Below are 72,089 nucleotides of genomic sequence, written 5' to 3'. Positions count from 1 at the left end.
CGGGCTTTGCACACACAAAGAGCTATCATCGGTGCTAGTACGGCAGTGTTATCCAGATGCTGGTTAGGACAGATAATAGAGCCCGAAGTAGAAGAAATAAAGTTCAGCACAATAGCCAAACGGGCGAGTTGGTGGTACATATTGGTGGCAAACAGCGCATCGACGCGGACAGAGTGGAAGAAAATACAGGACAAGCGCTGACTCACAACTGAAATTTATTTAAGGAAAGCAGTACATTTTATAGAAAAAGTGGCCAACTTATCAGCTAGTGCATAGACAAAACCCAAGTTTCTACGTGGCATTGAGGAATGCAACCTCAATGTCATATAATGAAATAGATGGCTTACTGACACATAACCTTGTTTTTTTCCTTCATGTGATATGCTTTCATTATCTCACGTGTTAATCGGGACGGGCGTTTGTAGAGGATATCACAGTAAGGCAATGAAGGAAAACAAAATTGGCAGTCTCGAACATGGTCAACTAGATGATTAGATTTGTTAGCTTCCAGATTATTTGCATGCTCTTTCAAACGTGTATTGATGCAACGCCCCGTCTGCCCGATATATATTTGTCCGCATGACATTGGGATTTTGTACACAACCTCTTCTGCGCATGGCACATACATTGTTTCATGCTTAACCCCACAAGTTGTTTCAGATTCTTTTTGTTGCTCAGCCTTTCTTTCCAAAACAGCACAAACCCTTTAAATTTCTTGGGTGCTGAAAAAAACCACCCCTACGCCATAACTTTTTGCCACATTTTTAAGATTATGTGACATACGGTGTACCCTTCACCCTTCTTCAGATTCACCATACCAGAAGCAATCCTCTGCACTATTAACTGCAGCTCCTGCTGCCGTGCATGCCAGCCTTCCTTCTTCGCAGTTGCACGCGATGCCTTGCCACCAAGAGCATCATCACCATGCACTCCAGCAGCATCTGCGCTGCATCCCGATGTACCGCAGCCAAATGTAGCCGCAGCATTGTGTAGCACCAGCAGCATTGCGGCGCATGTATCGTCCACAGGCGGAGCAGCGAGTTATTGCGTTCCAAGCGGAAGAAAAGCGCAAGAACGAGGAATACTGCCTTCGGATGCTAATCCTGCGTCAGGATATAACCGACTAAATAATGCGCCCAACGGTGGAAAGGGGCATTCTTGCAGTAAATCTTGAAATGGAAAGGCGCAAATTGGAAGAGAGACTTGCATTTTTGTCCTATTAAAGACACGGGATTACACAAGAACACAAGACACTGATGCGTAGTGTGCTCTGTTGTCTCGCACTCACTCCTGTCCATGTTTCTTGAATAGCGCTAAGATACTAGGCCAAGGAAAGAACCATATGGACCTGTTTGAAATGTTATTACTTCAAACGTATGCCCTTCGTGCAATTTTCTGTAAGTTTGCCATGAGCGGCATCCATGTATTTAATTTCCTATCACTCATTTTAATGCTCAAAGCCATCTAAGGGATATCTATTTGCTTCTTCACGGGTGCATGTTCGGTGTCTTGTTGTATTGTCCATGCACCTCTCCCGCACCTTTTGTTTTTCGTATGATGCGGCGTGTTCAACGACCCAAAGCTGCGCACTGGCTCTGAGAAACGCCGTAGCGGAGGGCTGGGTACTGATTTCGACTGCTCAGTATGCTTTAACGTGCACTGACATCCCATAGAATATGGGTATGCCGTATACATGACATGTTTCATCCAACTCTCGACTTCGCACTGATTTACCGTGACCTGTTTTTATGCCGCAAGCGCCCGACCCATCTGCTTATGCCGGTTATGGGTATTTTTTGTAAAGAGTAGTACATGCTTTTAGACGTTGCTATAGGAATCTCATGCAGTGTAAACGTGTTCATTCATTGCTCATATACACTCATGTAATAGAGTTTGCTTTTTATTTTGCTTTGAGTCATGTGCACCTGAGCGAGATGCTATTTGCAGGAGGGATTTTAGAAAAAGCGCGCTAGTCACGAGATTGTTTTATAGATCTTCTGTAAACCTTGTTTTGACGACTTCCTTGGTTGTCTGCCCGAGGAGTAGTATTGTTCATTAAAGCATTATGTGCTTTTTTATTTTTTGCACATTATTATTTTGTTCTGCTTTTAAGCCTCTGCATCTGTGTAAGGTGCCATTTGCAGGAGCGATTTCAGGGAATGCACAGTAGTCATGAGATTATTTTGCTGGCCTCTTGTAAAGTTTGTTTTCACAAATTCTTTGGGAGCTTCGCCCGAAGGGCAGTATTCATTAATGCAAGATGCGCCTTTTTCCATAGTGCCTGTGACCACATTTTTCATACTTGAGTTGCCCAAATGTCCAGGACGCTTATCTGCCGCGACGACAGATCGCGGCAGACAAGCGCACCTTAAGCGCACCTTAAGCGTACCTTAAGCAGATAAGCGTTTTCCTTAAGTACCTGTCCAATTTGTATATAAGTCATCCATTAGTGTTTGTTTGTGATGAGTATTTCTGTTTTTAAACATTTCTGCACTAATATCAGGGAGTATACGTTTGTGCATTGATTGCTGCGTGTTTTCTTTATTTTACTTTTAGGCATGTGAATCTGTGTAAGGCGCCATTTGTAGGAGGAATTTCGATGAACGCACAGTAGTCAGAGATTGCTTTGTTGCCCTCTTGGGAGCTTGTTTTCACAAGTTCCTTGGTTCTTTGCCCGAAGAGCAGTACTCAATAATGCATTATGTGCCTTTTATCACAGATCACAGATCACGGCAGAGAAGTGCAGGACACTTTGTCTACCGTGACCTGTTTTCTTTCATTATGCAGCTGGCAAATTTCTGTTTACGTTAGCTTTTAGTATTTATTTGCCATGAGTACTTCTGTTTTTAAGGGCATAGGGTAAGGTAAAATTAGAAAAAAATCGTTTTTTTTTCTTTTGGAATTTTAGAAGTTCACTTCTTTCTACACATGTTCCATGATCGCACTTTCCTCAGAAAGCCATATTTACGGCTGAAAAACGCTTTTTCCGAAACCAAGTAGTGAGCGGCCACGCCCCCTTTCAGGATTAACGTCAATTTTTTCATCCAAAAAGTCCACCACCTGATTTCAAAACTTGTCTAAAATCAGCTGCATAAAAAAAATTGTCTGGCAACTATTGTACAGCTCCTCCTTTTTAGCCAAGACAATCCTGAGACGCTTTGCACGTTTTTTCCACGTTTCTGCAACCTTCATGCAGCTGCGTCCGAGTGCTATCCCTTTCGATCAGTATTGTAAATTGTGCCGGTGTTGGTTGCTGCTGATAAGTTGAGATGCCCAGGGCAAAAAAGGCCTTCGTCAGGCGTGAATTTCACGGCAACCGCTACGCTCATTGTGAAAAAGCAAAAGGATGTCCACGACCGAATGAGATCCCGAACGCCGAACGCGCCAGCTCCTCGACATCGAAGCTTTCAAGATTTTCTCTGTGCTTCCAGGAAGAGGATGTGCTACAGAGCAGCAGCCAATATGCCTTAATGGACATGGACGGCATTTGTGCCGCAATTACACAGATTTGTGTGTGCAGAGAGTGCGGTGGAATTTTACAGGCATATTTTTAGCGCAAAGGACGGGACGAGATACAGACAAGACGAGCACGGGCGCTACTGACAACTGCTTTATTGAAGAAAGATCGAGGCATATAAATACATATCTGGCCTGCGCCAGCGCTACCTAACAAGGAACTTGGAATCACAGCAGATGACGCGATAGGAAATTTCCTATCGCGTCATCTGCTGTGATTCCAAGTTCCTTGTTAGGTAGCGCTGGCGCAGGCCAGATATGTATTTATATGCCTCGATCTTTCTTCAATAAAGCAGTTGTCAGTAGCGCCCGTGCTCGTCTTGTCTGTATCTCGTCCCGTCCTTTGCGCTAAAAATATGCCTGTAAAATCCGAACACCAACTAGTCCAACAACTCACCCTGTTGAAGTGCGGTGGAAGTGTTGAGCTCATCGAAATTGTGACAAAACGGGTAGGTGTTGCAAGCGTTTACAGTTTGAACTGTGAAGTGTGAACGGATGGCAACACTGGATGCTGTTCTTTCATCCGTTGGCCCGTGCGATGCACGGGCCAACGTTTTGAAGGCGTGTGGATTGAACCCAGGGAGCAACACCATCAAGTGGCTGAGGGAAGCTGACCATAAGCGCATGTACTTTGCGGACCGAGCAACACGACAGCTTACAAAAGAGGCCCGACAGTCAAAACGACAAGCCGAAAGGCAAAAAAAATGACGGCGACAGTGACTACGAAGCAGGGGCTATTAAGCCAAGTACTATGGAGGCGTTTCTGCGAATAAAAAACGGTTTTTCACATCTTTTTTCTCTTTACGCTCTATTATCTCAAAACAGTGCTTTTTTCTTACAAAGGTACCATTATTTCCAATGCCTTTCAAGACAGACGGCTGATTTTTTTTTTGCAATCATCTACATAAGTGTTGCCAACTACTGAACTAGAATTAAGCAATTTCACTGAGCAATTATTCTGTTATGAATTTTGAAATGCGCAAAGAAAGGCCAGATTTGTGTACTACCGGAAAACATTTTATTAAAAATCGAATTTTCAACACATTTCAAATATTCTAGTTCAGTAAAAAGAGCACAAAATTTGGCAAACAATGATATATGTATTATTAGGCTACTGTTATTAGTTAGTGAGAAACATGTACCTCAACATGGCCTAAAATGCATGGGAAGTATAGGGCTTACCCTGTGCCCTTAAACATTGCTGCAATGATATCAGGGTATCAGGGAGTGCTCGGTGCTTACCTGCTGGACGATGTGGCTGGACCGTGGCGATGCCACCCTGATGCCATGGCTCCGACGCTTGTTTAACCGCCCACCAGCTTCTACCTCAGCGGTGCCCGGCTCTCTCCGTTGCAGCCTCCCCCTGCCTTCTGCAAACCCTCAGATCATGGTCATGCACTTCCGGTTTATCTTCTCTACGTCACCGGTCCTACATAAATCTCCGCGACATCGTCACGGCGTTCAGGGGGCTTTGCAGCACGGGCGCGATGACATCGCCTCACCGTACACCGCGGTTCTTTGCGCAGATAACCAACTGTTGTTCTTTATTAATTGAAAGCACACGCTAAAACGGTCTTTTAGTGCTGCCAATCCCACAGGAAGCTTTTGTCATTCTTAGTGACTGTGCACGTGTAATACAGGCGCTTCGGCAACTGTCCGTGGATGTCGAGCAAAACCCGCATCGCATCACTCGTGCCTCTGCTGCGACGAACTATCTGTTTGGTTTGAAGCTCTGGACAAACTAAGCAATGGACACGCGACGTTATCAGGTGAAGTTAGAGAGATTCGGGAAAATCAGACTGAAAACGATATAGTGCTTCAAGATATCAAAGAAAGAATAACTAAAAATTAAGAAGAGTGCCAATCTCAAACGAAAATCAACGCATATATAAAAGTGTTCAGACACTTGCAGAGAAAACGCTTGTCAGATTGAGCGTTTAACTGCTAAAGCAGACGACGCCGAAGATGGCGCGCGGTGAAACAACCTGGTGTTCTACAGGGTGGGCGATGAGTGCGACGGAAGTTGGGTGAGCTGTGAGGAAAAGGTTATCGCCTTTTCCAGGAAACACTTGAAGTTGTGCATTGAAGAGAGGAACATAGAGCGTGCCCATAGACTTAGGTCCTTTTCTCTTAACAAAACGAGACCAATTCTAATGAAGTTTCTCATTTTAAGGATAGAGAAAAACTGCTGACCACTAGCAAGCAAAGAAACACTTTAAAATTAGTGTTTCCCAATACCTTTCTCGAGCCCCTCGCTAAGCCCGGAAAACCCTGAGTGGATTAAAAAAGAACAACAAAGCTTTCGCAGCATTCTTCGCCACAACAGACTAGAAGCAGAAAAGGACACATGCTTTTATGATCCGGCCAGCAAACGATTTGTTCTTCGTTCAACATAGCAGTTGGCATGTGCCACCATGAGCGAACAAAGAAATCCCTCTTATTTCCACCAATATTACGAGCCTGCTACCGAAACGCAACATACTTGATAACCTTATCAATTCTTCAGATTCTAACGTCATCATGTTAAGCGAGACAGTGGAATTCATCTATACATAATTCAGAGATTTTCTTTCCCATTCAGACTTCCAAATGTTTTGTACCGACCGCAACAACAGACGCAGCGGTGGTGTTGTCATCGCTACTGATCCTGATTTGAATTGCCACCGAGTATCCACTCATACTTCTTTAGAAACCTTGTTCCTATGCTGTAGAGCAGCACACCCTCCTAGCATCCTAGGCGCATGCTATCGCCCACCTGATCCCGACAACTTATTCGTGTCGCAGTGCCATGATGCACTTAATTAAATCTGTAAGATCTCTATATCCACATGCCCCTATTGTTATGTCAGGTGATTTTAACTTTCCTGATATTACTTGCTCAAATATTGCCCTCTCAATCTTGAAAAATAAAACTGAGAGCAATTTTGTTTGCAGATGCCAAACATCTTGGCTATATCAGACTGTCGAAACAGCAACTAGACATATCCATAATTCAGCTAACATCCTGAATCTTGCACTTGCAACCCATCTCGAAAGAATTATTTCGCTGTCATACCTAGATGAAATTAGAGATCATGAAGTAATCCATTGCACATTCCCCACCAGACTGAACTGCACAGCCGAAAGCAGCACAAAACTGACCTTTTATGAAAAAGGTAATTATCCAGATTTCAACGAATAACAAACCAGGGTTTGGGAATTGTTATCTGTTGATTACTGCGCGCGATATGTCCCGCAAAACTGGTTTATGTTGAAGTCTATATTGCAGGAATTAATCAACACCTATATTCTTACCATAAGCATTAGCGAACGTAGTTCCTTCCTGTTAGTTAAATTCTGTACTCAAGCTTCTTAAAAACAAGAAGAATCGCCAATCCCTTAGAGCCAAATTTAATAAGCGTCCAGAGGCGTGGCAGAAATAACGCGCCACGTCCAAATTATATAACTCAGAGATTCCTAAATCTAAACATTTCTTTTTTGAAGCCGCCCCTCCTAACTTACTTCGAACTAACCCAAAACAATTATGGAAATCAATTAATCCCAAAGACAAAGACAAATATGTTTCATTATAGGGTCAGGCAGGCCATCTTGTCCTCACTGATGAGGTAGCGAAAATACTCAATCTAACCTTTTCCTCTAATTTTACAAGAGAACCAGGGGATAATCCTCCCGTAAGTTTCCTCGTATAACCATCCCATCATGCCAGATATCACATTTTCACCCCACGTAATCTTGAAACTAATCGAAACTTAAAAACTGACTTCGTCAGCTGGCGTTGACGGCACCAATGCCAAAGTGCTCAAAAGCACCAAAGAAATTACCAGTTATTTTCTCCAACATGTTTCAGCAGTCATTGTCTTCCGGCATCGTCCGCAATAATTGTAAGGTAGGTAAGAATGCTTCAGTCCCTAAGCCAGGTTCTACTAACAACCGGCCCATCGCTCTAACCAAAATTATGGATCACGTTATTTATTCACGAATCACAATGTTTCTTACATCTGTTAAGTTATTTTACCCTAACCAGCACGGATTGCAAAAAGGATATTCATGCGACACCCAACTTGCGCTATTTGTTCACGACATAAGTACTAATGTTGACCTTAACAAACCTGTTGGCGCCTTCTTCATTGACTTGGAGAAAGCTTTAGACAAACTCCCTTACAAACGCCTACTACTAAAGCTTTGAGAACTAAATCTTGACCCGCTTTCTTCAACAGGATGGAGGATTTCTTCGCTATCCGTCAACAGTTTGTTGAAGCCAACAAGTCTTCACTTTCTAACGCACTCTCTGGTGTGCCGCAAGGCACAGTTCTTGGCCCTCTCCTCTTCATAGCTTACATCAATGACTTGCCTAATCATATTTCATCAAGCATCCGCTTATTTGCCGGCGATTGTGTCATGGACCGTTTTATTATTAGTGCAGCAGATAATAGTGTTCTTTAATGTGATCTATTAAGGCTGCAGGAGAGGTGTCGTAGACGGCTGATGGCGTTGGACACTAACCAAACTGCGCTCATTTCCTTCCTCAGACGACAAAATTACCCTACCTGAAATTATCTTCTGAACGGTTCTAGTGTCTTACCCCACAATTGCATTAAGCATCTTGGTGTTGAAATCTTGGTCAACCCAATAACTTGTCAACTAATACAACGCGGATAATTAACAATGTTAACAAAATCCTTGGCTATCTTCCTTGTAATTTACGTCTAGCTTAAGCAGCAGTTAAATTACTAGCTAATGAAACATTATTTTCTCCAAAGTTAGAGTACGCATCAGCTATCTGGGACACCACTCAAAATAACCTAATCAACTGTATTGAACTTGCTCAGAATCACGCCATTCGATTCAACTCATACTACTTATACTCCACCAGTGTTACTCCACTCAAAAATATTGCATGCCAACCTAACCGCTAGCAACGTCGTATAGTTGCAAGGCTATGCTTGTATCACAAAATGTATCACAACTTTCCTTACAACTGTCCTATCTAGCCTCCTCATCATTTTTCAGCACGCACAAGCCACCACAAGGTCGTTAACGCACATCCGGCTCGCACCGTGACCCATCTTCATTTCTTCTTCAGCCAAAAATCGCGCGACTGAAACAGTCTTGCCACTAGTATCATTCTCCTTACAAACCCGGACCATTTCAAGAATGCCATCGAAACAATTTTTTATTAACACCAGGTTGCTAGCCCACCCATCATGTAAAGTCCTCACCCAATAGTCCTTGAGGTATCTGTAATAAAAAATACATTTTTGCAGTCATTCCTAACCCAGATTTATTACGTCTTTTCTTTATTCCAATTTTAGTAATGCGCATCTGAGTTAGGTGCCATTTGCAGTAGGGATTTTAGAGAATTCACAATAGTAATGATATTGTTTTGCGGCCCTCTTGTAAATCTTGTTTTCACGAGTTCCTTGGGAGGTTTTCCCGAAGAGCTGTATTCATTAGTGCATTATGTGCCTTTTATCAGAGTGCCTGTAATAACATTTTTCATACATAGGTTGCCCAAATGCGCAGGACGCTTCATCTGCCATGTCCTTTTTTTTCTGTAAATACCTGGCCAATTTGCGTTTACGTAATCTATTAGTGTTTTTGTCATGTGTACTTCTGTTTTTATACGATATCAGAGAGTATATATTCATGCGTTCATTGGTGACCCAGATTTATTGCGTATTTTCTTCATTCTGCTTTTACTCTTAAGCATCTGTGAAAGGCGCCATTTACAGGAGAGATTTCAGCAAATGCACAGTAGTCATGAGATTGTTTTGCTGCCCTCTTGTAAAGCTTGTTTTGACGAGTTCCTTGGCAGGCTCCCCCATAACGCAGTATTCAGTAATGCATTATGTGCTTTAAATCAGACTGCCTGGGATAATATGTTTCATACTTATTTCCTACATGTGTAGGATGCTTGATCTGCTGTCATCTGTTTTTTATTTGGTTTCACTGCGAAACCAATTTGTTTTTAACTCTGTTCCTTTAATAAATAATTGTTCTTTTTATTGCTTCGCTCATAATTATTGCATTCCACACATACTCTTTTTTATTACACTCTCTGTGACACTGATGCCTAGGGTTGATACATCGTTCACTGGTTTCTATACGGAAATATTGAGAACTATAATTAATGTGCCCAATTAATTACTTTGACACTTGATTGAATCAACTGAATTTTTAACTGCCTCGGCAGACTACAAAATAAGCCCGAGGCCAGGCTTTTAGCATTTATGTCCTGGTGGTAGCTCCTTAAGTAGATGAGGTCCAGTCTTGGGACATGAAGGAAAACAATGTCACTCTTTGAGGAAATATTATTTTAAATTTCAAGCTGTTGCTCATTAAGCCACTGCGTAGCCCTTTTAATACGGAAGTGTGTAATTATATTCATTTGATTCCTTGCGGTTAGTATCTATATGGTCTTGCACTGCCAGAAAAGAAACAAACGAGCATTAAACAACAGTACTGAGAGATCTTTATTGTTCGGAAGATATGGAGAAGTCTGCTGGAGTTTGGTTTGGTACTCCGCGCTAAGAGAGGAGGGCAAATACAGTAATTAAAACACCTCACTAATAAGGCGCCTGCGTGCCTGGTCCCCACGCACGTAGTCCACAGGTTGTGGTTGTCGCGTCTGCTGTTGCCTCGGCCGACATGTATAGTTGATCGCAAAGCAGGCGGGCAGGGGTCCTTGTGCATGCCAGCCAGGTTACTTAAAACCGGGAAAGCTGTGACGATTGTGACGGAATGCTGGGGAAGATGCTGCAAGCCCACATGCAGACATGGGAAACGCCTCTTCCATGTGTGAGGTGCGTTTTCCACTGTGTTTCTCGTCTTAATGTGAGCTGCCTGATACCTGCCTGACAAACACAACCGCTTTTAAGGACTATCACATCTCGTGAGCCCCGCAATTTGTAAATCAGGTCCAATGCTGTTTCTGTATGGGACATCTTGGTGTACTGCTTCAAAAACAAGGTCATATATACGTAGCCTGTGGGCTCCCAGGAGCTTCTGGATTGGCTAGAGGTCTATTGAGGCAGGAGACGCACTCATAACCTCCATCTCCGAGTAGTATGCCAGGTAGCCGCTGTTAGCCGTAGAGTACCCGTACACGAGTGTTGTGAAAAATGAAGCTGTCGTGCAGGGATCTTGGCCAGCTTGCAATAACATCATAGAACTGGAGCTTTGATCCTGTCACAGACTGCACCGTATGAATAATTGCACAATAAGCGTGCTGGCAAATGGCTCAAGTTGAACATGTGTCTTGCGCACACTGGATATTAGGGATGAATAGAAATTAATGCTATATTTTGTAGCTATGTTGAAATATGCGCATTATTTTCAAAGCTTTACATTTCGAGGACTTTATGACTACTCAACAACCCGCGCCCATTCTGCATTGTAATAAAATAATTCAAAATAAATGTTCAAGCAGAAAAATAATGTAGCTTTTAGGTTAATCTGGTGCACATTTAGCAGGCCATCAACTTTTAATTTTATGTTTGGAAAAACTAATTACCATATCCTAACACACACACTTTTATTAATTAGTAGCATGTGGTCACTGAAGTTATTTGCACCATCCCCGAAATCTTATTAGATTTTTCTCTAGAGCATATTTATTACCTCCTGTGAAGTACCATTCAATAACTAGAGCGCTGTGCAAACAATTTTTATCGACAATGAGCGAAAAAGAGTTTCCCTGAGAAAAAGCTGATGACTGTCATGAGGTTAAAGTTGTGCTTCCAAGTTCATCGCATCACGTTAAAGATCATTGCTATATTTCCACAAGTATCATCAGTAATTTCTCCTCACTGAATACAGCCTAATCAGCAGCAGTTTTCATTTTATGGCTCGTCTTGAGAAAGGAATACGACAAACTTACCTGAACATTAATGGATACGTACGCCTTGCGGTTCCTGTGCACTTCTCCATTTGATCCACTCGACCGTTTATTGGTATGTCCCCAATCAATGCAAGCTGTAACTCCAGGGAAGCTGGAAATCTCATAAAATTCACTCATAGTGCTGTCCAAGTTGTACGGAAACTTCACTTCGCGCTTGAGATCGGTTGCGGATTGCGTTCTACGACTTTGCACACCGTTAGCTGGGAGACGTTCATGAGGGCCCGCGCGACCGTCTGGGATGTGCCTGAGGCTTAGAAGTGAAGTGCAACCAAAAGCTGCAACATCGGTGAGAGCGGCAAACCACGATTTGCTCCGTTCTCCTCATGCAAAAGATACTCCAATATATGCCCAACAGACTGTTTTGTGAACCAGTACCGGAATAGAAAGTCGTGTTCCGTGAAGTGCTCGAGTGTATTCAGACGGTCTCGCAAACGTTGCCTTGCCACATCACCATCTTGCGTGGTCGGTGAATCATGAAGTGATCGACTCTTAAAACAAACTCGATGAACTCTGCGAGAGACTGCTCGGCAGCCATGTTGGACGACTAGAGCGGAGCTCTCGAGTAAGCGCAGCCGTAACCCTGACATTTTCGAGGGAAAACTTGAGTCCGGACCTCCACTCGAGGATGACTCTAGTCGAAGTTGGTCTATGAAATGCAAAACTGGTCTCGAGGAGCACTTGGAATGAAGTTTCGAGTCGAGGAGCTTTTCTGAACTAGGGTGTTAAAATCTTTCTCGAGCCATGCACGCTAACTTTACCCTCAAACCCCTTCCAAAGAATGTCTACATACAATACCATCAATCCCGCAGAGTCGCGCGAGCAAAACCTCTTCCTGAAGCATAGGGCACTTCAGAGAATGTGCGCTCGATGGACGCCGCGTGTAGTCCAGACCATTCAGCAGCTGTGGCTTAGCATTCAGCCCCACCCCACACACACACACAATTTATAGACCCTTCCTGTACCCCGGAAGAAGCAGAGGAACTGCTTTAGCATCAGCCATTACCCAAACCCTTGCGGCTCACATTGGTGTTTGGTTTTTTATTTTTGGTTGAAGGGATATTGCGCAGTATATGTCTCACATATCGGCAGACACCTGAACTTCGCCCTAAGGGTAGAGGTAATGAAGGCAGTGAAAGAAAAAAGGAAGAAAGAGGTGCCGTAGTGGAGGGCTCCGGAATAATTTCGACCACCAGGGGATCTTTAACGTGCAATAGCAGCGCATAGCACTCCGGCGCCTTTACGTTCGCCTCCATCGAAACTCTGCCAGCGTGGTCGGGCTCGAACCCGGGTTACCGCGGCGGGACGGTCGGTCGAGAAAAGGGCAGCTGCAACATCTGGCGCCTCTTTCCAGTAACACGTAAAGTTGGGCGGGTTCGTTGAAATTCAAATTGAAAAAAACGCACAAAACTGACGGGTAAAACACATCACGAAACGACGACACAGGCGTTGTGTCGTCGTTTCATCCTGTGTTTTCCCCGTCAGTTGTTCGCGCTTTTTTTTTTTAAATATGAGCCTCTTTCAAGCCCTAATTGACCCAATCCAAACACGAACCGAAGCACAGAAACATTTTCAGCAAGCCATGCACGTTTTCCACCCAGTTGGAGCCGGCGAGTTGAGCCGTGCACTCAAGAACTTTCTAGGTGAGCTCGGCTATTCGAGCTTTTTCTTTTGTGTTTCTGGCATCGCCAACGGCGGACGAGGCTGCGAGGGGCTTCCCAAAGGTGTAGGAGGTGGTGTTCTACATCCACTACCGCCTCTGTGAGCTACATCTGAGATTCATGCGAGCTAAGGTGTGTCAGCAGCAGTTGGGACCTTGCCGAATAGCCTTGCTATGAAATGTGTGTTATCAAGTGGGTCAAAATTTTGCCTCAGTTTCGTTCAATCTGAGATACGAGCTCGAGTTTGCGACACTTAAAGGGGGCGTGTGCATAGTGTAGTGTTAAAAATGCAGTACTCGCTACCGATGATTTCTTCGGCGTCGAGCTAGTCCGTGTATCGTATGTTTCGAGTGAAGGTCAAGTCCGTACACGTATCCCATGTCACGGAGTTTCCTAGCCGGGTTGGGTAGACGGGTTTCGTGTGGAGGGTGAAGCTCAACGTGGGCGCAGACACCGCTAGCTTACGTCCGCGCGACTCTTCCTTGAAATATCCCCAAAGATGGCTGGGGCCGCTAATGTCGCCTACAGGCGAGTCCGACGGAGTGTGGGCTCGATTACTGACGCTCGCGTTATCGTTCTAGATTATCAAGAACAAGAAGATGAAAGCCTTGGCTGCCTGCTGACGGATACATGAAGATTGCCTGGCGTCAGCTGCGTTCGACAGTTGCACTGTGGGGCTTCGGAGGAACCGACTGCAAGCCACGTGGGACGGCGACATGGGCGGCGTCAGGAGCCACGCTATTTAAGCTGCTACCGATGATCAGCGGATTGCAGTCCGACGGAGTGTGGGCTCGATTACTGACGCACGCTTTATCGTTCTAGGTAAGAGCTTTTCTTCTTGCCCGATAGACAGTACTTTTGACCACTTCGTCGGACTGCAGTTTGCTGATTGTCTCCTTGCTTTGTGCTTCAATGGCTTCACCAGATGCTCAGTGCTTTGTGTGCTCGAAACCTGTGCAGCCTGACAATAGTATAAGTTGCAGTGAATGTAGCTGCTGGCTTCACATCGGCAAATGCTCAGGTGTGAAAAAGAAAGTTTTGAAGATACTTGATACATCGAAGTGGGTGTGCTCAGCTTGCTTAACGCTGAAGTCACAGGATTCACAGGAATCTGATTCAGATAATGGCGGAAAAATGGAGGAACCGACCAGGAGCCAGCTGCTGCGCGCTATCCGTGTGCTCAATAGTAAACTGTCTGAAATAAGTTTGCGTGTGGACCAAATTTACAAAAGTATTCACTATCAATCTGTAAAGAATGATTCTGTACTAGAAAAGATTGACAAACAAGGGAAAATCATTGAGGGCGTTGAAGCGTCAATTGACCTTCTTTCGTCAAACTACGAAGAAATTAAGAGATCGCTGGTCACCCAGAACACTCAGGTTGCAGAATTAAAAAAGCACTGTATTGAACAAGCTGAGAGTCTGGCGGAGAAATCCATTGTAATAAATGAACTAAGAGCCACAGTGAACAATCTTGAAGCCTACTCTCGCCGACAGAATATTGAGGTGCATGGAATTGAGAAGACTGACAACGAGGACCTTGTAGCTCAATTGAAGTCGCTTGCGAGTGAGTTGGAAATCCCAGAATAAATAGATGAATGTATAGATGCTGTGCATAGACTGCCGGCCAGAGTTGGAAAAGTTTCAGTAATTCTTGTAAAATTCAAGTCGATGAGCTACCGTGAACTCTGGCTCCGGAAGCGCTATGCACTGAGCGATGACAACATTTACATAAATGAGAACTTAACATCCTACACAAAGAAACTACTGTGGCTCCCTAAAAATGCTGCAAAGGCAAAGTCGTACAAATATGCTTGGGCAAAAAAATGGACATGTTTTCGTGAGGAAAATGGAGGGCTCTGCTGTTTTTAAGATTCAACATGAGGATTTTTTTATTTTTATTTATTTTGCAAATACTGCCGGCCTGTGTTACAGGCCTTAGGCAGGAGTGGGGTACAAACATATTTATAAAAATAACAAGTACATTGCAAAAGAAGCAGATAGCGAACAGAGCAAAAACCAGTACATACAACATAAAATCGATTACAAAGACATAGAACATATAATGACATCGATCCTGGCAGCAAACGAAGGCACCGGACTTGGCCCAAAACAAGGATACTTAAGAGCCCTATACATCTTTCAGAGCTTGTAAAAATAAATCCACCGATTCGCAATTGACAACATCAGCAGGTAAACCATTCCACTTAATGATAGTATGGGGAAAGAACGAATACTTAAATACATTAGTTTTGCTTTCTTAGTATGGTAAGAGCGTGTAGGGTGTCGAGATGTGTGCTCAACTAAAATTCCTTCCTCTATTGTTAGTTCATTGTGATAATACAAGTAGAATAACTTTAATTTTTCTCGATGACGACGCATGGCCAGGTGTTCAAGTCCTGCGGTTTGCAGTAGGGCTGCTGGGGAAATATTCCAACTGTAACAATTATAGATAAATCTAGCAGCTTTGCGTTGGACATTTTCTATTTTAAGTTTGTTACTTTCGGTCCAGGGATCCCACACTGCCGCAGCATATTCCAACATTGGCCGAACAAATGTTTTGTAAGCTAAAAGCTTTATTTCTTGTGTGAATTGTGCGAGCGTTCTTCTCAAGTAGTGCAGTTGTCTTAGAGCTTTTTTTTCTATATGCGATATGTGCTCGTTCCATCGAAGGTCTGAGGCTATCTGAATTCCTAAGTATTTAAAAGCGTTGACAACTAAGAGGGGCTCATTGGCTAAGCGGTATGTAAAACTAAAAGGATTATTTTTACGTGTCACAGTCATCGCTATTGTCTTGTTGGAATTAAAAGTCATTTGCCACGTGGAGCACCATTTTTCTACTGCAGACAGTGAATCGCTTAAAAGAAGTTGATCTTCAGGGCTAGAAATTTCTTGATAAAGTATGCAATCGTCTGCGAAAAGCCGTATTTTAACATGTACGTTGTGAACTATGTCATTAATAAATACTAGAAAGAAAAGGGGACCCAAGACTGAGCCCTGCGGAATACCGGATTCTACTGGGACAGCATCAGAGAGGACACCATCAACAACCACACTTTGACGTCTATGCGAAAGATAGGCTTCGATCCATGAGAGTAGGCACTCGTGTTTCAATATAGGTTTTAACTTCTGCAGTAGTTTTTGATGAGACACACGATCGAATGCTTTCTCGAAATCAAGAAAAACAATATCAACTTGATTATGCCTATCTAGTGCTGCCGCTAAATCGTGGACTGTTGCAATAAGCTGTGTTACTGTGGAGAGACCGCGACGGAACCCGTGCCGGCGATTATCAAGGACGTGGTTCTCCTCGAGAAAGTTAGTCAAGTGTTTACAGATGATGTGTTCAAGCAAATTTACTGAAGTGCACAAAAGAGAAATTGGCCGGTAGGAAGAAGGTGCTGATTTGTGTTGGTCTTTGGGAATCGGGGTGATTTTTTCGTGTTTCCAATCACTTGGCAATTCAGAGCAATTTAGTGATTTCCTAAATATTAAAGTTAAATATTTGGCGGACCATTCAGCGTACCGTACCAGAAAGGCATTAGGTATTTCTTCAATCCCTGGCGACTTCTTTGTGTCCAAGTTAAGCGGAAGAGCTAGCGCACCTTCCTCAGTTATGCAAATGTCACTGATTGGTGCCAGATCATCAAAGGAAGAAAAATGTGGCTTGCAGCCGTCATCGTGAGTGAATATCGAGCTGAAGTACTGGTTGAGCGCCTGCGCTGTTTCTAACTTGTCGTGCATACCCGCACTATCTGCAGAAAGGCCAAGAATCAATTTCTTGCGTGGCGCGAGATGTTGCCAGAACTTTCTTGGAGAAGAAAGAAGGAAATTTTTCATACGTACAGTGTGGAATTGGTGTTTGGCTGTATTGATAGCGTTCCGCAACGACAGGCGTAGCATGGAAATCTTATCTGCAGTGGCCGATGAAGGATGCTTTGAGTGTTGTTGTCTCGCTTTCTTAAGCTTACGTCCCGGACGCGCAATACCTTTTGTCATCCAAGGATTGCTAGTGCGCAAAATGTTCCGTTTTCTTGGCACAAAATCACTTATACATCGGTGAACTAAGTTTTTGAAGAAGCACCACATGTGCTCAACAGAGGTACTCTGTGTTTCGTACAAACAGGAAAAGGAAGAAAAGGAAGTGTCTAGTGCATCTAAGATATCGACATCACTTGCACCTGGAGGCCGTGTGGACGACAACGTGACCGGGTCCTGTTCCCTTTCCATCGACCGAGCTGCGAGAGATCAGGACCGCCCTGTCGTGGGTGGTACCCCCAGTGCCATCGTTTGATTGGACATCATTCTTCGAACTGTATTCCCCAGCTAGGGATCCGGGGCATACGAAGATTTAACGAGCTTCTGGTTTGGTACCAGAAGAGAGCCTCATTCTTTAGAGATACCCTTTGCTGGGAAAGACTCCCGACCCCTAAGAAGCTCCCTTTACTGAAAGGCACTCTCAGTAGCCCTTACTTGTACATTATGTAAATAGTCTTTGTATAAAGTTTTCCAAGTTTTCTTCCTCCGATCGTCTTCGTCTCTTCTCAGGCCTAGCCACGCGACCCGAATCCCAACAACAGGTTGGCAGCTATGGGATGTCCACGTCAAGTCAGCGGCTCTAATGAGCCCCGGCAGCTACGTGACTGACTGATGGATCAGCTATGCTTCTGAAGATCGACAAGTCAGGTCACCGGCTCCAACGGACCCCGAAAGCTACGGGACCGACGGCGTCAGCTGTATCTTGTCAGGGTGGGTGCCCGATGTTTTCCATTCATTTCGCCAGACCGCATTAGCACAGGAAGATGTTAGTAGCTTGATTTTCGATACCTGGGTAATGAAATTTTGGAAGTTTTGTGTTTTGTTTGCTTCAAGGTGAAGCTTGTGTATTTACAGGGTTAGACGCAGTAGGTGTGGTCCGCGATGGAGAAGTTCAATGTAAAAGACCTTGAAATTCTAGAATTGGGGATTTAAGTAGACTCTACTAAATCTAGAGCGGTGATTTTGGATATTATACGGGCGCAGGATTAGACGGTCGAGGAGCCAGACGAAACGTGGGAGACGATTTTAGAACGAAGAGCTGAGCAAGAAAATCGAAGGCTCAGCGAGGACAAAGAGATGCGAGAGATTCTGGAATAGCAAGAATTTTTTATTTTATTTTATTATTTATTTGAACCTCAAGGGTCTCTGATGGGACATTACATGAGGAGTGGGCGCAAGAACAGCGGTTAACAATGAATGTTACATGGGAATCAAGACAATGACATGGCTTCCTCCATGGCAGTCTTGAAAGGGGCTGGATCAGGGATTAGTGCTAAGTCGGAGGGAAGGTCATTCCAGTCGCGAGCTGTGTGAACAAAAAATGATTTCTCAAAAGTAGTAGTGCGGGCACGATGCGGAATGACGCTGTTTGTATGGCCTGTGCGGGGTGATCGAAGTACGGGTAGAATGAGCTTGCTGTCACGGGGTGATCAATGGAAAAACCTGTGATAAAGGCAGAGACGTGAAATTCGGCGACGGGAAGCGAGAGAAGAAAGTTTTAGTTGGAAATTAAAGCCTGATATGTTAGAGTATCGCGACAAGTTTGAAAAGATAAAGCGAGTGGCCCGATTCTGAACAGATCCAAGGGCTGACCCGCCGTGGTGGCTCAGGTGGTTAGGGCGCTCGACTACTGATCCGGAGTTCCCGGCTTCCAACCCGACCGTGGCGGCTGCGTTTTTATGGAGGAAAAACGTTAAGGAACCCGTGTGCTGTGCGATGTCAGTGCACGTTAAAGATCCTCGGGTGTTCGAAATTATTCCGGAGCCCTCCACTACGGCACCTATTTCTTCTTTCTTCTTTCACTCCCTCCTTTAACCCTTCCCTTACGGCGCGGTTCAGGTATCCAACGATATATGAGACAGATACTGCGCCATTTCATTTCCACAAAAACCAATTAATAATATTATTCTTATTATTCCAAGGGCTGATTAAAGGTTAGACTGATGGGGGTAAAATATTGCGCAAGCGTATTCAAGTTTAGGTAGCACATATGCTTTATAAGCTAGTAATTTTAAGGAAGAAGATGTCATGCGCAGGTTACGCCGGAGATACCCAATTGCTCGATTAGATGAGTTTATTATGTGGTTAATGTGGCAAGACCATTATAAGTCACTAGCGAGGTTAATACCAAGATACTTAAAAGAGTTAGCGGAAATAATGGCAGTATCGTTAATTTTATAAGTAGGCGGAGTATAATTTCGGCGGCGGTGAAAAGAAATTTTCACAGTCTTTGTAGTATTTAGGACATTAGCCACGTAGTTCACCATTGCTGTATGTTATCCAGGTCATTTTGGAGAATGTAAGCATCCTCGGCGTTAGTAATGGGGCGGTAGAGTACGCAATAATCCACGAAATGGCGGATGCTAGATGTTACTGTGGAAGGCAAATCGTTAATGTATATTAGAAAGAGCAAGGGTCCAAGAACTGTGCCTTGGGGTACTCCTGAAAGAACGTGTGAGTAAGATGATGAGAAGCCATTAGCGGAAACAAATTGCATGCGGTCAGTTAAAAAGCTTGAAATCCAGTTCAAGACACTAGGATGAATGTTTTACAGGGATATTTTAAGTAGAAAGCTGGAATGGGGTACTTTATCGAAAGCTTTCTCGAAATCTAGAAATAGCGCATCAGTTGGGATATTGCGGGCAAGATAGGAATGAATGTCATGCAGGAACAAAGCTAGCTGGGTTTCACATGAGTGGTCTTTCCGGAATCCGCGTTGGTTAGGATGAAAAAAGTTGACCGATGTTAGAAATGTGGCAACATTAGAGTAAACGACGTATTCCATGATCTTGGAGCATACACTGGTAAGTGAAATGGGTCGATAATTACCTGGGGATGATCTGTCACCTTTCTTAAAAACTGGAATCACCTTCCCAATTCGCCAGTCATGCGGAATGGAGCCTGTATCAAGCGACTGTTGAAAAATGAGGGAAAAATAAGACTGCAAACATGTTTAGTATTCTTTAACATTTTGGAATTAATTCCATCGATACCGCAGGAAGCTGAATATTTTAGCGAGTCGATAATAATAACAATACCATGTGCGTTGAAGGTGATGCCATCCATTGGTGGATGCGGCAAAGGCGCGAGATCAAGGACATCACGAGTTGTTTAATTAGTAAAATCTGAAGAGAATGCATGGTTCAAGACATGGGGTACGTCGGATACGCCGACTGGTGAGCCAGTGCTGTCAATGAGAAAAATAGTATTATCAACGTCAGGGATGATTGTTTTTCCAGAAGCACTTAGGGTTGCTTTGTAACATTTCAGGGAGGGTAGAGGGAAAAAACCGGAGTTTAGTTAGGGTAGCGAGATCGGAATATTGCTTGGCAGTGGGGTGGTATTGAAAGCTTTGTGAGGAAGCAGATAGAGAATGGGAGGCTAGGTGTAAGCGACAGGCGTAGCTAGAGGAACAACGCAGACGAGAACTGCAGGAGCTCACGCGTAACGTTCAGTGGCGTAGAGCTCGAGACCGGTTGAGGACTTTCCGAAGAGGCGAGAGCTTCAAAACTTTTCTCGCAAATTTGAACGCATTTGCGAAGAAGAAGAGTTAGATCGGTGCGAATGGTCAATGATGTTGGTTGCCATCTTTCCTTGTGACATCGGCGGCGAATAAGCGCGCCTGTCCGACGAGGAGGTCGAGAGCTGTGAAATAGCGAGAAATGCCTTCTTCCGATACTTCGGCATTCGTGAAAAGGCCGGTCCTAGCCCTCATACAGGGGCCGCTATGGCAAATGAGGCAGAGGTTCCGCGCCAGAAAGACTGCGATAAGCTTGTGTGCGACGGCACCGAAAGACAGCTTTCCGAGAAAGAGCGTCACGTAGAACTACATGACAGCAACGTTGAAGCGCCAAGTCAGAGCATATCGTTGGCTGAACAGCAGATTGTTGTTACCCGGAACGCTGCTCTGAATTACAGGCCTAAGAGCAGCGAACTGTAATCCTCTGTAAATGTTCTAATGCAGGCAGATTGTTTTGAGATTTTGAAGGGTAGTGGCCCACCGAAACCGCCACCTGACACATTACCTGTAGGTGAGAGATGCAGCTCAACACTGCATCAAAACAAACAGCAGCTCAGTGATGAGGAAATGACAGCGGCCCGAGAACGAGCACCTGAAAGAGAGTTTTGCTTGAAAGAAATTACAGGAGTGCTGGATTTCTCAGTAAAGCCATCACCTGGCACCCAGAGCAAAGCGCAGGTAGCTTCACTGCGCGATAAAAATAGAGAACGCGACAAGCTTTTGCCAAATGCTATGTCCGCTGCTGGTGTTGAGGCGAAGGCCGGTAGCTTAACATGCGACGGCACCGCGAGAACTGATGACAGCAAGGGAAAATCACCAATGGTAGTTTCCCGAAGGCGGCGGCAGGCGAAGAAAGATGTGCGGGTCAAAAGCATCGGAAGTGTTAAACCTTATCAGCAGTGTAACGGCCCGACATCTTCGCCGTGGCACAGGAAATCCGAAAGGCGTCGCGTGCAAAACCAACCATCTAAGCGTGCAGGGCGAAAGCCACCTGTCCCACTGTGGGACTGTTGTTGTCCTGGAAAACTTGACACCTGCGGCATGCTACACAGACGGGCGCGCGGCCGCCACATAAAAGTGCGCCACGGAACACGCGAGAGTAGGATTCGGGAAAGAAAGAGAGGAGGAAGCACCCCTCCCGATTTGGGCTTTCCAGGAATTGCCCAGGCTCTGGACACAAGTCGCAAAAAGGAAATTCTCTGGAAGGTGTTGACAGAGGCATAGCAAATCAGCCTCTCAACTTTTGGAAAGCCTTGTCCATAGGAGGCTATGCCGTGGCTGGTAGAGTGGCCGTCCGACCGCGCCCACGCATAGCACGGCTGAAACAACAGAGGCCTTAAATCACAACATGGTTTCCAGGCGTATTGCAGACATAAATGCTCCTTGTACTTACTGTTTGCTTTTTCTTTCTTTTACTCTCCTGTACAAAAACGCAAACGATGTTTTGAGCCTGAGTGGAACATTCTACTCATGAAATTTTGGCTGTAGTGAGGTAGCCTGGAAGACACTTTCCTTTTTACGTAACCTAAGTGCTGCACACCCTGATGTAGCGTGAACGAGCACTGAAGCAAGAGCACTTTGTGAACCGGTCTTGTTATGTTTTATTTCCTTTAATGGCATCACTCATGATTATAAGTTTGATGTGAATTGAGCGTACGTTTAGCAGCGAATTGAGTGTCCGCTGACGCGCGGAAATACAGCGATGTCATTCTTGGGCCTATGAGGCATAGTCTCTTGTGTGGGCACCTGGAGATGAATTTAAACTTTTGTTAGGCTCGTTTTGTGGTTTGGCACGCAAACTTCACCTGCGCTGATTATTAGGTACTAATTTCCTAAGACAAAGAACCACGAGCGAAGCCTCTATCGGGCGTTGTACATTAGGTAGCTTGCGAGAGCTCGTGGGGATGCCATTTGGTTTTGGCGCATGAAGTTGTGCAGTATGTTGCTTCGGTAATGTTGGTTGTGCAAGTTTTGCTCATTTATGTCGTGTCTGCTGCAATGCAGCATCAAAAGAAGACCGCGTGGTCAATTGTGGTAGTTGCTAGTAAAGAATAGCTTGGGGCAAAATTGAAAGCGTCCGTTTAATCTATCGGTTGATTCCTCCCTGCCCGGATGACATCCGAGATCGCTTCAACCTTTCCGACCGATTGTACATCAATTCTGATTTTCCTTCTATCTTCAGTGTCATGAATGACAACGTTTAAAAAAAAAGGGTCCAAACACCTGAACCTTGCATCGTGTTCACGGTTCGTGTTCGTTGAGCAAAATTTTGGTTTAATTTAAAGTTTAGCATAGAGGGATTTCTCTAGTGAAATCTGTTTGTTTTGGTGCTGGTCTGGCGGGACGAATGGCTCTCACACGCTACTTGCTTTTTTCGTGTGCGGCTTGGCGTTTGTTGTCCCATTTGGCTCGCCTCGCAGAGATCACGGAGCTGAACTTCCCCTGTAGAGCACGAGAGTCTTGGAGAACTACAGAACGAGAACCCATTGTCGCACGTCCTGTCAGCCGAGCTGCGTAGGAGCAGCTCATCTTCCCGGCGCATTGTCTGGTGGCGGGGGTGCTCTTATGCGTGGCGTGCCTTCCAGCCCAAATGCATAACGACGCGGACTCTCCGATCCGGAATTCCAGAAAACCAACGAGAAGGCTATTGAGCCCTCTGGAAGAAACGTGGCTGCAGGAATGTCGAAAGCTGCGACGACAATGGCGTCCCGACGTGTTCGAACATGCCATCGGGTTGACGAACGGAGTGTTGTCCTCTTCAAACAATTGTCCGAGAGCTGCGCCTTCAACTGAGGATCCACGTTCATCAGACGACGGAGTACAAGATCTTTCAACCCCTGCTGGGAGACAGCCCTTTCCTGTTTCACCCAGATGCCTTCCTGTTCCACATTGGCGCAGTCCGGACACACGTGCGCGCCAACCTGGAGGCCGTGTGGACAACAACGTGACCAGGTGCTGTTCCCTTTCTATCGACCGAGCTGCGAGAGATCAGTACCGCCCTGTCGTGGGTGGTACCTCCAGTGCCATCGTTTGATTGGGCATCATTCTTCGAACTGTATTCCCCAGCTAGGGATCTGGGGCATACGAAGTTTTAACGAGCTTCTGCTTTGGTACCAGAAGCGAGCCTCCTTCTTGAGAGATACCCTTTGCTGGGAAAAACTACCGACCCCTAAGAAGCTCCCTTTACTGAGAGGCACTCTCAGTTGCCCTTACTTGTACATTATGTAAATAGTCTTTGTATAAAGTTTTCCAAGTTTTCTTCCTCCGATCGTCCTCGTGTACCTCTAATGTGGAAACATACATAGATGGCCGGGTACACAAATTCCGCGCTAAGAATATGACGCGATAGTGCCATGGTTCATTCCCACTACGCTATTCTCTACTTGGTATTCATATGCAGGGTGTTTCAATTAAGACATCGCATAATTTTTATAATGGGGATTTTTGAGTTAGAATTGCGCTTTTTCCCATAGTCGTGCAAGTGGCTTCTGGCATAGTCGCGTCTTTAAAGAGTAACGTTCGACCGAAAAGTGTTCACTTGTGGCGTTCACATGCAAACTAAAGTAACGTTACACTATTCACATCAATGGGGTAGCCATTCCCTATGAGAGAAGCCTCAGATTCCTTTGTGTTGTCATCGACAGGAATCTCTCCTGGAGTCCACATATCTACGACATGAGAAAGAGACTAATTTCGATTGTCCACATCCTCTCCTTCCTCGGGTGAAAGTCCTGGGGCGCATCAGTGCGCTCGATGCTAGAACTGTACCGTTCCCTATTTCTGGAGTACATGCGGTACAGTCTTCCGATATTCAGTTCCATTAGAAAGACAAATATCAAGACTCTTCAAATTGTGCAAGCGCGAGCTCTCCGTATTTGTCTTGGACTGCCTAAATGTGCATCAACAGCAGCAACTGTTCTTGTTGGCCGGGGACATCCTGTTACTACATACTTTGCTGTTGACACCAAGAGAACACATATTCGGCACCTCACACGGGTTCCCTGTCATCACCTCGCAACACACCCAATAATTAGGCCGCGTACTGCATTCGCCAAAGTCATTGAAGCCCATCGCGCATATCTTCCATCGCAGTTCACCCCTGCGTCAAGACCGCGCTCACCGTTATGGAGTCTTCAAGAACCTCGGGTTCACCTCTATATTCCTGGCATTACAAAGAAAGCTGGTGTATCACTGCCCGCTCTCAAACAACTGACATTGAATCACCTGCATTCTTACCACAGTCTCCGCATACATATTTACACAGATGAATCAGTTCACTCGACCAGTTCTGCGGGGTCGGTGGTGATACTGGCCAGATCCATCTTCATGAAAGTGAAGACGACCTATCCAACATCTTCAACTGGTGCGGATCTCGCAGCCTTACGGGCTGCGGTTGAGTTCATCAGTCAAGAACCTCCACATGACTGGACGGTTTTCACCGACTCTAAAGCAGCCCTTTAAGCCCTGCAAGCTGCGCTACTCCGCGGGTTGCGGGAGGAACTCTTTGCTGAGATCCGGCTACTGTACCACGGCACCGTTTCCAAAGGTCATGACATCATTTTTCAATGGCTCCCAGGACACTTTGGTAATAACGGTAATCACCAGGCCGATGCGGCTGCGCGTTGGGCTCACGACAGACTTCCAGTGAACATCCCAATATCAAGACCTGACGCTTCGTGTGGGCTTCGCCCTTTGGCGCGGGAGCTCACACTTTCAGCATGGAACACGGGAGTGTTTTGCAACCTCCGCCTCAAGGCACTGGACCCTGAACTGCGCCTTCGTCTTCCACGTAACTTAGAACGTCGTGACGCAACATTATTATGCCGTTTATGAATCGGTGTTGCATTTACCAATTTCACAAGCAGGACTGTCGGCCATCCGGATGAGGATGGCCGACAGTCCTGCCTGTGAAAGCTGCGGTGGTGAGCAGACCTTCGGTCATCTCTTTGAGTGCCCTGCATTTGCGAGTGCAAGACATACACTGTGTTGTGCCCTGGACCGCCTCGATCCTCGCCCATTAACAGAGCAAAAGATCCTTGGTCCGTGGCCACAGCAGTCGACTCCCCTCAAGGCATACAAGGCACTCTTTGGGTACTTGAGAGCGACTGGATTGAGTGAGAAATTGTGACAGCGTTGTGAGTGTGTGTGTGTGTTATGCCTTTTTCTCCTTCTCTCTTCCTCCTTTTAGTCCACTAATTCCTCTTCCCCAGTGCAGGGTAGCCAACCGGAACCCCTTTCTGGCTAACATCCTTGCCTTTCCCTCCTCCTCTTTATCTATCTATGTAACTTTTTAAGTATTACTGCTAGGCTCTTTTACTCTATGTGGGAAGGTGGGACACGTACGTCGCACTTTTTTTTATTGGCAAGTTATAAGTTTTGAGCCTGAAAGTGCGGCATCCATTTCTTTCTAAAATCACTGGACCGCGTAAATTACCGCGTTCGTTTTCTCTTCACCGCCGTGCCCGAACGTGCCCGTTATGCGCCCTCCTCAATCACGTGGTCTCTCCGCACCATTAATGGTCTGCTGCTCGCCTCTCCAGCAGTCTCCGATACACACATCGAGCAGAGGCTTCGTAGGGATCGCTTTTATAGCTTAAAAAATACCGTGCACAACCTTTTTCCACGCCTTGACGTCTGACACTAAGTTAGTCCAACAAGACATCTAAAAATGCTTGGGTAGTGCGCGTAGTCGTTCATCACCACTGCATGCGCGGAGGTAGGGTGCTAAGGTGAGGGAGGTCTGTCTGCGGTGGCACGCACCCGCGCGCTTTCTCCTCGCACTCGGGCCACGCTCCGCTCCCTTCGCGGACGGTACCGCGAAATGTGCTGCACCCGACAGATTTTCTGCCTCGGTCGCACTGCTCACAGCGTTGCCTTCCGAGTATAAATCACCTGCTTACTTAATAGAATACAAAATAATCTCAGCCAGTTCATTCTGAAGAATGAGCGATGCAACCGGTGGGAGTGCTTCGTCTGCCTCTGCTGCTAAACGAGCTGCCCGAGGAGTGGTTCAGGGCCGCTGGCGCCAGAATGCAAATGTGCGCGGCGCCGAAGCCGAAGCTAAGATGTCCCTGCCATTCGCACCGCCAAAGCACAATCTCATCGACACTGCTGAGATACATTGCCTCTTGGAGCGAAAAGTTCCACTTCTTGCATGCAGAGCTGATGATGAAATGGCGCTTGGATTTGAACTCGAACTGGAGGCTCGCCGTCGGTGCGGCCGTGACCTCACACCATGTGACTTGTCGCAGCTGTTACCGCTCGTTACCGCCCCCTGACCGCTCGGTCTTGCCAGTTGTGTCCCGTAACTAACCACGTGGTTCGCTCTTGCCGAACAAACAGCAGCGCTATGCGGTACCGCCGCTGCACTGCGCCAAAGCTAAACCGAGTCTAACCACATGCTGCATCCAGCGTTACCTATGTATAACCTGGCTCAACCGAGTTGAGCCACAGCCATTTTTTTAAAGCCAAAGCTTTTCTACTCTCCTCCATGGCATATTCTCCGTGTGCGCTGTGTGCTCGAGTTCCACTTTGAACCGAGGAGAAACCACGTGACAGCTATAACGTCACTAAACAGGTGACGCCGAAACCGAGTGCTCTCCTCTGTTTCTATAAGCCGTCGGCGCTCGTGTTCATTCGCGTTGGCGTTGGCAACGTTCTAGACTCCGATGATTTGAGGAAAGGAAGGGCGCATAACTGGCTCCCTTGGTCAGTGGGCGCCTCAATCGCGCTTTGAGGTACACGTTGCAATGGTGAGAGAGAAATGTGAGCCGCAAACATGGTTTGCATGCACTTGCCCCACTCTCCACTCTACTAATTTATGCTTAGCGCTGACAACATTGTGGCATACACGCGGCACTGCAGCAAATAATAGACCGCCACGTTTATTGCGTGACCAACCTCTCGGGATCAACCATTAATTTAACTACCACCTACCGTACTTGCACAGCGGGCACGCTCCCTATCCAGTGTTCGGAACACCCTCCAAGTTATAGACGGCAAGCCGCGTCTACTGTCTAGATACACCACAGCTTTCGCCCTATAACCAGTTTCAGCAGTAGTTAAACCGCAGATAATTTTGTTCTTCGCGCACTTTGTACAGTGGCAATAAAATATCGAGCTTCTCAAAAACCCCATGAATTAACTCTATACGACGCTCAATTTAGGGCTTTCAATGTTGACGTAAGGTTTTGCAGCTTCACTTCAACTTTGAACTGTACCAGCTTCACCTACCGCCACGACGGCTTGATCTTGCTTGAAGTATCATTACTCCCCAACTGTCTAGAACAAGGTTTTATTTTCAGAAGTACGCTCTTGAAACATCCTCGTCCTCAAATCTTCAGATCTTTTTTTCATCCTGATTGAACAACCGAGCAAGCGATTCACCCTGATAGTGGCACACTCGCTACAATTCCCACCCGTTTCATCAAGACGACACTGCCAAAGTTGATGTCGTCTGAGGTGTCTCCTTTTGCGATAAGCACAAACTCTTTATGGCTGATCATGAGCATGATCATGATCATGAGCACCTATATTATATAAGGTTATTAAGTGCTCTACTTGCTCTCAAAAACCATAAAACGGCAAGAGTGCATAATATTAGGAGATTTTGGTAATTTATTACGCGATTTACACACTTCACAATAATAAGCTTTGAAGGTCTACCGCAGTAGGTTTTTTTTGTCGATATCAATGCAAAATCGAGTGTCAATTGTGCATTACTTTATCTATATATGTATCGCACATTGAAGCGCATCATATGTGAGCAGAAGAAAGCTTGCGAGCGAAATCAGAGCCTACTTTCTCACGTCACCAATAAAGGTAGAGATGTCCATTTTTCTTTTTGTTTCCGAATATATTTCGGATAGAATATGATATGAAAATTTTATTGTGCAACAGAAGCTACCCGCTTAGACGACGGTCGAAAGGCCTTGACCCGCGGCGGCGGCTTCGGCCAGTCGGACGAGTCGTAGCTGAGTCGCCGGGTCGGAGCTCAGTAGCAAGTCCTTGCATTGGCCTCTTGTCTTTGTGCCTCGTCCCTCGCGGCGGGCATGAGAACATTCCCATAGCATGTGGTCCAAAGTGGCCCTAAGTTTGCAGTTAGCGCATTTTTCTGAAAATTGCCCTAAGTACACAAGACTCCAGAGGCGCGGGTTTGGAAAGGTATAGTTTGTAACCGGCGCCACCTGATGGCTTCGTGTCTAGTCAAGGATCTATCCGCTGGAAGAAGTCTAGCTCGTTGGAAACGATAGTACTATGTAATTTCTCTGTATCCCACCATGCGATCTCTGTCTGTGAAGACCACATCGCTGGGGTCCGCCTGGAAGAAAAGGCCTCGGGCAAACTCGTAGTATCTGCGAGAGATTGTACCACTGACTTTACCGGCAGACGTTGAATATTTAGGGCGCGGCATCCCACTGCAGAAGCTCGCCTTGAATACATGAATATAATTAGGTCAATGTCGCGTCGTCATATCTCGTTTCCGATTAAACACCGTTTCCGGTGTTTTAGTCTCTACACGACGCCTTGCTTCGTTAAAGCGTGAACGTGTTCTTTGAGTTTCGTTATGTCTGATCTTTCATTTGTTTTGATTGTCATGGCGATAGCGTAGCCTTTTCGCTTTGCTCGCGTAAACAGAGGAGGAGGTCACTCCTGAAATAACGTGGCCTTTCTTAGGGCAAGTCCTCATGTGTCCAGGGGTTGTTGATGTTTTCGGTTCCTTATTTCCAAAGATCGGTATGATCTTTAAACTGAGCGCGTCCAAACAGGGCCACATTTTAAAACTGACTCTTGAAACTTCTGGAAATGGTGCTTTCGCCACCGGAATGTTGTATTCGGTTTGCGGCTAGAAGTTGTCCTTAGTGCGCATTGGAATTCCAGGCCAGCCTTTTGTCTGTGGATAACTTGTACACCTCTGATGTCAATCTAGTGCGACAAAATATACAATAAGATAATCACTAATTCGATGCCTTTAAACATAAGCCTAATATAACCCTTTAATCTTCTAATTTTAGCTGTAGAAATAGAAACTCAACATTACTTCGAAAAGGGACACTTACTGCGTTTCTTACTGTAAAAGGAATTGTAAATACATAGCGATCATAAACCTGGCCCTTTCGTCTGATGTGGGGCAGTTGAACGAGATGGAAATGTTGAAATTTCCTTCAGATGCAGTACTAAACAAGCTATTCAAGCAGTATTAAAATGATCCCCGAATGCAGCAGGAAGCAAGCAGAAAACTTTCTGATGGAGCATAATCCATCAAGATGATCCGTCACTGAACAGATTTTATTACACCCCCAAGTATTGCTTTATTGTGGTAGTTCGTTGTTTTCCTCTTTAGTCAAAGACTCCTGCCATAAACAACTCTGCTTTTTGGTGAGGGAAGTCCGCTCACCACACGGTGCAAGTCTCGTTCTTCTCCTTTTTCATCGCCGAATTTTTCGAGCACTGGAAAGCTTCGGCGAACGCTTCTAAGTTTTGCATTGGTACATTTACTCTGGAAAACAAATATGCAGAAGAATATTTTTGTTAAATGAAAAAGGATACATAGAAGGTGAAAAAGAGAAGAAACTACTGAAAATGCGCGCACAGGGGTGAGTGCAATGAAGACTACAGAGAAAAATATATTTTCAAACCAGATAGTAAGAGGCGCTGCGAAGAAAAAAGCAGCCTGTTGGGAAGCCAAACCGCTCTTTCTCAGACAACTATGAGGAAGGCTGGCGTTGTTCGAGTGAGGAGCCGACCACCATCACCACTGAGCCAAAACGGGGCCTTTAACTATTTATGCAGGAGGTTAGGCTAAATCCTGCCGTAGTCTTCATTGGTGCCGTTCGGGCACGTCGGGGCCCACGTAACCTAACAGCAGGTCGTCTATCACCGATGTGGCAGGCGTAGCCTGAGGAAAAGCAGGAAAGAAGTTCGCGTTCGACACATATAGGTCAGTGCACTAAGGGGTGTCAGGAAGAGGAGAGATCTCCCCTCGAGGAGCGGGAAAAGGCACTTCCGAAGCCTATCAACATGTCCTAACAGACGGACTGGCGTCAGCATTTCGCACTAATCTAGCTATAGCTGTCATTCGCATTACTGCATGGTTATACCTTTTGCGACCCTCTGTCATCACGTAGTTAGCTGGTGTTTTCTTATAGACCATTTCATTGTGCACACAGAGATAGTAAAAACTTCCTCTCCGGAATGTTCCACACTAGTTCTTCTAGCGCTTCCAGTTTGGTGGCTCCAGAAGCAGACAACACTACAACGACTGCCATGGTGTCGCCAAGAGAAGCTTGTTTCGAAAGAGCGTATGTTGAATAAAAACAGTTTGTTAGCACACCATGCATTAGAGCTCAGTTATCCTCTCCTGCAGTGTTTGGCTCTTGGACGTTTTTTTTTCTGAGTATTCAATATAGTTTATTTCATATCTTTCAAACATTTAACGTTCTCCTATTTTGCTGGTCACAAGTGTGTCTCTTACAACTGCACACAGATGTGCTACGGGAGCGCTGAGGCATTTCTGAGAACAATGCAAACCTTTTGACTGAGTTTTCTGTTCTTTCGACGCGAGCTGGGTATATCCGCAGCTTCGTGCATTTTGTTTTCAATCTTTTGTAGTGGGTGAAAACACCTGCTACAGCCCAACATAATTGACCAGCGTGTTTTTAATGCATTTTTATTGTCTAAAGATGGCAGGAATTGTTTTTTCTCGGAAACAAATTTACACGCGCTGATTCACTTTAGGCAACACTGAAGTTTACTTACCTATATATGTCCGGGCTATGATTATCCAAATAAGTGAGCCACTTCGCCAATTCGTCTTTCGCACGACACCAAATCTGAATAGGAAAAAAATATAGGACTGTTTTATATGCGTGTTTTCCTATTAGAGTTCTGTCAGATTAAGTGCACATACCATTGCGTTTCCAATGTAAAACAGCTGCAACCCTGAGAAGCGTTCGAGGCCTGCCAATCTAGTGTCCGTATTTTCACACTCTTCCTTTAGAACTCGGGTGTAAGTCTGAAAATGAAAAAAAATATTCAGTCTGGCTGCGCTGGAAGAGAAATCCGCGGAGATTTTTTTTTTCGCCTTTAGGACGTCGATCAATGGTGACATGCAAGTTTCAGTATTTTTATAGCTCAATTTTGCCACATCAAAACCAGCCTAGGTCTAGACTAGAATGCTTAGTTTCTGCCAGTGCCCAGATACCTGATTATACCGACTTAAAAGGAGAAATAATATAGCAGGGCAATATTTTCAGACGGAACCACTTCCCACTTCCAGGAAAATATCCTTCAAGAATGTTGCGTGATATGGTGTATCGTTTGGTTTAGTTTATGAGGTTCCACGTTCCTTAGCTACTCAGGCTATGACGGAAGCCCTTGTCGAGCTTTCCGGATAATTTTGACCGCTTGAAGATCTTTAACGTACTGACATCGCAAGGTAGACGGGCGTTTTGCATTTCGCCACCATCTCAATGCGACCGCCACTGCCTTGTCGAAACTCTTAGCCAGCGCAGCGGCTTTAATATGTCTTGTGTGCAAGGGTTCACGAGCTGCGACTTGTTAGGAGACATTTTGTTCTTTTTAAGTAATACAAGAACAAATAGACGTGCAGTTAACGGCACCCTTAATCGCTATTATCCTGACTAGTTCAGGACAGGGGCCTCGGCCAGAAAAGCGCCTAGCGCAAGGCGGTGAGGCGGTGATGTCAGGACGAGGCGAGATGCTGGGTGAGAGCATTGCCGGTATAAGAGAGCCCGCTTATAATGAACTCTACGGTCGCCTGGATTGAAGGGACCGATATATGCACTAAGAGCAGCAAAGCATGCACACATCTCAGCAGCATGGGTCTGTAGAAGTGAAAACGAAAATTGGTTTTGGGGGAAAGGAAATGGTGCAGTAACTGTCTCACTTCTCTCAGCAGACACCTGAACCACGCCGTAAGCGTTGCGATAAATGAGGGAGTGAAAGAAGAAATGAAGAAAGAGGTGCCGTAGTGTAGGGCTCCGGACTAATTTCGACCATCTGGGGATCTTTATCGCGCACTTACATCACACAGCGCACGGGCCCCATTTCGTTTTTCCTCCATTGAAACCCGGCCGCCGCGGTCAGGCTCGAGCCCGGGTACACCGGTTCAGTAGCCTAGCGCCCTAACCACTGAGCCACCGCGGCAGGTCATGGGTCTGTGGTGTATTAATTTTAACAGAGACTTAAAGGAAGTAGCTTTTTGCAGGCTATTTTGCTCGGAAGTATTATGAAGCGTATAGCGTGATCGCAACAACACAAAACCAACCACACAAAGAGGAAGAAATAGGAGAGCTCTGTATTGCTTACTGGTTCTTTACATTCTAGTGTTTGTCGCCATCACGCTGTACGCTTTATGATGGAAAGAAGGGCAGTGGTTAATTGCCGATTGCGAAGCAGGGAATAAGCATCAATAGCGGCGTATATCGGAAATGCGTGTTTACAGCGCGAGCTCTCATACCAAGGTTCTCCTTCATTCGCGCAGGACATGAACATTTGCCACCCTCTCAACGCATACGGTCAGAGGCAGAAGTGCTGCGGCAAGAACAAATATATATTTCATTCAAGGCGCCAAAGGAACGAACAAAGTTTTGTTCTTATTTATTAAAAGAGGCGAAGAAGAGTGATGGAGCCATAGAGTTTCTTACTATTAACTAGAGCGAAAGCTGTCGGCACTACATCTGTACTTATATGGGCGCGCAAAGCATCATGGGGCGATGAGCTACTTGGTGCAGGACAGTCGGTTTTTTTCAGGAACACAGAGTGGCGCTACAGAGATGTCCCATTCCTGAATTGACGGCGCCCTCCGCGCGCAGACGACTTCGGCGTAGAAGTAGTGTGCAAAAGCCATAATATCGAAAGCTCAACCGCACACGACGCCAATAAAAGGTTTTTGTTTTCCGAAATGCAGTGGAAAAAACATTTAAGATGTTGAAAGGACAACGTTTTTTTTCAAAAAACATATTTATTTTTAAAGCCGCGCCTGTTAAGCACGAAATATTGGCTTTTGTAGTCTGCAATGCTTGGCCAATAGGAGGGCAAACCATCGCTGATTTTAGGCAAACTTTGCATTTACATGCTTTTCTGCTCGTTTCTTGCAATTTATAGACAAGATATTGAATGTCAGGACATTCTTGATTATTGAACAACGTTTGTTTTTTCATTATTTTTTCGCCAAAAGTAGTAGTTCTGCAGTCAGTAGCTCTCCGCCCCATGGTGCTTAGAGCGCCCATTCCGGTACAGGCGGCCTCGAGGAAGCTCCACGCAAACTCCCATATACGGGGCGCCAGCTTTCCCTCTAGTTAATAGTAAGAACCTCTATGGATGGAGCCAAGCATGCGTATGCAGTCTATTATTGGGCAGAGCGGCAAATAATGCAGGTGACCGATAAGTGCCGCCGCAGGAGAAAGCGACGCATCTGTATGCCTAGAAGGTACTGCAGCAAAATTGACGGAGCGGCGCGTTTAGAGGCCACTACCACACTGAAAGATCGAAGGCTTAAATATAACCTACGCGTTGACAAGGCAGACTGTCTGCGATATTTAACATGGCAGAACAGCCCCGCTAACCGCAATGAAATGAATGGAGCGGAACAACGGCTGAACAAGCTCGTGTTCTGAATGGGCCACGTTAACGAGAGGCAAGGATGTCGGCTCTTAAACATGTCTATAAAGGTGGTCAGAACGCCTACACAAACGACGAAGAGAACATGAAATCAAATGGAGAAACACAAAACGAACAGAGCTAGCGCTCATAAACTGCATTACAGCTAATGTACCTGTTAAGCTATTTTGATATGATCACTTTCATTTAAAAATTCGCAGGGACACCTAATTTCATTATGACTGCAATTTGACAGCATTAGTTGCCGTTGATTCATTTACTTGATGTGACGTCAGTTTTGGTCTTGGGCCGTAAATTTTGTCCAGCCATGTGGCTGAATGTATTGACGAGAGATGCATTTTGGCTTTGTGGGGCTTGCAATGCTGCCGCATTAAAATGCCATATATAATCCTATTATTAGCATCCGCCACAAAGAACAAATTTAAAATAAGCATGGCGCCTTCTAATAGGCGTAAATTACTTATTCCTTACATCAAGGAGGCATATATGCACTAAAAATGAAGGTTAACTATGGAGCTGCATAGCTTAGAAAAATATTTGTAGCTTGTGCTTGTAGCAGCAAAGCATCGAAGCTGCTACGTTGAATGGCGGTATTGCATTTATTCTCCTGGAAACCCTTATGCTTCAGTGTACGCTACTATTGCTGAAATGAATGATTTCTAATAATGGGCTAAAGGGTTTTCTGCCTTTACTCATTTCAGTGACAGTATATACTTACTGCGGTATGCAGCATACTGGATCAGCCCTTATGCTTTCTGTTTTGCTTCGTTCGAAAATGTCGATTTCACTTACAGTTTATTTTCATGGATGGCTACCTTTCACGTGGTGCATAGCGACGTAAAAATAATGATGGAGTAAGGAAATCTACTAGTTACACAGTTACTAGAACTTCGAAGGAACTACACAGCATATTTACGCGACTGGCTGAGCGAGGTACTGTTTCGAACAAAATTTTACATGCCACTTTTTTAGGTAAACTGTAAAACACTACTCGGCGATTGGCATTTCGGTTACAACTACCGCATTCCAGTTTTTTATGTTAATAGATGTGATTTAAATTGCAAGGGTTTCCCTACCGATTGTTTCTACACACCTTTAAAAAAAACTGGAGGGAGATACAAGCTCCGCATTAGGCGTACGATATGATAGCGTTAATTCGTTACTACCAATATATGCGGAAATGGACATTCTCGAATTTCCATTCATAGATCCCCAGCAGTCCCCATGCCACTCCGCAAAGTGGTGCAGCGGTCAAGCGATTCGCCACTGCCCAGCGATGGTAGGTGCTGCCGCCAGGCGGGGCACGTGCGACCCAAGTTGCTCTTTCCGCGCAGCCTGTCCCGATCAGTCAATATCTTTAACTGCCACCTACCACGGTGGTAAATTAGCTTAAACACGGGGGCCGGTCTTGATGACGCCAAAATGTCACGCGACTCAGATGGCACGCCTAGGTTGCTTCTTCGGCCTTTTTTCCGTTCGCAACGGTGACGTCGGATTTTCTGCATAAGAAAAGCTTTTATTTTGTCGCATTAAAAACAGAAATTGAAGGTGCACACCAGCTTTTTTGTATTTATATTTTCCTTGAAGAAAGGCAGGCTCACAGGCAAATTGCTTGTAAAGTATCTGGTGCCACATCTTTCTAATGGTAACCAGAGGCACCCAATATCATGATGTTGTTGTCACATGCAAGAACTCACATGAAATGCCGTTCTCAGGCCGCCATTGTCAGCGATATTCTCGTTTAACGTGTCAGTGCCGTGAACAGTCAAATTTGTTTCAACGCCCTGAAACATAATTTCGCTTTTAGCAGAATTTAGGCAGCAAAACAAAACAAAACCACGCGCAACAAAATGCACCAAAATGAACGAAACTTCCCAGTGCGGTTACGAGTTATTAAAGCGTATGTTCAGCATTAGTAAGATCTGAAAAAACAGAGCAACCGCAAAAAATGGGTTTAGTTTGGGCGAGGCGGCGGTAGCGGGGCGATAGGAACACACTTCTTCGCGCTACCACGGCGTGTTGTAATGAGGTCATCGTGAAATCACTGCGTGCTAATCAAAATGCCATAGTACTTAGTAAAGCCAGTAAATTTTATCAATTCTTTCAAAACCCAGGGAATATTTATGATTCATGGTTTTTGGCTGTTTAACGTCCCGAAGCGACTCAATCTATGAGGGACACCTTAGTGAAAGTCTCCAGAAATTTCGATCACCTGGGGTTTTTTAACGTGCACTGACATCACACAGTACATGGGCCTATAGAATTTCGCCTCCATCAAAATTCGATCGCCGCGGCCGGGATCGAAGCCGCGTCATTCGGGCCAGCAGCCGAGTGCCGTAACCACTCACCCGTGGCAAAAAACGAAAAAAAGTAAATTATTTTAATTAGGTTATAGTACCTTCTTTGCGATTACTTTCTAATGTAATCAAATATTTTTTACCAAAATTTTTATTTTTCACTCGAACACACTGACGAAAGATTCTATAGGAATTTCAAGCTTGTTCATTTATGTTAAAATTGAGCGGATTTGAGAAGTCATTCATACCACTTTTTATGACAGAGTGGAAAATTTACCAGCGAACGTAACCATTGAATCTAACACCTCAACATTTCTTGCTCTCATCCGCAGCGACGTTGGCATTTGAAATGTTTGAAATGATCGTAATTTTTAAATTTTTTTCAGTTGCTGTACTTTTGCGATCACTTCTGTTCTTTTCGTGCCTGATACGCACACTGTAGCATTTCTCATTTTCGTATTGCCTAATCGTTTTCTGTAAACGTATAGTTTGGATTACATTATATTTTATCGCCTGATTCTTTATTTGCTCTCTGGAAAAAATAAAAGTCCGCATTAAAAATTTCGCACTGGTTTCCACCAGACAAAGCAGAGCTTTGCAGGTGCAACATTAGGTGGCGCCTTTTATTAGAAAATATTTCTAAGTAATTCGTTATTTACTCTGCGAAATTGCTTTTTGAAAGCAATTCTTTACACTTATTAATTACTGGACGTGAAAGTAATTGATTTCATTACAAAAGTTTGAAAAGACTGCAGTATTGTTAAAAGAATTTAACACTTGCTATTGGTGGCGCTCACCATTTAGCATGGCAGGTGCTTTGTAATTGCTCTGTGAAAACTAATCGCAAGACTAAAAAAAAGGCTGAGAGCTAAAAAAACGAACTCTGTAAAAATTTCAGTAGCTGCATTTTTACGTAAATGTAATAAATTCTTTTATTCATATCGTTCTATTTAAATACATAAGATTTTACGATTAGGTACCAAGGCTCAAATCTGTCAGATGGGCTTCTAGAACTTCGATCTGTAAGGGAAAAGATTGCTCGCGCGCGAAGAGGTAGGCAGAGAGGTCAGTTGCCCATATATAAAGCAGCCCAATTACTAAAATTTTTGGTACAGAGTCCTCTGACTACACATGATGAAATGTTAGGACTTTACACTGAGCACACCACAAAAGGGGCTGTGCAGTAGTTTCACCTAAAAATGCGCTTATGATGATTGATGTCGAAATTGATGTGCGAGTATGTTTGCAGTCACACTTGCGCTGTGTGCTTTGCTTTCTGCCATCGCGTAGTTTATCCGATCTACGCATACCAAGCGATTCTGGACAAAAGCATTTTTCAAGGCCAAAAAGTTTATAAACACAACCTTCTCGTGTATTCTAATGTTTCGCTATAAGGCTATAACACTTGAACTTTTATGCTATTGAGGTTATTCCTATTGTCAAAAGCGATCCCAAGTAGCTTGCTACCGCAGTCATAATTTCTCAACGGGAGCGAAGGAAAAACTTTAAAAGAGAGATTTTTCTACGCACCGAGAAACTGAAACATTACCAATGGTATTCACAAAACTGTACATTGCAATATTCTCCTTATTCAAAATTTTTGTGCAGGAATTCCTGACTTGTATGAATAATGTTACGGGAGCTGTCTCGCATCCTCTCACTGTAAACAAAATTGAAAATAAAACCAGGCGGCTGATGGCTGGGATCCTAATTATCTGCACCAAACCGTTCACGAAAGGTATTTTTATCACATCCTTACCGGTAGTGAGAGATTTCCGTATTGGTAAACAAAGCAGTTCGCCCTTTCCTCGAACTCACGACGAGAAACGTTTTTCACATGCTCGTCTCTCTGAAAAACTTGAGATACAGAGAAGAAGAAAGAGATCAAGTCACATTCGGAAATGAAGTGGAGATATTATCGAGCTAGAGAAAAACGTTCAGATTTGCGTAGTGCCTATAAGAGACAGCTCTTGAACACCAGGGCGTGCCTTAGTTTTTCAGGAGTAAGAAATTGCTGTGCACGAATATTTTAAAGACAGGATATGAATTAACTCTTCGAAAACATGAAACAGTACAATGTGTGCGGGTACTAGTTTGTAAAATACGTGTTGGACTTCTTTACGGCCTCTGAAAGAGATATATTTCGAATTTCGAAGCTATACCTTGAATTATTTGAAATGACAAAGCTGGAGGATTTGAAACTTGTCACTAGTTCAATAAAGTTCACTTTTTTTTCAGCGGATATTAGGCATTCAAGTAAACAGCGTCGGAGCACGATTCATGCTAACGTAATAGGCGTTAAAAAGTTCAGCCTCATCTTAATATACTTTCACTCCTAGCTTTGCAACAAATCCTAATGGTACAAGTTAGATATTCTAAATCTGAGTTTTGTTATATTGAAATACTTTAAATTCCATAAAAAAAGGCACGCAGTAATAAAAAATCACAACCCTGTAGAACAGCGAATGTCAGAGAGAGAGAGAGCATTTTTTTCAAATTTATTGCTTTTACCTATAGCGCCGAAGCCATGAATCATTTCATGAGCAATAACTGTTCCTATGCTGCCAAGGTTCACGGACCTGCATGGATATCATTGCGAATGATTATGAGCAAAACTGAAATCCGGATATGATGCTCACTACAATCAACAGGTTGAGTGAAAAAGTTGAATTCAAATTCTAAGATGTGGTAAAGAACTCAACATTAGATATTGCGGGAAAATTTTGTTAAGCTTGATTCTGCATCGGCGTGTGACCGCCGGAACGGCCGTTTATCATACCGTGTTTGCTACGCGACATGAGTCTTAAGCGTTGCAAAAGTCGTCATTATCATTAATTAGGACCATAAAGGCTCTCTGACGAAAGCAATATCTTGCAGTTAAAAAACACGGCACGATTCTGGATATCAATTTTTGTTACACGCGTGTGTCTGATGAGGAGATTAAGTTCTTAAACTGTATTGAAATTTCGAGCCAATGAAGTTTTTACACATAAGTTACCAGATAAAAAGCGGAGGCAAAGACAGCGACCTTGCAGTGAAGTCTAATGTACCTGAAGTGTCAGTTTTCAATATTGTGATGCGCTAATGCCACGTTAGTTTTCTCCAGATAAGGAAATCTACGTATCTATACGTTACCTGGCAGATGAGAGTTAGTGCCGAATATAAGACAGGTGGTTACGAAACGCTTGAATGAATCCTAAACAAGTTTGCTTAGCTGACGCTGAGCACCATCTTCTAATTGGGACAACAATTTTCGACTCTTTCTCAGTCAGTCATTCTCGAAGACCGCCTGATGGTTGTGATTACAAACGCAACGGTTTTCAAGGCAATCGTAGAACAATCAGCGCATGAGCAATTAAACACAAGAAGTAAAATCAGCGATGAACGTGAGTAAAAGCAATGGCTCATGGGGAAGCCTTCGGAACGCCCGATATTACTACATGTGTGGCTGAATGATGTCTTTTGATATGATGTATTCAGACTCATTGGTAAGGAAGCAGTGAGTTCGAAATATCATCAACAGCGGCATAATGCTCAGGTACTTGGTATGCAGTCGAACACATTGGATAAACTTGAATTGTGCTGTCAGCGGGATCTAATAAAAAAAGTCGGGTCAGGTATAAAAAAAAAGACTTGAAAGCAGTGGTAATTTGAAAATAAATTGAAATATTTGTTGAGCGGCTTGCCACTTCACAGTAGATATACTGCTAGACAGTATCAGAGGCGGTGCATGTTAATTAACCACTAATAATGTATTTTAGGGCATGTAAAGTGCTGATGTTTGGTCCGATCTGAATCCCTTTGTGATGTGAACACTGGGGCCACCCTGCTTAGCTTCCTGTAATCCGTAAGAACGCTGCCAGCTAGGGACTGAATGAACACGATTTGTAAGACAGTAACTCATTTGTTGCCGTCGACTACTGATTTAGTTCTTTAAAATACTTGAAAAAATATTCTCTATAGTGCATTGTAATGACCGCCTCACTGCCTATATGTCTCTATGTACGTCATGCATGAGTAGTGCTTGCATTTTGAAGCTTGCACCTTCGTTTGCCAATTTTTTTTTCTTTACAGTTAGCCAGCTCGAATGTACCACCGGAGACTGCTTCTAGAGGAGCAGGGGTCGCACTGCTTGCGTCTGAGTTTTGGTAATTTCGTCGATGTTCAATGTTCACAATGGCCTAGGACTGTAGTATGTCGGACGTTCAGACAGGTCTGAGAGAAGGGTTCAAATGGAGACACGATGCTAAACTCAATCCGTGCGCTTTAGAAATATCCAGTCCTCCGGACAGCTTCTTGATTACACGGCCATCTTACCGATGACAGTTCAGTGGAGAGACCTTGTCCCACCAAACTGCGCTTCCTCTCTAATTGGTCCAGCAGAGCGCCGCGCCGTGCTTCACGAGGGCAGTATAACCAAGAATAGCGACGAGTCTGGTTGTCTTAGGGGATAGGATCTGCCACCTTCTTTGTCAAATACCTTTCCTCCTGTGTAGTAAATTGTTCTATCAGTTACAACTACATTCTCTTTATTTTCACCGCCTTGCTAAAGCCAGCTCTAACTACATGCAAGTGTTTGCTTCTAGTGACTGCGCTCTTTTTCTTTACTGCCCTCTGGTAGTGGCCTTGCTCTCTTTTCAATCAAAGCTGCTTTCCTGGCGCAGTGCATCTCTTACACTGGTGTTTTTTTTTTCCTCCGCAGATCAACAAATATTCAGTTCGGCGAAAAGTCAGCTCCCATGGATTTGCTCTGAATCCGTGAAAGTGTTCACACGCCCATCACACGCGCTGTCCAGCCTATACAAAAACCACGTGCTCACAGCTCCCAGTTGCAGATGCGGTTCCTGACCTGTAAAAGCGGTCGTGCGCATTTATTCGATCGTGCGTTGAGGCACCAGTGACGACGACCACGGAATAAAACTGGCGGCGGTGGCGGGCTTTTCTGAGCTAGGGGAGGACGACGGGTTACAATGCAATGGTAATACAAACACAGCAATCCTATCAACCTGTTACCGCTCAGACGCAAGCCTCCGGTAGACGTACGCTGAAAAGACTTGAAGTGGTTGTTGCGGAGCGTGCGTGTAATATTCTCACTGCTTCTGTGGTGCGAATTCGTGAGAGAATGCTTGATAGCACAAGCTCAAATCGTACTTTGCTTAGAAGCAGGGCCGGGTGACAGTGACCAAGCATTTTACCTTCCTGGAAACTTCTTCGGATCCATGGGCGAGCTGTCAAAGCAACCCGCTAACCGCATTTACATCAATTTCTTTACGGCATGAACCACGAGTTTGATACCGCCTGCGCACTGTAGTCCTGTGGGTGAAATAAAATACCTTGAAGCCCCGAAAATGGCTCTTGGTGACCTAGAACTTCCACGTTTTCTTCAGAGAACTTTAAAAAATATACAAAGAACAAATCGAAGCCAGCAATATTAGGCTGTATTTGCAGTAACTGCATGTGGCATAGACGTAGGTCTTACAGCTGGTACTAAAGTTCATTTAAACCTATGCTAAAGGAGGTTCCACGACTTAAAAATTAAGCGCCGGTACTGAGACACGTTCGCTTCAATTAATAGTGACTGGTACCTTGTTACCTCACTTTTAATTACAAAATTTTATACTCGTTCGAGACACTTACCATGGGAGGCCTTTTTGATAAAACGGTACTTGAAGGAGTCCCTAAGGGACTTCTGCAGGGGGTAAAGAAAGAAATTATTGAAAAAATTCAAGCAGATGAAACATTTACTACAGGCAGTGCCCAATCAAGTGGACAATTTTGCACACTTACGCAATCGCGTGTGTACGTGTATCATATGCACGACACTTGCGCAAAACAATTAGTCTAGAACAACTACAACACTTCAAGACAATACAAATATAAATTTGAATGCCAAGATTATATGGCCTCTTGAGGCCCGTTTCGTGATGCAGGAGCTGTACAAAAGCGCATAACTATTTTTTTGTTTTCCTCGTGCGTGAACAAGAAAGCATGCACGCTGAAGAGAGTTTATTCAAAGCAAAATTCTCACCTATGCGGTTGGCCTTTTCGTTATATTGTGCTGTCATACCAAATGATCTGCTGCCCCAGCTATTCATGAAAACAAACAAAAACAAACGCCCATGTCATTTTAGCTGACATCGCCAAAAATTATAATGAACAAATCAAGAAAATGGCAACAGCAGGAAATGCTACAAGAGTACCGGCGGTGCTTGTTCGCCGGAAGACAACAAATATATCTATTGGCTTGGAGCACAAATGCCGCCAATTAAACAGAAAGTCATTATTAAAAAAGCAAGGCCGTTAGCGAGCCTATAAAAAAATATAAATAAGACAAAACTTATGTTTTACAAAAAATAAGCGGTCCTTCATTAAGCAGCAGCAGGAAATTTTGTCTTTCACGTGAAGGCGTACTTCAGTTCCCTTCAATAATTTATACAGTTAAGGCAGAGGCCTTGGTCCTGCAGTGGGCGAAGTCAGGGTGACGACGGTAAGGATGATCATGCTGGCGGTTCTGAAAAGATCTTTTTGCACGAATAAACAGTCTTAGCTTCACTTCTGCTTTCTCCCGCCCAACTGCGACCTTGAAATGTGTTTGCGGTAAACGGTGGCATGGATGATATTTATTACGCTGCCCACGGAAGGATAGTTCTATAGTGGCGTTAAATCATACCATTTGTGTCTGTCGCGTTTGATGCGAGCTAAGTGGTTCCTCGCTACTGGCCACGGTGGCTCAGTGCTTAGGGCGCGTTTCGATGGAGGCGAAGTGCCATGGCGCCTGAGTGCTGTGCGATATTAGTGCACGTTAAAGGTCCCCAGGTGCTAAAACTTTTTTCCGGAGCCCCACACTTTTCTTCACTGCGCGGATCAGTTGTCCACCGAAATGCGAGACATATACTTTCCCCATTTCCTTTCACGAAAAATCAATTTTTTTCCTCGCACTTTAAAGGACGAGCCAGCCAGCTACAGTTAAGGGGACAGGGTAAGCCCTATCTTCGCATGTATTTTGGGGCATATTGTGGTGCACTTTTCTCAGCAAGCAACTAAGCTAGCGATCAGATATTTCCATCATTTTGTTAAGCATTTCGTCTTCTAGAGACTGTACAAAATTTATCTTAGTACACAAAAAAGCAAATTATTAGTGCTCTTTACTTCCTACAAACTAATTTTGACCAAATTTTGTTCACGTTTTTATTATAAAAGCAATGTTATTCGCAATCCCATAATTTTGGTTCAGTAAATTGCTACATATATTCACTGTATCCAAAGAAAAACTCAACTTGATATCTATTGTCATTTTCAAAATAATGGTACCGACATAACAAAAAATCTTGTTTTGGAAAACTGAGCTTGAAGTAAACAAAACCTTCAATCCCAAGTTTTTGACTTATCCAACTCATTTTGTCGAATTTATTCAGCAGTCACCAGCTGTAAAGTCATCCCCTACGAGGGTAGTCCCAAAAGTAAGGTGTCCAAAGGGTTGCGGCCGCAGGGAAACTATTTGAGTGGCTGCTCGCCATACTGTTGTGTTCATTGTTTCCCGTCTTCGAAAAACCCATGACTCAGCGCGAAAGGGACTATCAGTCTTGGCACTGTAGCCATTTGAAATTGAGCTCCCGTTGGTCGCGACCGCCACGTGCGATGTTCGCGCAGTTATTCTATTCTTGAACGCAAAAGGCCATCAACCAATTGAAATTCCGCGCCAGTTGACGGAAGTGTACGGAGAACCGTTCATGGATGTTAAAAACGTCCGCAAGTGGTGTAGGGACTTCGACGAAGAAATAAGCGGGAGTCCGTCAATTTCTAATGAGACAGTCGCGAAGGTCGATGAGATGATGCGGCAACATCGGAGGATCACACTCGACAAACTCTGCATTTTGGTCCCGGGCGTTTCTGGAAGCACTAATCATAGGATTTTGGCTGCGAATTTGAAATATCGCAAGGTGTGCGCAAGATGGATTCCGCGAATGCTCACAGACGACCATCAACGGCAACGTGTTGACTCCTCCCGCGAATTTCTTTGGCGCTATGGAGATAAAACGAGACAATTTTGTATTCCATTGTTACGGGTGACGAAACCCGGGCATTGCACTTCACACCTGAGACAAAACAAGAATCACGTCAGTGGCGGCACACATCTTCGCCCAAGCCGCGAGAACTCAAACGGGCACGGACTGCCGGCAGCAATGGCAACTGTGTTTCGGGATCGAAAAGGGGTATTGTTGGAAGATTTCATGGCTCCTGGCACCACAGTAAACGTGGACAGATATTGTGAGACCCTTAGGAAACTCAGACGGGCAATTAAAAATCGCAGAAGAGGATTGCTGAGCAAGAGCGTGAGTCTTCTACGCGATCACACTCGCCCCCACGTTGCCTGCCAAACCGTCGCTCTCCTGCAACAGTTTGGAGGGGATGTCATCAGCCACCCACCCTACAGTCCGGACTTGGCACCAAGTGACTACCACTTGTTTCCGAATATAAAAGAACATTTCTTTGGAAGGCGCTTCACCGATTATGACGAAGTGAAAGATGTGGTCAAACGCTTCCTCAACGGCATTAGGGTGAGCTGGTATGACATGGGCATACAAAAACTGCCCGAGCGTCTGTAAAAATGCCTGGACCGCAACGGCGATTACGTGTAAATGTAGAATAATCTTCCTTTTAAGGGATTTGTAAATGTCTTAAAATAATCATTTCTTTAGAATTATAAAATAACTGAAGACCATAATTTTGGAATCACGCTCGTAGGTCAGCTTGGTGCTTCTTTTCCTGCCGTTTAGCTTCCCGTGCCTGTTTTGTTACTCGCTGCGTAGCTTGATCAGGGAAGGAAACTCGACACCGGTCGACTTGATTCAGCCAACGGACATTGTTATTGCACGGGCTCAGTCCGCATGCCTGAAGAACCTTAATTCTGGTGATGTTACCATCATTCAAGGCCACAACAGCATCTAATGTAGCAATCGTCAATGTCTGTAGGCCCACAAAGACATTTTCATGTCTCAAGAACATTATTTCTGATGATTTTAGCATCAATCAAGGCCATAACAGGATCTTATGTAGCAATCTTCAATATCTGTAGCCCACAAAGACATTTGCATAACTCAAGAACCTAGTTCTGATGAGTTTAGTATCAATCAAGGCGGCAACAGCACCTAACGTAGCAATCTTCAATGTCTGTAGGGCCACAAAGACATTTGCGTGTCTCAAGAACCTTAGTTCTGGTGATTTCAGCATCATTCAAGTCCACAACAGCATCTAACATAGCAATCTTCAATGCCTGTAGGCCCACAAAGACATTTTTTGAGCACGTTCTCTTACGGCAATATTGAATTACTCGTTTGGGTTCTGAGTTCGTCCGTGCAGGAACTTAAATAGAAGCTCTCGCTGTGGAAGCTGTCGATAAATGCGTTTTAGGGCCTCTAAGAAAAATAGAGGAACATTCCATGTTTTTTTTTAGATTTTTACTGAAGAAAGCTGAGAAAACACTCCATCTGTAAACCGCGGTGTGTCGCTGACCGCTTTGCTTTGAGGTCTCCTTTTATGCTGCATATATATTGTGCAGAATGAAGTGTGATAGCTGAATAGATGCAGAAAAAAATGTACTTTCATCTTTGAGAAAAAGCAAAAATTTGATTTTTTTTTCAGGTTATTTTGTTTACCCTGTCTCCTTAAGCTGACTAATCATATACTGTGTTTTGTGTACCGCGCTTCTAGCGGATTTATGCACGCGTCGAATGTGGCCGGCCCAAGTGCATTACTACGGCACCGCTTTCTCCCCTTCTTCTCTCATTCCCTCCTATATCCCTTCTCTTGCGGCGCTGTTCGGGTGTCCACCGAGATTTGTGAGACAGTTACTGCGCAATTTCCTTTCCTCTAGGCAGGCGCCATTTTGCTACATGAATGCCCTGAGCGCGTTCGGTGCTCAGCGTTGAGCTGCAACACGGCCGTCTTGAAACAAAGAAAGCTTCCTAAATTGGTTTCTGACGAAACGAAATGATGCAGTAACTGCCTCACGTATCTCGGCGGACACGAGAACCGCGCCGCAATGGAAAGAATAAAGAAGGGAGTGAAAGAAGAAAGGATGAAGTGGTGCCGTAGTGGACGTCTCCGGAATAATTTCGACCTCCTTGGGATCTTTAATCTCATACCTGATTTAATATCTGCGGCGGGTCCTTGGACCCAAGATATTATGATAATTTTTGGAATATGGTGCAGTGCTCGGCTTGAAGCTCTCTCGCCCGGGTCGGCCCGGTATTTCAATCCTTTCGCCATCGGCCCGGGGCATATTAGCGCGCGTCTTTTCTTTCTATCTTAGCTCTCATGTCCTTTACCTCTCCTACTTTCAGCACGCGGGAGCGAGCGTGCCTCGGCTTGAGCCAGTAGGCAGGTTTGTGCATTTCCCTTTTCTTTCTTCCTATCAGCCACAGCAGTAGCAGTATTTTATGTGCGCTAACATCGCGCAGCACATGGGCGCATTTTTCGTATCGCCTCCATCGAAATACGGCCGCCTTGGTGGAATTCGAACCAAGGTACTCCGGCTCAGTAGACGAGCGCCTTGACCATTAAGCCACAGCGATGAGTAGAAAGCCTCTTTACTTCTTCTTTCCAGCGGTTTGTAATCCCCACACCTCGCCCAGCACTTTTTACGCTGTTTGGTTGCCAGGGAAAGGAAATTCTGGCAAGAATCGTCCGTTTAGCACGCATTGAAAAAGAGGCGATAAAAGCTGTTGATAGTGCCTGGCTTTGCATTCACGCCGCATTCGTACTTTGACAAAAGCCATGCTCAGACCGTGGTTAGACAAATTCGGCTTCGCCTCCTTGGATCCGTCGCTTCTTTAGCAAGAGTAACATTGCTAGGTGGTTGTCGATGGCAGCATTGATTTCTTAGCGAATGAGCGACGATCACGCAGAAGTGTCTGCGATTCACTTGCTTCGTTTTCTTCCGATCTTCAGTCAACTCCATTTTAAAGCTTTTGGAGGTAGGCACCCAAATTTTAAGAGTTAGCCAAGCACATTATGGGGTGCCCCAGGTCCGTTCCGAACCTGGGTTAGCTCAATTTTTAAAATTTGGAGGTTGGGCCAACCAAATTTGAACCGTAGGCCTAGCCCACTTTGACTGTGTCCTAGGTCAGTTCAACACGTTTGCCAAATTTCACATTTTCGGGGGTGGGTCACCAAAATTTTCGGGACGTGCCAACCCAATTTTGGCGGGGACCCAGGCCGGTTCTGAAGTTTTGTCAACTCAATTTTCAATTTACGTCAGGATGCCACCCCAACGTTGGGGGTGGGCCAACCCAATTTGTTGAAGTGGGTGGATTAGATTTTGAGCCTAGTCAAACCTCTCTTCCACAAGAGCACACCCAGGTTCATCGGTTGTAAAATTGGGTCGAGGCTTCACAGACACATCGGCTTTTTCATCAGTGCAATTGAAGTATTGCTTTCGGCCCAAAATATTTTAATAAGAACAATGAGGTAAACGAGCAATCCTAATTGGAACCAGTACGCAGTAGCATAAAATTATAAGTTTAAAAAAAGCAGGCTTTGCCCTCAATGTGTCCGCACAGATGTGTGGTAAATAAACCTCAGTTTATGCAGCATTGCAACCAACCAAATCTAAAGTGGCAGCTGTTATTTGGTGTTTTCGTTTATCAATTTCTGGTTTACTCACTCTCCAACTTTTACTGATTCGCGGAGTTTCTTCAACTGTCCTCGGTAGTAGTTTTCTTCCACCTTCTGCCACACCTGTGCAAAAGAGCTGCTCGGATCCAGATCCGGTACCTGTAGCATAAAGTGATAAAGCCCGTTACGTGATGATATTTCTCTGCTCATTACAAGTGCCTGATGGTACACTAATGTAAAATACAAATGATGTGAATAAGAATCGTACATCTACTTACAACACAGCCCTCTTATTTCTCCGCATTAATTGAGCCTAGCTTTTTCGAAATGCTTTGATACTATTTAAATTTGCAGGGCGCTTTGGTGACGCCAGCAAGATGGTAGTAACCGCCTAGCTGATTAAGACAGATTTCTGAGATATTGTGAAAACACCTACGATATCCTTCCTCTAATACAACGGAAGAGATTGGAGATAATCAACACCGAGATAAAAGCACAACGAAAGGACGTACCTTAAGGTAAAAAGAATTTCACTTTACTATGCCATCTCCCAGGTAAGCGAATTCCTAAAAGAGGCCTCGCGCCTATAGTGAACTGCACAAGCGCGATGAGCTGGTACTCCGCGTGAATATATATGCGATGTTCGCTATAGGATGCCAGTATCTGTACAGCTGGTTGGGCCGAGTTTTGGATACACAGAAAAAACTCCATGGATAACGTTTACAGCAAACTGACAGAAGCACCGCAGTTACACTCGATCCAGATAGCGCCCAGTTTGAAATAGTGCCAGCACCGGGAGTTGGGTGACGCGTGGCAGTGTTCGGCAGCCCGAATCATGCCTTGCGTGGAACCATTTGCATTGAAAGAAGTAATGAACTCGGTAAATAATGAAGTAACAATGCAGCAGTTTTTACGGCGACCGCTCTTTGGCCGACGCACTTGGACACGCCTGTCGGCGACCTGAAAGCGCACGCGAAGCTTTAATACCACTCGCTACCATGGCTCAGTGATTAGGACGCGCGGTTAGTGAGCCGGAGTACCGGGGCTCGAACCCGACTGCCGCGTCTGCGTTTCGACGAAGGTAAAACACAAAAGGAGCTCATGGGCTGAGATGATGTCAGTTCACGTGAAATATCCCCAGGTCATTGAAAGTATTCTGCTTCACTACGGCACCTATTTTTTCCTTTCTTCTCTCAATCCCTACTTTATCTCTTCCCTTACGGCGTGGTTCAGGTGTCCACCGAGATGGAAGACAGATACGGCGTCATTTCGTTTCTCCAAAAACCAACTTTCATTTTTATTTCTTTTAAAACATTCGTCGTGCAAGACAACAGAAATAAATTGAACACTACTCATTGGCACGCTCTAACTCAACGCACTTGCTGGCAATTTGGTTCATTTAGAGGATTTTTTAGAGCGCCAATAATACGAGGTCAAAAAGTAGAGAAACGAATGCAACACCTTTCTCTTTATCTGAATCTTACATTCTTGTGTTCTCGTCCTATGCATTAAAAATTAACATTCGTCGTTACAGAGTTCGTGGGGCGAAGTAAGAGTCAAGAGAGACAAATTCCGACGCGTAGAAAAGGAAGTTTCTTGGTTGATATTTCAGAATTGAAGATTAGGAAATGAAACTACTACGTAGCTCAAAGTGCCGTTATGTACAAACCTAACAGTAACAAAAAACATTTAAGGATTTTAGTACTGCAGTGGCTTGCACAACCGGACCGACGTTTATAAAGCGATGCAGTGGCGCAAAGCGCCATGGTTCGAGTTCATCGTGCCAGCTGTGCTATTGGCGCAGGCAACGACGCGGAGCAAACCACTATTTCAGGGAACGAAAAAACTATGCTTCTGTGCTGACGAGCAATCGCCGGAGCAAGTTCTGAACGGAACACCAAAAAACAAGCTTGTTCTTTAAGTCATCTGCAAAGAACTCATTCCATATAGCTGCAAATTAGGTTATTTACGATCCATGGCTGAAATTAACGCGCCCTACTGCTACTTCAGTCAATGACTTGAAACAACTACGCGGACATGGGTGCCTAGACATAAAATATGCTTGGGCAACCTAAAAAAATAAAAATTATAAAACCAGACAGAGAGAGAGAGAGTGGCCAGGCAGAGAGAGAGAAAAAAATGTTTAATAATAAGAATGTTTGGGTGGGGCGTCATTCCAAAAGCTCATTGGATTTTGCCGTCGCTCGTGCCCGGTTCACCAATGAAAGCTGGTTCTTCGAATGTAAGCTAAACCACGGTGCATCCAGTCATCAGTTGTTAGGTTATTGAACCTTGGAATAGTTGGGTTTTTCTAGCATGCCCATATCAAATGGTATAGGTCAACGCCTTAAACACAGAACGTGCAGTGTGGAGCTCACAAATTTGAGAGCCTATAGCTGAATTTATCAAGGATTATGTAATTGTTCGATTGCAAATTCCTTAAAATCATCTCCTACTCACTGTTTAGATCCTTGTGCTGTTTGGCGTATACTTTCCTCATTAATCTAAAATGCTGGCGTAAATCTCTGTAGCTTAATAGGAGTTATGTTCCTGCGATCACTGGGGGAGCCGGGCTAATAGATCGCCGGCAGCGGTAGAACTCGGGAAGCGATTAATTCTTCCTGCAGAATACAGTTGAGTGCAACAAGAACAGCAGGAACAGGGGGCAGCGAGAAATACAAATTGATTTAATAGAGTTTTCTTGCACCTCATTCAGGTTTGAAAAAATGCGCTGAAGTTTTCTCATCGGCATTCCCGAAGGGAAATGTTTCAGAAGTATATGCCTGCCGGCAAACAGACGGTTATTTTTTCAACGAGCAGATCCAGGAACTCTAAAATGAAACTAACGGCTAATGCTCTGTTGTTTTGTGCTGTGTGCATCCTCGTCAACTCGCGCCATCATTACAGCAATGACATCCTTCCTATGAAAGTGAAACCTTGTCAACCAAGTACCAGTTAGAGAGATCGGATCCTCATGTAACATTTCTCGTTTTATAATACACCGGGTACCACATACAGTTTACGAAATTCACTGTTACCATGGAATTAACACGACTGCCATTTTTAGGCCACTGACTGCAAGTGGTGTAAAGAAAAAAGGCCTTTCGGCTCTGTGCTAAAAGCACCCTTCCATGGGCGTTTCCAAACATGTTGCAGCGTTGATTGAACGGCACTTTTACAACAATGTAAGCTCTACTCACGTATTGGTAAAGGCTGCTTAGATAAGTCTGGTTGCATCTCCACTCCGGATATCCAACCTTCGTTTCCATTTTGCGCAGCTGCAAAAATGACGTCCATAGTTTTGGCTGGTAGAGTTGATGCTCAGGATACATTAATAAGCTTCAATGCCTTTTCAATTGCGATCGTCCTTCAAGCAGACACAAGTCAAACAATATAAAGTGAATTTCCTTCAGCAGCCAGTTGCACATCCTCGACGCTGGCTTATTTCTGCTGATAAAGCCAGGAGCCATATTTTATGAAGTGTGCTTTAATTCAGTCGTTTTTAAACATTGATACTCTCCGGTTATCTCGACCATGGTGAACGATTTTATATTTATGTGAAAAGCTCGTTCATGGAGCTACTGAGGTACAAAAACACGTTGATGCCGCCACTTCTTTGAGTAAAAAAAAGTCTGTGTAGCTGATTAGATAGGCGTCATTCTTGTGCACAAAATACGGTTTGTTGGTGAATGACAGGTAACCTCATTCGTAAATAAGGAAAACTAGTGCACTGATAAGGCTACGATCACCGAACACACTAACTTTATTTAATAGGGCGCTCTTAACCCGGCTGTACTATTATAGTATTGATAAGAAACGCCACTAGATGCACTTATGTTCACCAGGCTATCCGATTTAAACGAATGAGCTCCTACTCGGAAGAGTTTAGGTAACACTTTAATCGCGTGCGGAAGGTTGTGAAAAACGAGCGCTAATCACATTATATTATGTGAGGCGACCAGAAAGATGAAAGCAAAAAATTGCAATTCTTTGGACGAGCGAGGCCAGACGCCCATAGGAACAGCGCTCAAATCGACTTCTAACTTTCGCAAACAACCTTCGGTAAAGTAAACAAAATCTTAAAGAAAACACACCGACATCAACGAAGAGAGTCACCGGCTTCCTAAAATTTTCCAAGCGGTACTGCTGTCTACGTAGCGATGGCCGATAAAATTGAACTAGTTTGTTGTCCACCCGCCATAAGTAAATGAAAGGCTGAAGGTTGCTTGCCCAATACAAAGTATCGGTGCCAAGTTTGCAAGCACTTTGAGGCAAAAACCCTAGCTCCACAGCCACGTTCTAATTTCAAACCTACCATTCTAGAAAACTAGTACACTGACACTTGTAGCATAGTTACTAACGCGATCAAAATTTAGCGGTACGAATGCTCTGAGAAAAAAGTTGACGGTAGCACTGCTTCGCGTCCCAGTGGGGTGATATTGTTACCAGCGCATAGAGCAAGTAGTTCGCCACCTATCTTAAAGCATTTTAGGTGACTGGTTTAAATGCCTGGCTTAACATTGAGTTAAACTATTGCTGTTACGCTCCTTGGTGGTTGAGAAGCTTGAAGTTCACAGTGTGTTTTGCCCTTATCGAATTTCAGTCTTTCAATAACCCGGTTGCCCTCTGTGCCGCGGCCCAACAAATTTTCGCTATTTCGACGAGTTATGTGCACGTTTACAGGTTGCTTTGCCAGGAAGGTTCTCAAAAGTGCATGTATTTTGTAATAATACGGAGACGTAAAAATATTTTGTATACTAGCGATTATCTTCAATGTAATAATCAGCGGCGAAGCTCTCAGCAAGACCGCCTTCTTCGTCTACGCCTTTGGCCGCGAACGAGCGCCATTGAGTTCTCTCAAAGGCAAATAAACATATCTTCACGTTGTGACCTCCTAGCTCCTCTGTCAGCCCGGTATACATTGGCGAAAAATATGCCAATACATAACATATAACCAGGCATGTGACTTTCGCGTTGTTAGTTATGAGCGTGAAAAGACAAGTAGAATAAAAAGGCATTTGCTTTGGAAGGATTCCAATTGCTATCTTACCAGTTCGGAAACGTACACCTAATTGGTTGCCCTAGAAAAAATGTTTTTAAACGAATGTCAGCATAATCACTTTGCATGTTTAACGGCTGTTTTCCTGGGACCTCTGCATGTGTGTCTTTAAGGAAACGGAACTATGCGAAAGAAAAACGGTGTCACAGTCATTCCCGCTGTCCAAACACATGCTTTAATTGTATCCGCTTTCGTTATTGTTTTATGCGTCTTTCCTAGACGAATTAGCAGAAATATGAAAATATTTTCATATGTTTGCTTTAGGAAATTTTTATAAGACACGTAACGTAGTTTTTGAAGGGATGCTTAGTGTTAGGACTGTCTACTTGACGGATCTGGCCAAACCATGCAATCCATTTTACACAAATATTCTATATAACAACGGGTCACGTGTAGTGGAATGAAAGAAATAATTCTCACCTTTTGCAGCAAATAGTTTTTGGTCTCAACGTCCAACCATGTAGTGTTGCCGAGCACATTCTCGAAAGTTCTTTTTATCCTTCTGGCTATCTCTTCTACCTAAATGAAAGACAGTTCCTTCTTAACTAAGTACAATAATTTTCATCTTCTTGAGAGTGACAGTTCCACAGAGCCTTTCTTCACTTGGCTTCCTTAGTTCAAGGACTGTGAAATAGGTGGAATGAGCAGATAAGCTAATTACACTGCGCTACAGTGCTACCTATGACTGACATTAAACTATTTCTTCATCTAGATAATAGCGAGGTTTAGCTTCCATGTGATAGCCGTAAGTGGCAAGGAAATGATCGCATCGAATGAAAGGTGTGAAGTATGGGAGCTAAAACTATTGTTATCAGGAAAAGAAAAGGCCCAATAAGAGTCTAATTCTCTCTGAGAAACTAAAAAACAAAAAAATATTTTGATGAATTGAACGACGCAGCAACAGTCGCACTTCTCATTAGACTGGAGGTGCGTCGAGCAGCCAACTTCGTCTTCAGATACGTCTTGCGCGCACACGTGGTCAAGTAACCACCACCTCCATAGACCTAGCGCCCAATCCTCACATTTCGCGCAGCCTTTGCCTTCGTACCGTGGCACGTGCACTTTCGTAAGAGAGCGCCAAACACTTCGTAAAGAATCTCGGACACTGCACGTAGCAGAGAGACGACATCTCACAGTCATTTTTTAGGTTTGGGCAACCTAAAAAGAATAAATACTAATAAGCCCCGGCCTGCACCACTGACGTACAAGAGGCTTAATCCAATCTCACAATAAATGAAAAGGCCCGAAGGCAATGGTATACTAAGCCAATGGTGTCAAAAGTATACCATTGCCTTCGGCCCTTTTTATTTATTGTGAGATTGGATTAAGCTTCTTGTACGTCCGTGGTGCAGGAAGGGGCTTGTTATTTTTCATTCTTTTTAGGTTGCTCCAATCTAACAAATGTCATGTTGCGCGCTGAACGCAGGGAGCAATCCCCAGCGATGCGGGCCACAAACGTACAGCACGGGAATATCTTCGTCTGTGTCCAGACTTTTCACATACGAGAATTTGCAATAGTTACGTCTTGTTGCGTAGTGATGGAAGCACACAGGCAGCAGTATTGGCTGTCTCTGCTGGAGGCGCTTCACACAAGATTGAGAACATATGTCGAGGTACAGGAGTTCGTGCCCTGCCGAAACCATTCAGGGTGCTTCCATACATAGGGGCAATTAAAGGCGCGGCATCGCTCTTAGCATGGGTGGAAACGACAATTCTATCACCAAAGGAGGGATGAGGGAAGTGTTATAAGGGGCTGCCAAATAAACTGATGTTTACGTTAGCTCAGCACGTTGGTCTTAGTTCGTCAGTGGCAGCAGCTGCTTCATCCGGACGAGATTGCTAATGCAAGGTATACTCTGCCGAATCAAAGGCATTGATCATGTATAATTTTTAGCGCGAGCGCGATTAAAATATTTAGAAAAGAGAGCAACTTAAAATGAATACTTCAACGTATATGTCTCCGGTGGTGTAATAAAATCTTATTTACTATTATTTAATGTGCACCGGTGCTGATGGGACGCTGGTGACTGCACGAGGACTGTGCTATAGCGCAGAGATAAGAATGTGCCACGTAATTACCACTATAAAATCTGTACGCGATTTGATTCTGGGCTCAAGGCGCACTCCCTCAAGCCTCTACATGCGTCTATCTTTAGGAGTGTATCGACCAGCCATATGCAAGCATCCGACACCATACTATTGTATAATATTGCCGCGAATCTTTGCAGTGTTTGTTCATTCTTCAAATCTTCCGTCACGCCACTTTATCGCTTTGTATGCGACGCAAGACGCGACTAAATTTATCTCGATTGATCGCAGCTAGGCACAGCTGATTCTACATTGTTCCCAAATGTTCTAGTAACTTTGCACGCTTTATCTTGAAAGTTCGCTATCAGCTTTAATCTGAGCACGGCCGACAGCAGCAGTCATTCTGTTCGACGACCGCCAAGCACGCTTGTTGCTACGCCGCCGCTGAGTAATTCAGTCCACTGTGGGCGCAAGTCAGCCCAATAAACAGTTTTCTTTTAAAAGACCTTTTTTTCCGTCTTCATCCCTCCTTACTGCCGTCACCACTACGTGATATCTGGTGGAAGTGCGGGGTAGCCTTCCATGTTCCGGACGCCCCCTTCAAGTCGTCAAGCCAGCCCTAAGCTCTTCGCATCCGAGGACGAACCAGCAGCTCAGCGAGTCAGCCGACGTCTCCAGGGAGAGGAGCCTGGGTTTGGGAAACTGCCGCACCGCACCAGACAGCGAAGAGACACTGCTACGAGCACCGCAATCTCGCCGAAGATGTCGACACCGATCATACTGCGGCAGCCGCGGGTGCCGCCAACTTTCAATGGATCCCTAGGGGAAGACCCCGAAGAATGGTTGGACCAATTTGAGCGCGTGGCGACATCAACAAGTGGGATGATGCTGCAAAGATTGGACACGTGTTTTTCTCATTGGATGGCTCCGCACGCACGTGGTACGAAAACTACAAGTCGTCCCTTACGACATGGGAGCTATTCAAGAGAGAACTATTGAAGGTATTCACCAGTGTCGTGAGGAAAGAAAGAGCCGAACGACTCCTCGAGTCCAGGATCCAGCTTCCGAATGAGCTCGTCTGTGGTTACGTTGAGGAGATGAAGCGCCTATTGCGCCGCACCGATCCCGAGATGACCGAGGAAAAGAAAGTTCAGTTTTTAATGCGCGGCGTAAAAGAACAACTCTTTGCAAGCCACGTCAGCCAGCCGCCAAAAACAGTCGAGGAATTCATGCAAGAAGCCTGCACGATTGAGAAGGCCCTCGACGTCCGAGCTCGGGAGTACAATCGTCCTTCCTCTGCCTGTGCAATCCGTTCGGACACGCCGGCCACCACCAGCGACAGCTTGCGGGAAGTTATCCGCGAAATCGTCCGAGAGGAGCTACGCCGATTACTGCCATCCTGCCTAAAGCCGGAAGCAGCGGCTCTCATGGATGTGTTACGAGAAGTGCAACAGGCACTTTGCACCCCAACGGCCACAGAACCGCAGGCCATGAACTACGCCGCTGCAGTAAGGACTCGTCAGCCCCACGACAACCCGTACGCCCTCCCCAAGATGAGCCACTTGTTCCAGAACGCAGACTCTCAGCCCCCGCCCGCACAGCCTGCGAACGACGCCCAAGCCCCCAGGAAATGCGACGCTTGGAGGACTCCCGACAACCGACCGTTGTGCTTCCATTGCGGTGAGGACGGCCGTATTCTCCGTCACTGCCCGTACCAACGTATGAATCCTCGTGGATTCGCCGTTTACGCACCGCGAGCAAGCTTCGGCCAACGTCTGCAGAAAATAGACGAGAACCTGCGCCGAGAGGAGTACTTGCCGAACCGCCTTTTGCGCTCAACATCGCCGTCAGCCTCGCATTTTGCGCCGCCACGTTGCAGCTATGCAGCCGCGGTACGAGGAAGGCCCCCCAGTCCACGCAGGTTAAACTGAAGACAGCAACCTCTGTAAGTGAGGTTGCTCCCGATCTAAACACCGAAGATCCTCCAACAACCATGCCACACGAAAACGCCGCCCCTGACACGCCGACGCCGCATACAATAACAGCCTCGACCACGACGCAAACCGCCTTCAAAACGACGCCGCTACCGAGAAAAGCTTCGGCGACACACTCTGCTGACGATTCCCATAACCGGCGAAGCCGTGACCCGACGCCCAGGACGACATGCAACGCAAGAGCCAGGACGTCCGACTTAGAAGTAGCTATCGACGGCTGGAAAGTTACCGGTCTAGTCGACACAAAGCCGATTATTCTGTGATGAACGGAACATCTGCTGCGCAGCTGAGGAACGTCATGACCGCTTGGGACGGCCCACAAATTCGCACCGCAAGGTGCCACCTCATTACGCCATCAGGACTATGCACAGCGCCAGTGACTGTCACAGGAGATGCCTATCCTGCGTCCTTTGTTGTGCTGCCACAGTGCTCCCGCGAAGTGATTTGGGCATGATTTTCCTTAATGAGCATCAGTCAATCATCTATCTGCGATCCAAGCTGAACACGCTTTTGACGGATGAGGCGATCTTTTCGACGAAAACTCTGGAAAGTCACATTTCCCTGAGTTTCCTGGAAGAAGCCAGCGGCCCACCCCGTTCAAGCGTTATCGTGACCGTAGGCGCCAAGGAAGCCATTAACGCTGAAGCCATAATCGAGGGGAACATGCAGTTGCTTTTAGACCGAACAATTAGCATCGCAAGAAGCATCACACATTTCCGCAATGGCCAGGCCCAAGTACTTCTGAATAACTTTAGCAAAGAATACCGGCACATTAACAGAGGAACGAAGATTGCTTTCTTCGACGAAATATCCGACGTACGAGCCTCCTTCGCCCTCTAAGCCCATCGGCAGAATATTCGCCTGACCAAGAAAACTCGCCCACATTGGACATCAACTCAGCCCTGCCAGACAAGACAAGACCAGATCCGCAATCTGCTTGGAAGCTACATCGAGTGTTGTCCTACATCGCCGAAAGTCCGACAAACGCCAAGCATTATAACCGACCAGCATTCCCGACCTCTCCGTCAAAGCCCCTACCGTGTGTCGCAGCAAGAACCACAAGCCATTCGGGATCAAGTGGAAGAAATGCTTCGCGAAGACGTAATCAAGCTCTCAAACCGCTCATGGGCGGCGCCAGTTCCTCTAGTGAGAAAGACGGCGCACTTCGATTCTGCGTTGATTACCGCCGCTTGAACAACCTAACAAAGAAGGACGTCTACAACCTCCCCCGCATCGATGGCGCGCTGGACCGGCTCTGCAATGCCAAGTATTTCTCATTGGTGGACCTCAAGAGCGGCTACTGGAAAATTGAGGTCGATAAAAGAGATCGCGAGAAGACGGCATTGATCACTCCGGATGGGCTATTTGAGTTAAAGGAGATGCCATTTGGTCTCTGTTCTGCACCAGCGACGTTTCAGGGAGTAATGGATACCGTGCTGGCAGACCTGAAGTGGCAAATTTGTCTGGTATATTTAGATGACGTCGTTGTCTTCGCTTCCAACTTTGAAGAGCACCTCAAAAGACTTCGGACAGTACTAGACGCCATAAAGTCGTCTGGCCTAACCTTCAAAGCAGAGAAGTGTCACTTTGCCTACGAAGAGCTGCTGTTTCTAGGCCACACCGTCAGCAAGGAGGGAGTACGCCCGGATCCGCAGAAAACAGCTGCTAATGAAAAGTTTCCACCGCCGGCTGATAAGAAAGCAGTGCGCAGGTTTCTCGGACTGTGCGCATATTATCGACAATTTGTGCAAAACTTTTCGCGCATCGCCGAGTCCCTTACTCAACTGACGAAAGCAAACGTGCCGTTTAAATGGGAAGCGCCGCAAGCAGAAGTCTTCAAGGAACTTCAGCGTTGTTTACAGTCCCCACCGATCCTCGCGCATTTTGATGAAAACGCCGATACTGAAGTTCATACCGACGCAAGCAGCTTGGGCCTAGGGGTCGGAGAAAGTCATCGAATACGCTATCCGTTCCTTTTCCAAGGTCGAGGCTAACTATTCGACAGCTGAGAAAGAGTGCCCTGCTATCATCTGGGCTACGTCGAAATTCCGCCCCTACCTGTACGGACGACCGTTCAAGGTGGTCAGCGACCACCATGCGCTGTGCTGGCTTGCCAACTTGAAGGACGCCTCTGGCCGACTCGCTCGATGGAGTCTGCGTCTCGAGGAGTTTGACGTCACCGTCGTTTAGAAGTCCGGACGCAAGCGCTCTGACGCCGATTGCCTCTCACGAGCCCTTGTAGATACACCACCGCCGGACGAATATGAGGACGCCTTCCTGGACCCATCAGCATCTGCTCTTTTGCTCAGCAGCAACGCTCGGACCCCTACCTAAAACGCCTCATCAAGTACCTGGAAGGCAAGGTTTCTTCACCCCTCGCTTCATTCATGCGAGGACTGTCTTCCTTCTGTGCGCAGAATGAGGTCCTTGTGAAGAAGAACTTTGCTGCGAGCAAAGCAGCCTACCTCCTTGTTGTACCTGCTTGTCTCCGCGAAGAAGTTCTACACACTTCACACAACGAGTCGACCGCTGGACATCTCGGGTTTACTCCACCCTCCGACGCATTCAAGACAAGTATTACTGGCCCCGACTGTCTGCCGATGTCGCACATTATGTGAAAACCTGCCGAGATTGTTAGCAACGAAAGTCCCCTCCCACTCGACCAGCAGGATTTCTGAACCCCATTGAACCCCCCTCAAGGCCCTTTCAGCAGATCGGCATGGACTCTCTCGGCACCGCGCACCCGAAGTCAGCGTCTGGAAATAAGCGGATCATCATAGCGATCGACTACATGATTCGCTACGCCAAGGAAAAAGCCCTACAGAACGGAACAGGAGCTGAAGTCTACAAATTTTTCGTGGAGTGCATTCTTCTGCGTCACGGCGCCCCCGATGTGCTCATCACGGACAAAGGAGCAGCATTCACTGCGGAACTACCGCAAGCCATCCTGCCCTACAGCCAGACCAGCCATCGGAGAACAACTGCATACTATCCTCAGACCAACGGGATGACCGAGCGCCTGAACAAAACCATCGCCAATATGCTCGCCATGTATGGCGATGCCGAACACAAAACCTGGGACACCATCCTGCCTTACGTCGTCTTCGCCTACAACACCGCAGTGCAGGAGACCACACAGATGACGCATTTTAAATTTGTCCATAGGAGGGAAGCCATGACCACGCTAGACGCCATGCTGCCCAACGTTACCGAAATAGAAAACGTCGACGTCGCCGCCTACGTTCAACGCACAGAAGAAGCTCGAAGGCTTGCCCGATTACGGATCAAAGACCACCAGCGGACCGACGCCAGACGCTACAACCTACGAAGGCGCAACGCGGAATACAAGCCAGGAGACCAAGTCCAGGTTTCGACCCCCTTTCGCCGTCGTGGACAAAGTGAAAAGCTTTTGCGCCACTATTTCGGCCCTTACAATGTTCTTCGTCGGCTAGGTGAACTGGCTTGCGAAGTGATCACTGATGATTGACTGCGTCCCAGCGACGCCGCCTACGACCAGAAGTTGTCCACGTCGTCCGTCTGAAGCCCAATTATGGGCGATAAAGTACGCCGCATTTCCACACTTTCTGTTTAAATGCGCACGATTTGTTTTATTTGTTGCTAGTCGGATTATTTGTTTTAATGCATCGGGTCGATGCTTCTTTGAGAGGGGAGTAATGCCAAGAATCTTTTCAGTGTTTGTTCATTCTTCAAATGTTCCGTAACGCCACTTTATCGCTTTTTTGCGACGCAAGACGTGACTACATTTATCTCGATTGATCGCAGCCTGGCACAGCAGATTCTACGTTGTTCCGGAATGTTCTAGTAACTTTGCACGCTCTATCTGTAAAGTTCGCTATCAGCTTTAAATTGAGCACGGCCGACAGCGGTGGTCATTCTGTTCAACGATCACCGAGCACGCTTGTTGCTACGCCGCCGCCGAGTGATTCAGTCCACTGTGAGCGCAAGTAAGCAGAATAAACAATTTCCTTTTAAAAGGCCTTTTGTCCGTCTTCATCCCTCCTGACTGCCGTCACAACTACGTGACAATATTGAAGTGGCGCACTGTTTTCATTTGAAGCAGTTTTTACTTTGTGGTAATCTTGTTTGAATGACAACACTGGTTTTATTTGACAGCTGCTAAGGCCACGTTTCCTGATTACATATCATTGGTGTCGGTGTTGCTCCATGCAAGAAAGTGAAGAGGGACGAACAGAAGGAGAGAGGCAACTAGTGCACCGGAAAATGAAAATTGACAATTCGTTGATGGGAAAAGGAAATGGCACAGTATCTGTCAGATCTAGGCGGACACCTGAACCGCGCCGTAAGGGAAGGAATAAAGGAGGAACTGAGAGAATAAAGGAAGAAAGAAGTGTCGTAGCTGAGGGCTCCGGAATAATTTGCACCACCTAGAGATTTTTAACATGCACTGACTTCGCACAGCACATGGGCGCCTTTCCGTTTCTCCCCCATCGAAACGCGTGAAGCGGGTAACGCTGAATTGGGAGGGTAGAAAGAGGCCAGGCGCACGTGCCCTGCATCACATAGGTACTCGTCCGCTGGGGCAGGCTCTCCGGCAACCATATGGCTGCCACTTGTGCACAGTTTATGTCTCGCACCTTGTGCATCGTTAGGCCTCATCGAGCAGGACTCGCGGTCTTAATCGACCAGTTCGTAACACCTCTGAGACGTTGCGTGTATGGGCGTAAGACCAACTGCCGCAAACATTAGAGGGTTAGGCCACCGCAGTGGTTGAGTGGTTATGGCTCTCGGCTGCTGACCCGAAAGATGCGGGTTCGATTGCGGCCACGGTTCTCGAATGTCGATGGAGGCTAACATTTAGAGGCCCGTGTACTGACGTCTCTGATAGCCTGAGTTGCTTTGGGACATTAAACATCCTTATACTAAACTAAAGATTCTATGGGTTGCACATGTAGCGGGCGCCTCAGAAGGCCGGCCCTTGACGGGTGCCCCATGCTTTCAGCATGACCGCTTGTTAACTGGGGCAAAGCGATGGCCATCCCTCCCCGGCGCACTGGACTGCATGTTATCGCAATTTCGCCTCTCTCTCAGTATGTTTCCTCTCCTGAGTTTGCCTGTACGCCTGTTCAATTTAAAGGTGTCTCTCGTTTCGTCTCTCGGTAGGGCCAAGCGTATGCTAGGACACAGATATTTCATCCTGCACCGCCACATGCCACCTTCAAAATGGTTACAGCCACGCCATGGAATACCACAGCACTGGAACTGGCCAGCCATTAGTCGTTTTTCAGTTGTGTACAAGAAGATCAAGGAGTCTGGTTTTTGCACGCATGAGGTACCATTTATCTCGCAGGCAGCGTATGACCATAAAGACACTATCTCCTCATCCCACAGCCCCTAACATCAGGCATCCTCAAACCACCTGCAGGTGCAACTATCTGAGCAGCTGATTTTTAAAAATCTCGTAGGTGCTCCCGTGCGTTTCTTCAGAGTATACGAGGCACTATACTTGCCTGCGAGTCCTTCCATAACGCCTTGAGAGCCGTCTGCCCAGAAGCTGCGCTCACCACCACACGTCCTTCGGAGTGTTGACCTTATCCTTCGGTTAAACGGTGCTCTCACGGTACAGACACGACTGAGACGTGCACGGCCGTCGGCAGTCTTTCATCTCGTCACTGTGACAAGTTATCAATCGTTTGTATATTTCAACGAGATCTCCCTAGCCTACCGTTCCATCCCCGCTGCGTCATCCTTATGTTGGCGATACGATTCGTACGTTTTGTTGAAATCCCTTTGCATACCGCTTCCAAGAAATGCTCTCGCCTATGATATCTAAAAGTCTCTGCGCACACATGTGATGAAAGAAGAAATGCGACTATATTGCATGCATATGGCAGTATGTGGAAGTGTACGCCGCACTATACGACTCTGGCGTGAATTTCAGTTCAAGGCAGTTCAAAATCGAAAGGGTGCAATGTGACGTGGTCGCGGCGTATTTAACTTCTACGCGAGTCCCATTTCCTTATTAAGGGCACTCGTTGTCAGTTCATCGGGGTGAGAAGTGCGAGAATTGTGACTGCTATGTGATATTGTTTGCTTCCGATTTTAATATGGCGTCGAAATTCGTGTTTCATATATTAAATCATCGTGCAAAGTATTCATAATTTATTGTCCCTTGTTAAAACGTGTATTGTTAAGTTATGTTTCGGCTCGCATTGTTGCGCTGTGAAAAAAAATCACGCCTTCCTATTATTATTTCAATATTTTACGGCAACTAATTTCTCTTTTATATGCCCAAAAATTACAAACGGCTTTCATACTAAGCAGGTTCCGAGTACGGAAATGTTCGGCTCTACCATGTTCCGCCTAGTTACTTTGGCGCAAAGAGTGGATCGCTAAGAATACATCGCAAGGTAGCATTCCACGCTTTCTGGCGCCAAGCTTAGTGACTGGAGACTCTGTAAAAGCAGTTATCAATTTTTGTGGATCAATCCGCTACCCTTCATTTATTGTATATTGCAAAGAGATTTTGTTGCTTTATAGAGACTTTATGTCCGGAAAAACCCTGATCAGTCTATATTTAAGTGCATGCAGCATGTATTTATAGCTATTGCTTTAGCGAACCGCGTGAGAACTGTTTTGATATCTGTATTTTAAAGTATACAGACCTGTTGAAGGCTGAACACAACAAAAATTGCGGGCGGTTCTTTACTGAAACCTCCTGAGGAAGAGATAGGTTTAGATGGATCAAAGTGCGAAAACGCAGTAAGATCACGAGGACCACGTTCCAGAGGTTTCACTCAGAGAATCATTCAAGATAGGCCGTTATCTCCGGATTCAGGGAAGTCTTTACACCGTTAGCTTTAAAGGCGCGTTACCTGGGTTTATCGACGCGGTAGCAATAAAAGTAGTAGTAGCAGTAGTCACCGTAACCGGAGATTCGTAATCAGCAGTACTGGGGTGAAGGAGTGTTATCGTGGAAGTAGGAGGGCATGGTGAAAGCTGAGGAATGAGCAACCGGAGGATGACTGCCAAGGGAGCTACCTGGAAGGTGGTTACTATCGAAGGAGGAAAGGGAAGGTAACTGTGGGCACAGGAGAAGGAGGGCTACCGCCAAAGATGGGAGGTATAGGGAGAATCAAGGAATGTGAAACCGGAGAGAGGCTGCGACAGAACCCAAAAGGGGGATGATCACCGGGAAAAGGATTGCATGTAGAACAAATATGTGTGTAAACCTAAATAGAGTGGTGTATAATATTGACACGAGGATTGGAAGTAGAAGAAGAAAGAGATCGCAGCCTCTAGAAGTTCTGTCTCCAGTTGTTCTGTCTCTTGGCGCTTCTATGCTTGGCCATACCAATGGGAATGTTTGCTCTGCCGTTCAAAATTATCTCCTAGAATCAAAACGTCTACCATCATGAACTTTCGTCCTGCCCATCCCATTATCAGCTTCAGTATTTCGGTTTGTACAACTACTTATAGTAATCCCTACCCCTTCTTTGCCTAAATTTTAGTTTGTATGACCCCCCTAACCTCCTGCAACCACCTCGGCTACGGAAACTGTGCGATCCAAATTTTGGTAGATCATCCCATGCTTGCCACATGTAACTGGTCATTTAAATAGTCACCGCCTGGTTATGGCCAATCCTTCTTGCGGGTATGTGCCATTGTGTGAGGTCAAAAACAACAACAAGTAGACGACGCTGAAGTGTAGGTCCGTTTCTCTGGTGCCCTCGTTCAGCCGCCGCATTTCCTTTTCAGTGTAACAACTGTTACACATCTGGTGTAGCAGTGCTGGGTACGCTTCCCGACCTGCGTACGCCTACGAGATAAAGACGGCACTCACACCTGTCCATCAGCGCCCAAGCCGCCGCCTCCGCGGTGAGACACCTGAGTTCGGGCCTCTTGACAACCCGACGAGGAAGACGCAGCTTCGACCGACGGTCCCACCGGAAATGGCCACAGACAGTAGGTTCCCGGCGCCCATCCTCTACCACACGCCGCGAACACCGCCATCTTTTCACGGCGACGTGTACGAAGATGCGGAAGACTGGCTGGACACCTTCGAGCGGGTCGCCCGCTACAACTGTTGGAGCGACGACCGTAAGCTCCATAATGTGTATTTTGCGCTCGAGGACTCCGCTAGGACATGGTACGAGAACCACGAGAGCAACCTGTCCACCTGGGAGACATTTCGCCAAAATCTCATAGCTACATTAACCAACGCAGACCGCCGGGAGAAAGCTGAAGCTGCGCTTCGCTCCCGTAACCAGCGGACTAACGAAAGCGTCCGCATGTATGTAGAGGACATGACGCACCTCTTCAAGCGTGCTGATTCATCCATGGCGGAGGAGACGAAGCTTCGCCACCTCATGCGCGGGGTCAAGCAGGAACTTTTCGCCGGTCTTGTGCGCAGTCCACCGCGTACTGTTGCCGAATTCCTCACGGAAGCGACTACCATGGAGACGACGCTCCTGCAACGAGCCCGGCAATACAATCGGTATGTAAGCACGCTTGGGCCCGCTGTTTCTTCGATGCCGCTAGGGAGTGATGCGGCCGTTTTACGGGACCTAATCAGGTCGATCGTCAGGGAGGAATTACAAGCACTCCAGCTGCCTCTCAGCGCGCCGTCTGTTACGTCGCTGTCTGAAGTCGTCCGGGACGAGGTGCGCCTAGCAGCACAGCAGCAACAACTGCCTGATATCCCCAGACAGACTGAGGTCAGGCCAACCTATGCATCTGTCCTCTGCCGGGCCCCAACGCCAGGCTACGACGTGAATACCGCGACTCACGCAGCGCAGCAGTCTGGTCTTTCCCGTGTGCCTGCTCGACCAGCTTATCAGCGGCCACGGCAGTGTGAAGTGTGGCGTGCACCGGACAGGCGGCCCCTTTGCTACCACTGTGGTGAGGCGGACAATCTTTACAGGGCCTGCCCGTACCGCCGAGTGGGTCTGCGTGGTTTCGCGCCCGACGACCCTTGCCCCCGGAATGGCGAACGACCATTCGAAATTGAAGCTCATCTGTCGGCCCGTCAGAGGCCTGGGACATACTGTCGCTACGATCCTAGGTCGTCATCTCCGCTGCGTTACCGTTCCCCAATCCCCCGCCGAGACGCCGGCTACCCTGAGCAGCGTTCTCCCAGTCCACGCCGGGAAAACTAATTCCAGCGGTCTCCGGAGGCAAGGCCGCTGCTGTCGGGAAAACTGAAGATCCTCCGCCGCCGATATACCGGTACGCTGATTCCTCACCGGGGCAGGGTAGCGACAGCATCCGACGCGCTACTTCTGATTTGCGTGTGACGATTGACGGAACTGACACCATCGCTTTACTTGGTACTGGGGCTGACTATTCCGTGATGAGCCACATCCTCGCCCAGGACTTGAGCAGAGTTTTGACACCATGGTTGGGCCCTAGCATTCGGACGGCTGGAGGTCACCTTATTAGCCCGGCCGTAAGGTGCACAGCCCGAGTCGGAATCCGCGGTTTCGTCTACGTGGGTGAATTCGTCGTGTTGAGCGAGTGTTCGAGAAATTTGATCCTGGGCCTCGACTTTCTACAGACAAACGGTGCTCTGATCGATCTACAAGAGGCGCGAGTCACATTTTCGACGAAGCAAGCCATGGCGCACAGTAACACAGAAGGCCCAGGAGTCAACGCTCTGCGTATAGTCGAAGATGACGTAATGCTGCCACCACGGTCCAGTGTGCTGGTGTTAGTGAGGAACGACTCGTTTCACGACTACGAAGGTATTGCGTACAGTCACCCTTCGCTGTTGCTCGAGAAGGGTGTGGCTATCGCGCGCGGTCTTGTTGAACTGAATGACGGCTGTGCGACAGTTTTTCTGTCGAATTTCACGAACGAAATTCAGCACCTCGCCAAGGGAACGGCCGTCGCCTTCCTCGACGACGTGGATAGGCTGCCGAATCTGTGCCCCGTACAGGTGAATCTTCACGACGATGCCGCACCAAGTAACGCCCTTCAGAAGGTTAAAATCAACCCGGAGTTGTCACCTCATCAGAAGAACCTTCTGTCGTCGCTGCTACTTGATTTTATAGATTGCTTCGCGGCGAGCTCCAAGGTCGGACGTACGCCAGTAGCCAAGCATCGCATTGTCACCGATTCGGCCACGCCACCAGTTTGTCAGCGTCCATACCGTCTTTCGCCTAAATAGCGCGAAGCCATTAGGACGCAAGTCGATGAAATGCTTGCAGACGACGTTATACAGTCGTCAACAAGTTCGTGGGCGTCGCCGGTGGTCCTGGTGAAAAAGAAAGACAACACGTTGCGATTCTGTGTTGATTACAGGAAACTGAATAATGTTACCGAAAAGAACGTATACCCACTCCCGAGGATCGATGATGCCCTTGGCCGACTCCGGGACGCCAGGTTCTTCTCTTCCTTAGATCTGAAAAGCGGATATTGGCAGATGGAGGTGGACGAGCGAGACCGCGAGAAAACGGCTTTCGTGACACCCGACGGTCTGTACGAATTTAAGGTGCTCCCGTTTGGACTTTGCTCCGCTCCGGCCACATTTCAACGCATGATGGACACTGTTTTAGCTGGTTTGAAGTGGCAGACGTGCCTTGTGTACCTGGACGACGTGGTCATCTTTTCGTCTAGCTTCGAACAACACTTGCAGTGATTGCGCATTGTGTTTCAAGCTCTTCAGTCTGCACAACTAACGATCAAGCCAGAGAAATGCCATTTTGCCTTCAAGGAGCTCCGTTTCTTAGGACATGTCAGCGCACAAGGTGTTCTTCCAGACCCCGACAATACTTCCGCCGTCTCCAGTTTCCCACGCCCAACCGACAAGAAGGCCCTCCGACGTTTTTTGGGCCTCTGCTCGTATTTCCGCCGCTTTGTTAAAGATTTTTCTCGCCTAGCTGAACCATTGACTGCCTTGACTCGAGATGACACACCCTTCGTATGGGGAAGTACCTAAGACGCAGCCTTCGAGGAACTCCGCTGCCGCCTTCAAAGTCCACCAATACTAGCTCATTTTGACGAGAATGCAGAGACTGATGTCCACACTGACGCCAGCAATGTCGGCCTCGGAGCGATCCTCGTACAGTGGCAGGACGGCGCAGAGCGAGTAATCGCCTACGCGAGCCGCACACTTTCTCGATCGAAACGGAACTATTCGACGACCGAAAAAGAGTGCCTTGCCGTCATCTGGGCTCTGAGTAAGTTTCTACCTTACATCTACGGCCGACAGTTTCGTGTTGTCAGCGATCATCACTCGCTATGCTGGCTGGCCAGCATTCAAGACCCTTCTGGCCGGTTGGCCAGATGGAGCCTCCGTTTACAGGAGTACGACGCTACGGTCGTCTATAAATCGGGTCGGCAGCACCAGGACGCGGACTGTTTATCACGAGCGCCCGTGGAACCGGCTACGCAAGTTTGAAAGTTTGAAAGTTTATTGAAAAAGATGCATAGGTAAGATGTACATAAATTGATTATTACAGAAGGAGGTCCCAAAGTGGAAACTGTCAGTGGGACCTCCTGTAATTAATTGCATATTTGAAGTAGGATAAATATATGGCAGATAGCAATTACATAGCGGAACACAGGTGCAATGAGAAGTAAGATCTGAAATAACAGTTTAGTCATGCTAAATTTTAAAAAACACATTTTGCAAACACAAAAAGAGAACATAGAACAAGCACTCAGGCAATAGAAGTCGTACACAATACTAACATGTTTCACTGGCGTGGCAATTGAAGGCAATTATGCAGTACATAGTTTTTCAAGTTTTTATGGAATTGTGCTTCGGTGCGAATGATTTGATGGTTGCGGGTAGCGAGTTCCAGACAGTGATTGCTGAAAATAAAGCGGACTGTTTGCCATAATTAGTTTTGACATTCGGAAGCAAAAGATTATGTTGTTCAGCGAATCTAGTATTATTAACGTTACACAAACAGGAACCTGTAAATGTAGGGAGAGTAGTGCTATTGTGACGGGCGCGATAAATTAATAAACCTAGTTTCAGTTGGAGTGAACAAAGGAGAGGTAAGATATTGAGCCGGCGGTAAAGGGGAGCACTGGATGCGGTGTATGAGCTGAATGTCATTATTCTAACAGACTAGTTTTGAAGATGACAAAAAGAAGAAAGATGGGTATAGTACGTGTTACCCCACGATGATAAACAGTAATTGAGGTGGCTATGAATGAATGCATAATAAAGTGAGCGAAGAATATGCTGTTGGAAATAATAACGCGTTCTAATTAGTATACGTATACCGAGTGCAACTTTTTTGCTAATAGATTTAGTGTGAAGGTTAAATTTTAAATGTGAATCAAGCGTCACACCGAGAAATGTTACAGAACTTGATGGGAGAATAATGTAATTATATAGGTATACATCTGAAACGCTGACAAGTCGTTTGTGTTCTGAGTGAAATATCATTAGCTTTGTTTTAATTGGGTTTATTTGTAAAAGATTGCTGTGGCACCATTCCATTACATTTATAAGGTCGGCATTAATTTTTGATGTTAGGTCACTTAAGTTATAGCTAGAAGAAAATATGGTAGTGTCATCTGCATACAGAATGCAGTCAGTGTTATTGAGGCATTCTTGCAGATAATTTATGTAAATTAAGAATAGAAGGGGGCCTAAAACAGATCCTTGCGGAACTCCTTGATTAATTGTAATTGGTTGGGATAGAGTATTCGATATTTGTACAAACTGAGCTCTGTTAGCGAGGTAATTACGTAGTAAACTAAGAGTGGGCCCACAAATTCCCAGCGCTTTTAGTTTTAAAAGGAGTATGGGATGATTGATTGTATCAAATGCCTTCGTAAAATCAATGAATACAGCTGCCGCCCAAAGTCCGTTATCAATGAAGTGTTTAATTTTGTCAGTAAATTGTATCAGTGCGAGCTCAGTGGAATAGTTAGGGCGAAAACCAAATTGATGAGGTATCAGAAGGCTGAATTTTAGAAGGTAGTTCATTAGACGGTTAACAACGAGCTTTTCGATTACTTTACTGAAAATGGAAGAATAGTTATCAGACGATAATTAGCCAAACTGTATTTATCGCCTCCCTTATGTATAGGAATAACTTTGCCGTTTTTAAGTTGATCTGGAAAGTCACCAGACTTAAACATCTTATTGATAACATTAGTGAGAACGGGCGACAGTTCGTGTGCAACAAGTTTAATTTTAGATGGAAGGATAGAATCTAAGCCACACCCGGTATTTTTTAAGCTGATTATTACGTTTATAACTTCATCTGGGGATGTTGGACGCAAATAGAAAGAGAATGGACAACGAGTGGGTCGCGTGATTTCGGTGGTAGGCGTTTTGACAAGCTGTGAAAAGAATGAGTTAAACGCGTTTGCTATGTCCGTAGGGTTAGTTACACTTCGCGTACCATCATTAATTTCTGTAATGTAGCCGTTTTGGTCCGAGAGATTTAAAAACTCCTTAATCAATTGCCAGTTCTTATGAGTGTTGTGTCCATTTTGAAGTATTTCGTTTTCATAGTAACTCCTTTTACGATGTTTAATTAGAGAAGATAGCGTTTTTGAGTAGATTTTGAATCTTTGTTTTAAAGCGAGGTTGAACGGCTGCGCTTTCACTTTGTTGTGAAGGTTACTTTTTTTTCTAATAGAGCGTAGTATTCCGTTAGTCATCCATGGATTTCGCGGTGCAGAATACCATTTTACCAGTGACGTTACTGTTGTGCATGCGTCAACTGTATCGATTAATTTCTTTGAAAAAATGTTATACGAAGCGTTAGCGCAGTTTTCTTGCAACACATCTGTCCAGTCAACATTGGCTATCAAATCAATAAATCTGTTTTTGTCGAAGGAGTATCTATTTGATTTTTTCGGTGCGCTTTCATTTGAGCTGTCTATAAGCAAGAATACCGGGTAGTGATCAGTTATATTGAATCTAATGACTCCGGAGGTTTGAGGTAAAAGCACGTTAGACAACACATGGTCGATGAGCGTACCGTGTGAATCAGATGCACAACGAGTTAGAACGTCTAATAATGATTCAATGCCATGACCGAGAAGAATGTTCATATATTCAGAGCAAGCATGATCAGCGGTATCAATAATGTTTATGTTCATATCCCCTACAATAATTATTTCTTTGTTTTCTTTGTTTAAAGAAGTTAGAATGCTGTCCAGTTCTCTGCAAAAGTCGGTGTATGATGAGGACGGCGAACGATAAATGGAAGCAATGATAGTGTTCTTGGAACGGGAAAGAAAACTTCGGTCTAATTCAATCCAAACTGACTCGCACTTATCTGTGCTAAAATTGATGTCAGAGCGACGTTTGTACGAGATGGCGTTTGATATGAACATTGCCGAACCACCATGACGGTCTGATGAACGGTGGTAGTATTCAGCTTGAGATTGTCCTGTTCTTTATGCCATTAGCATCTCCCGTATGGCGCAGCTTCAACGAGCAGATTCTGAGTTGGCGCCACTCGTTAAGTATCTGGAGGGTTTGAATTCTCATGTACCTCGTGTGTTTCGCCGTGGACTACAGACCTTCATTCTGCGGCGTGGAGTCCTCTACAAGCGCAACTTTGACAGCAACAAAGAGACGTTTCTCCTTGTTGTGCCATCCCAGTTACGCTCCAAAATCTTAAGCGCTTGTCATGATGAACCATCCGCCGGCCACTTGGGGGTTAGTCCCACACTGGCAAAGATTCGGCTTAAGTATTACTGGCCAAATTTACTCCCATCCGCGCGTAGATACGTAACAACATGCCGGGATTGCCAATGGCGCAAATCTTCTCCTCTGAAGCCAGCCGGCTTTCTGCAGCCCATAGCACCACCAAAGACCCCTTTTCAGCCAATTGGCATAGACCTCCTCGGCCCTTTTC

The 72,089-nt window shown here is 45.6% G+C and overlaps 1 protein-coding gene across 1 annotated transcript; it reads right to left on the bottom strand.

Moving 5' to 3' along the window:
* Positions 1–29,936: 29,936 nt before the first annotated feature.
* On the bottom strand, positions 29,937–46,967 carry LOC144134034 (neprilysin-11-like). The gene is made up of 7 exons (XM_077667041.1): positions 46,902–46,967; positions 42,211–42,262; positions 38,333–38,430; positions 35,974–36,060; positions 31,542–31,646; positions 31,391–31,464; positions 29,937–30,131 (listed from the first exon to the last, which is right to left on the bottom strand). Exons 1-7 carry the CDS (start codon positions 46,965–46,967, stop codon positions 30,026–30,028), a joined length of 588 nt encoding a protein of 195 aa, XP_077523167.1. The 3' UTR covers positions 29,937–30,025.
* Between the last annotated feature and the right edge of the window lie 25,122 nt (positions 46,968–72,089).

The sequence above is a fragment of the Amblyomma americanum genome, chromosome 5 (assembly GCF_052857255.1).
Source record: "Amblyomma americanum isolate KBUSLIRL-KWMA chromosome 5, ASM5285725v1, whole genome shotgun sequence".
Lineage (NCBI taxonomy): Eukaryota > Metazoa > Arthropoda > Arachnida > Ixodida > Ixodidae > Amblyomma > Amblyomma americanum.
The sequence above is the reverse complement of the archived record's forward strand: the minus strand, read 5'-3'. Positions and strand labels throughout refer to the sequence as shown.

What these genes read in the sequence shown, in the direction of transcription:
- LOC144134034 (XM_077667041.1), bottom strand. Translation starts at nt 46,967, where the DNA reads ATGCACAAACCTGCCTACTGGCTCAAGCCGAGGCACGCTCGCTCCCGC. An exon ending in TATCAAAAAGGCCTCCCATG is followed by an intron (nt 38,431 to 42,210) that starts GTAAGTGTCTCG and finishes CTGTATCTCAAG; the next exon opens with TTTTTCAGAGAGACGAGCAT. An exon ending in TTTACATTGGAAACGCAATG is followed by an intron (nt 31,465 to 31,541) that starts GTATGTGCACTT and finishes TTTCCTATTCAG; the next exon opens with ATTTGGTGTCGTGCGAAAGA.